Source organism: Pelobates fuscus, chromosome 13, assembly GCF_036172605.1.
Source record: "Pelobates fuscus isolate aPelFus1 chromosome 13, aPelFus1.pri, whole genome shotgun sequence".
In the NCBI taxonomy this organism is placed as follows: domain Eukaryota; kingdom Metazoa; phylum Chordata; class Amphibia; order Anura; family Pelobatidae; genus Pelobates; species Pelobates fuscus.
The window spans coordinates 69,233,083-69,305,171 of record NC_086329.1 but is presented as its reverse complement, the minus strand read 5'-3'; the positions used below and the strand labels follow the sequence as shown (position 1 = coordinate 69,305,171).

The window sequence follows — 72,089 nt, the reverse complement described above, 5'->3', positions numbered from 1 at the left end:
CTTCGCAAGTACTCCAGCTCGGCTAGTACTTCGGCTCTTGGCATGTACGTTTGCTCTTGGCTCGTACTTTGGTTCTTGACTAGTACCTTAGCTTGGCTAGTACCTCGGCTCACGGCTAGTACTTCAGCTCATGGGTAGTACTCTTGCTCTTGGCTAGTACTTTGGCTCATGGCTTGTACTTTGGCTCATGGCTTGTACTTTGGCTGTTGGCTAGGACTCTGGCCCATGGCTAGTACTCAGGGGCTTGGCTTGTACTTCAGGCTCATGAGTAGCACTTTTGCTTGGCTAGTACTTTTGCTGTTGGATAGTGCTCTGGTTCTTGGCTAGTACTCCAATTTGAGTAGTACTTTTGCTCTTGGCTAGTACTTTGGTGCTTGGCTAGTACTCCAGCTCAACTAGTACTTTGGCTCTTGGCTTGAACTTTTGCTCTTGGCTAGTACTTTGGTTCTTGACTAGCACCTTAGCTTGGCTAGCACTCCAATTTGAGTAGTACTTTCTTTGGTTAGTACTTTTGATCTCGGCTAGCTCTTTGGCTCTTGGCTAGTACTCCAGCTCGGCCTACTTTGTTTCTTGGCTTGTACTTTTGCTCTTGGCTAGTACGTTGGCTCTTGATTAGTACTCCAGCTCGGCTAGTACTTTTGCTCTTTGCTAGTAGTTTAGTTATTGACTAGTACTTCGGCTCATTGGTAGTACTTTTGTTCTTGGCTAGTACTCTGGCCCTTGGCTAGTACTTTGGCTCATGGCTTGTACTTTTGCTTTTGGCTAGTACTTTGGTTCTTGGCTAGTACTATGGCCCTTGGCTAGCACTCAGGCTCTTGGCATGTACTTCAGGCTCATGGGTAGTACTTTTGCTCTTGGCCAGTACTTTGACGCTTCGCAAGTACTCCAGCTCGGCTAGTACTTCGGCTCTTGGCATGTACGTTTGCTCTTGGCTCGTACTTTGGTTCTTGACTAGTACCTTAGCTTGGTTAGTACCTTGGCTCACGGCTAGTACTTCGGCTCATGGGTAGTACTCTTGCTCTTGGCTAGTACTCCAGCTCGGCTAGTAATTCAGCTCTTGGCTTGTACTTTTGCTCTTGGCTTTTACGTTGGCTCTTGGCTAGCACTCCAGCTCGGCTAGTACTTTGGCTCTTGGCTTGAACTCCAGCCCTTTGCTAGTACTCTGGCTCTTGGCTTGTACTTCAGGCTCATGGGTAGTACTTTTGCTCTTGGCTTGTACTTTTGCTCTTGGCTCGTACTTTGGTCCTTGACTAGTACCTTAGTTTGGCTAGTACCTCGTCTCACGGCTAGTACTTCGGCTCATGGGTAGTACTTTTGCTCTTGGCTAGTACTCTGGCCCTTGGCTAGTACTTTGGCTCATGGCTTGTACTTTTGCTTTTGGCTAGTAGTCTGGCTCTTTGCTATTACTCTGGCTCTTGGCTTGTTCTTCAGCTCATGTAGTACTTTGGCTCTTGGCTTGTACTTTTGCACTTGGCTAGTACTTTTGCTCTTGGCTAGTACTCCAGCTCGGCTAGTACTTTGGCTCTTGGCTTGTACTTTTGCACTTGGCTATTACTTTTGCTCTTGGCTAGTACTTTGGTTCTTGACTAGTACCTTAGCTTGGCTAGTACTCCAATTTGAGTAGTACTTTCTTTGGTTAGTACTTTTGATCTCGGCTAGCACTTTGGCTCTTGGCTAGTACTCCAACTCGGCTAGTACTTCAGTTCTTGGCATGTACTTTTGCTCTTGGCTCATACTTTGGTGCTTGACTAGTACCTTAGCTTGGCTAGTACCTCGGCTCACGGCTAGTACTTCGGCTCATGGGTAGTACTCTTGCTCTTGGCTAGTACTTTGGCTCATGGCTTGTACTTTGGCTCATGGCTTGTACTTTGGCTGTTGGCTAGGACTCTGGCCCATGGCTAGTACTCAGGGGCTTGGCTTGTACTTCAGGCTCATGGGTAGCACTTTTGCTTGGCTAGTACTTTTGCTCTTGGCTAGCACTTTGGCTGTTGGATAGTGCTCTGGTTCTTGGCTAGTACTCCAATTTGAGTAGTACTTTTGCTCTTGGCTAGTACTTTGGTGCTTGGCTAGTACTCCAGCTCATCTAGTACTTTGGCTCTTGGCTTGTACTTTTGCACTTGGCTAGTACTTTTGCTCTTGGCTAGTACTCCAGCTCGGCTAATACTTTGGCTCCTGGCTTGAACTTTTGCTCTTGGCTTGCACTTTTGCTGTTGGCTAGTACTTTGGTTCTTGACTAGCACCTTAGCTTGGCTAGCACTCCAATTTGAGTAGTACTTTCTTTGGTTAGTACTTTTGATCTCGGCTAGCACTTTGGCTCTTGGCTAGTACTCCAGCTCGGCTAGTACTTTGTTTCTTGGCTTGTACTTTTGCTCTTGGCTAGTACGTTGGCTCTTGATTAGTACTCTAGCTTGGCTAGTACTTTTGCTCTTTGCTAGTAGTTTAGTTATTGACTAGTACTTCGGCTCATTGGTAGTACTTTTGTTCTTGGCTAGTACTCTGGCCCTTGGCTAGTACTTTGGCTCATGGCTTGTACTTTTACTTTTGGCTAGTACTTTGGTTCTTGGCTAGTACTATGGCCCTTGGCTAGCACTCAGGCTCTTGGCATGTACTTCAGGCTCATGGGTAGTACTTTTGCTCTTGGCCAGTACTTTGACGCTTCGCAAGTACTCCAGCTCGGCTAGTACTTCGGCTCTTGGCATGTACGTTTGCTCTTGGCTCGTACTTTGGTTCTTGACTAGTACCTTAGCTTGGCTAGTACCTCGGCTCACGGCTAGTACTTTGGCTCATGGCTTGTACTTTGGCTCATGGCTTGTACTTTGGCTCATGGCTTGTACTTTGGCTATTGGCTAGGACTCTGGCCCATGGCTAGTACTCAGGGGCTTGGCTTGTACTTCAGGCTCATGGGTAGCACTTTTGCTTGGCTAGTACTTTTGCTCTTGGCTAGCACTTTGGCTGTTGGATAGTGCTCTGGTTCTTGGCTAGTACTCCAATTTGAGTAGTACTTTTGCTCTTGGCTAGTACTTTGGTGCTTGGCTAGTACTCCAGCTCAACTAGTACTTTGGCTCTTGGCTTGTACTTTTGCACTTGGCTAGTACTTTTGCTCTTGGCTAGTACTCCAGCTCGGCTAATACTTTGGCTCTTGGCTTGAACTTTTGCTCTTGGCTAGTACTTTGGTTCTTGACTAGCACCTTAGCTTGGCTAGCACTTCAATTTGAGTAGTACTTTCTTTGGTTAGTACTTTTGATCTCGGCTAGCACTTTGGCTCTTGGCTAGTACTCCAGCTCGGCCTACTTTGTTTCTTGGCTTGTACTTTTGCTCTTGGCTAGTACGTTGGCTCTTGATTAGTACTCCAGCTCGGCTAGTACTTTTGCTCTTTGCTAGTAGTTTAGTTATTGACTAGTACTTCGGTTCATTGGTAGTACTTTTGTTCTTGGCTAGTACTCTGGCCCTTGGCTAGTACTTTGGCTCATGGCTTGTACTTTTGCTTTTGGCTAGTACTTTGGTTCTTGGCTAGTACTATGGCCCTTGGCTAGCACTCAGGCTCTTGGCATGTACTTCAGGCTCATGGGTAGTACTTTTGCTCTTGGCCAGTACTTTGACGCTTCGCAAGTACTCCAGCTCGGCTAGTACTTCGGCTCTTGGCATGTATGTTTGCTCTTGGCTCGTACTTTGGTTCTTGACTAGTACCTTAGCTTGGCTAGTACCTTGGCTCACGGCTAGTACTTCGGCTCATGGGTAGTACTCTTGCTCTTGGCTAGTACTCCAGCTCGGCTAGTAATTCAGCTCTTGGCTTGTACTTTTGCTCTTGGCTTTTACGTTGGCTCTTGGCTAGCACTCCAGCTCGGCTAGTACTTTGGCTCTTGGCTTGAACTCCAGCCCTTTGCTAGTACTCTGGCTCTTGGCTTGTACTTCAGGCTCATGGGTAGTACTTTTGCTCTTGGCTTGTACTTTTGCTCTTGGCTCGTACTTTGGTCCTTGACTAGTAACTTAGTTTGGCTAGTACCTCGTCTCACGGCTAGTACTTCGGCTCATGGGTAGTACTTTTGCTCTTGGCTAGTACTCTGGCCCTTGGCTAGTACTTTGGCTCATGGCTTGTACTTTTGCTTTTGGCTAGTAGTCTGGCTCTTTGCTATTACTCTGGCTCTTGGCTTGTTCTTCAGCTCATGTAGTACTTTGGCTCTTGGCTTGTACTTTTGCACTTGGCTAGTACTTTTGCTCTTGGCTAGTACTCCAGCTCGGCTAGTACTTTGGCTCTTGGCTTAAACTTTTGCTCTTGGCTAGTACTTTGGTTCTTGACTAGTACCTTAGCTTGACTAGTACTCCAATTTGAGTAGTAATTTCTTTGGTTAGTACTTTTGATCTCGGCTAGCACTTTGGCTCTTGGCTAGTACTCCAGCTCGGCTAGTACTTCGGTTCTTGGCTTGTACTTTTGCTCTTAACCAGTACGTTGGCTCTTGGTTAGTACTCCAGCTCGGCTAATATGTTTGCTCTTGGCTAGTAGTTTAGTTATTGACTAGTACCTTAGCTTGGCTAGTACCTCGGCTCACGGCTAGTACTTCGACACATTGGTAGTACTTTTGTTCTTGGCTAGTACTCTGGCCCTTGGCTAGTACTTTGGCTCAAGGCTTGTACTTTTGCTTTTGGCTAGTACTTTGGTTCTTGGCTAGTACTATGGCCCTTGGCTAGCACTCAGGCTCTTGGCATGTACTTCAGGCTCATGGGTAGTACGTTTGCTCTTGGCTAGTACTGTGGCGCTTCGCAAGTACTCCAGCTCTGCTAGTACTTCAGGCTCATGGGTAGTACTTTTGCTTGGCTAGTACTTTTGCTCTTGGCTAGCACTTTGGCTGTTGGCTAGTACTCTGGTTCTTAGCTAGTACTCCAATTTGAGTAGTCCTTTGGCGCTTGGCTAGTACTCCAGCTCATCTAGTACTTCGGCTCTTGGCTTCTATTTTTGCACTTGACTTATTCTTTGTCTTGGCTCATACTCCAGGTCGGCTAGTACTTCGGCTCTTGGCTTGTACTTTTGCTCTTGGCTAGTACTTTGGTTATTGACTAGTACCTTAGCTTGGCTAGTACCTCGGCTCATGGGTAGTACTTCAGCTCATGGGTAGTACTCTTGCTCTTGGCTAGTACTTTGGCTCATGGCTTGTACTTTGGCTCATGGCTTGTACTTTGGCTGTTGGCTAGGACTCTGGCCCATAGCTAGTACTCAGGCTCATGGGTAGTACTTTTGCTTGGCTAGGACTTTGGCTGTTGGCTAGTACTCTGGTTCTTGGCTAGTACTCCAATTTGAGTAGTACTTTTGCTCTTGGCTAGTACTTTGGTGCTTGGCTAGTACTCCAGCTCATCTAGTACTTTGGCTCTTGGCTTGTACTTTTGCACTTGGCTAGTACTTTTGCTCTTGGCTAGTACTCCAGCTCGGCTAATACTTTGGCTCCTGGCTTGAACTTTTGCTCTTGGCTTGCACTTTTGCTGTTGGCTAGTACTTTGGTTCTTGACTAGCACCTTAGCTTGGCTAGCACTCCAATTTGAGTAGTACTTTCTTTGGTTAGTACTTTTGATCTCGGCTAGCACTTTGGCTCTTGGCTAGTACTCCAGCTCGGCTAGTACTTTGTTTCTTGGCTTGTACTTTTGCTCTTGGCTAGTACGTTGGCTCTTGATTAGTACTCCAGCTCGGCTAGTACTTTTGCTCTTTGCTAGTAGTTTAGTTATTGACTAGTACCTTAGCTTGGCTAGTACCTCGGCTCACGGCTAGTACTTCGGCTCATTGGTAGTCCCACATACTGACTAGTACTTGGCTAGTACTTTGGCTCATGGCTTGTACTTTTGCTTTTGGCTAGTACTTTGGTTCTTGGCTAGTACTATGGCCCTTGGCTAGCACTCAGGCTCTTGGCATGTACTTCAGGCTCATGGGTAGTACTTTTGCTCTTGGCCAGTACTTTGACGCTTCGCAAGTACTCCAGCTCGGCTAGTACTTCGGCTCTTGGCATGTACGTTTTCTCTTGGCTCGTACTTTGGTTCTTGACTAGTACCTTAGCTTGGCTAGTACCTCGGCTCACGGCTAGTACTTTGGCTCATGGGTAGTACTCTTGCTCTTGGCTAGTACTTTGGCTCATGGCTTGTACTTTGGCTCATGGCTTGTACTTTGGCTGTTGGCTAGGACTCTGGCCCATGGCTAGTACTCAGGGGCTTGGCTTGTACTTCAGGCTCATGGGTAGCACTTTTGCTTGGCTAGTACTTTTGCTCTTGGCTAGCACTTTGGCTGTTGGATAGTGCTCTGGTTCTTGGCTAGTACTCCAATTTGAGTAGTACTTTTACTCTTGGCTAGTACTTTGGTGCGTGGCTAGTACTCCAGCTCATCTAGTACTTTGGCTCTTGGCTTGTACTTTTGCACTTGGCTAGTACTTTTGCTCCTGGCTAGTACTCCAGCTCGGCTAATACTTTGGCTTTTGGCTTGAACTTTTGCTCTTGGCTTGCACTTTTGCTGTTGGCTAGTACTTTGGTTCTTGACTAGCACCTTAGCTTGGCTAGCACTCCAATTTGAGTAGTACTTTCTTTGGTTAGTACTTTTGATCTCGGCTAGCACTTTGGCTCTTGGCTAGTACTCCAGCTCGGCTAGTACTTTGTTTCTTGGCTTGTACTTTTGCTCTTGGCTAGTATGTTGGCTCTTGATTAGTACTCCAGCTCGGCTAGTACTTTTGCTCTTTGCTAGTAGTTTAGTTATTGACTAGTACCTTAGCTTGGCTAGTACCTCGGCTCACGGCTAGTACTTCGGCTCATTGGTAGTCCCACATACTGACTAGTACTTGGCTAGTACTTTGGCTCATGGCTTGTACTATGGCCCTTGGCTAGCTCTCAGGCTCTTGGCATGTACTTCAGGCTCATGGGTAGTACTTTTGCTCTTGGCCAGTACTTTGACGCTTCGCAAGTACTCCAGCTCGGCTAGTACTTCGGCTCTTGGCATGTACGTTTGCTCTTGGCTTGTACTTTGGTTCTTGACTAGTACCTTAGCTTGGCTAGTACCTCGGCTCACGGCTAGTACTTCGGCTCACGGCTAGTACTTCGGCTCATGGGTAGTACTCTTGCTCTTGGCTAGTACTCCAGCTCGGCTAGTAATTCAGCTCTTGGCTTGTACTTTTGCTCTTGGCTTTTACGTTGGCTCTTGGCTAGTACTCCAGCTCGGCTAGTACTTTGGCTCTTGGCTTGAACTCTAGCCCTTTGCTAGTACTCTGGCTCTTGGCTTGTACTTCAGGCTCATGGGTAGTACTTTTGCTCTTGGCTTGTACTTTTGCTCTTGGCTCGTACTTTGGTCCTTGACTAGTAACTTAGTTTGGCTAGTATCTCGTCTCACGGCTAGTACTTCGGCTCATGGGTAGTACTTTTGCTCTTGGCTAGTACTCTGGCCCTTGGCTAGTACTTTGGCTCATGGCTTGTACTTTTGCTTTTGGCTAGTAGTCTGGCTCTTTGCTATTACTCTGGCTCTTGGCTTGTTCTTCAGCTCATGTAGTACTTTGGCTCTTGGCTTGTACTTTTGCACTTGGCTAGTACTTTTTCTCTTGGCTAGTACTCCAGCTCGGCTAGTACTTTGGCTCTTGGCTTGAACTTTTGCTCTTGGCTAGTACTTTGGTTCTTGACTAGTACCTTAGCTTGACTAGTACTCCAATTTGAGTAGTAATTTCTTTGGTTAGTACTTTTGATCTCGGCTAGCACTTTGGCTCTTGGCTAGTACTCCAGCTCGGCTAGTACTTCGGTTCTTGGCTTGTACTTTTGCTCTTAACCAGTACGTTGGCTCTTGGTTAGTACTCCAGCTCGGCTAGTACGTTTGCTCTTGGCTAGTAGTTTAGTTATTGACTAGTACCTTAGCTTGGCTAGTACCTCGGCTCACGGCTAGTACTTCGACTCATTGGTAGTACTTTTGTTCTTGGCTAGTACTCTGGCCCTTGGCTAGTACTTTGGCTCATGGCTTGTACTTTTGCTTTTGGCTAGTACTTTGGCTCTTGGCTAGTACTCTGGCCCTTGGCTAGCACTCAGGCTCTTGGCATGTACTTCAGGCTCATGGGTAGTACTTTTGCTCTTGGCTAGTAGTTTTGCTCTTGGCTAGTACCTTAGCTTGGCTAGTACCTCGGCTCACGGCTAGTACTTTGGCTCATGGGTAGTATTTTGCTCTTGGCTAGTATTCTGGCCCTTGGCTAGTACTTTGGCTCATGGCACGTACTTTGGCTATTGGCTAGTACTCTTACTTGCCCAGTACTTTTAATTTTGGCTAGATCTCTGGCTTTTGGCTAGTACTTTAGCTCAGCTAGTACTTTTGCTCATGGCTAGTACATTTGCTCTTGGCTAGTACTCTGGCCCTTGGCTATTACTTTAACTCATGGCTAATACTTTTGCTCAGCTAGTACTTTTGCTTAGATGGTACTTTTGCTCATGGCTTGTACTTTGGCTATTTGCTACTACTCTGGCTCATGGCTTGTACTTTGGCTCTTGGCTAGGACTCTGGCCCATGGCTAGTACTCTGGCTCTTGGCTTGTACTTCAGGCTCATGGGTAGTACTTTTGCTTGGCTAGCACTTTTGCTCTTGGCTAGCACTTTGGCTCTTGGCTAGTACTCTGGTTCTTAGCTAGTACTCTGGTTCTTAGCTAGTACTCCAATTTGAGTAGTACTTTTGCTCTTGGCTAGTACTCCAGCTCATCTAGTACTTCGGCTCTTGGCTAGTGCTTTGGCGCTTGGCTAGTACTCCAACTCGACTAGTACTAAGGCTCTTAGCTTGTAGTTTTGCTCTTGGCTAGTACTTTGGTTCTTGACTAGTACCTTAGCTTGGTTAGTACTCCAATTTGAGTAGTACTTTCTTTGGTAAGTACTTTTGCTCTTGGCTAGTACTTTTGGTCTTGGCTAGTACTCCAGCTCGGCTAGTACTTCGGCACTTGGCTTGTACTTTTGCTCTTGGCTAGTACTTTAGTTCTTGACTAGTACCTTAGCTTGGCTAGTACCTCGGCTGACGGCTAGTACTTTGGCTCATGGGTAGTACTTTTGCTCTTGGCTTGTACTTTTGCTCTTGGATAGTATTTTTGCTCTTGGCTAGTACTTTAGTTCTTGACTAGTACCTTAGCTTGGCTAGTACCTCGGCTCACGGCTAGTACTTTGGCTCATGGGTAGTACTTTTGCACTTGGCTAAGACTCTGGCCCTTGGCTAGAACTTTGGCTCATGGCTTGTACTTTTGCTTTTGGCTAGTACTTTGGCTCTTTGCTAATACTCTGGCCCTTGGCTAGCACTCAGGCTCTTGGCATGTACTTTAGGCTCTTGGCTAGTACTTCAGCTCTTGGCTAGTACTTCAGCTCTTGGCTAGTACTTGGGCTCTTGGCTAGTACTTCAGTTCGGCTAGTACTTTGGCTCTCGGCTTGTACTTTTGCTCTTAGCTAGTACTTTTGCTCTTGGCTTGTACTTTGGTTCTTGACTAGTACCTTAACTTGGCTAGTACTTCGGCTCATGGGTAGTACCTTTGCTCTTGGCTAGTACTCTGGCCCTTGGCTAGTACTTTGGCTCATGGCTTGTACTTTTGCTTTTGGCTAGTACTTTGGCTCTTGGCTAGTACTCTGGCCCTTGGCTAGCACTCAGGCTCTTGGCATGTACTTCAGGCTCATGGGTAGTACTTTTGCTCTTGGCTAGTAGTTTTGCTCTTGGCTAGTACCTTAGCTTGGCTAGTACCTCGGCTCACGGCTAGTACTTTGGCTCATGGGTAGTATTTTGCTCTTGGCTAGTACTCTGGCCCTTGGCTAGTACTTTGGCTCATGGCACGTACTTTTGCTATTGGCTAGTACTCTTACTTGCCCAGTACTTTTAATTTTGGCTAGATCTCTGGCTTTTGGCTAGTACTTTAGCTCAGCTAGTACTTTTGCTCATGGCTAGTACATTTGCTCTTGGCTAGTACTCTGGCCCTTGGCTATTACTTTAACTCATGGCTAATACTTTTGCTCAGCTAGTACTTTTGCTTAGATGGTACTTTTGCTCATGGCTTGTACTTTGGCTATTTGCTACTACTCTGGCTCATGGCTTGTACTTTGGCTCTTGGCTAGGACTCTGGCCCATGGCTAGTACTCTGGCTCTTGGCTTGTACTTCAGGCTCATGGGTAGTACTTTTGCTTGGCTAGCACTTTTGCTCTTGGCTAGCACTTTGGCTCTTGGCTAGTACTCTGGTTCTTAGCTAGTACTCTGGTTCTTAGCTAGTACTCCAATTTGAGTAGTACTTTTGCTCTTGGCTAGTACTCCAGCTCATCTAGTACTTCGGCTCTTGGCTAGTGCTTTGGCGCTTGGCTAGTACTCCAACTCGACTAGTACTAAGGCTCTTAGCTTGTAGTTTTGCTCTTGGCTAGTACTTTGGTTCTTGACTAGTACCTTAGCTTGGTTAGTACTCCAATTTGAGTAGTACTTTCTTTGGTAAGTACTTTTGCTCTTGGCTAGTACTTTTGGTCTTGGCTAGTACTCCAGCTCGGCTAGTACTTCGGCACTTGGCTTGTACTTTTGCTCTTGGCTAGTACTTTAGTTCTTGACTAGTACCTTAGCTTGGCTAGTACCTCGGCTGACGGCTAGTACTTTGGCTCATGGGTAGTACTTTTGCTCTTGGCTTGTACTTTTGCTCTTGGCTAGTGCTTTGGCGCTTGGCTAGTACTCCAACTCGACTAGTACTAAGGCTCTTAGCTTGTAGTTTTGCTCTTGGCTAGTACTTTGGTTCTTGACTAGTACCTTAGCTTGGTTAGTACTCCATTTTTATGTAGTACTTTCTTTGGTAAGTACTTTTGCTCTTGGCTAGTACTTTTGCTCTTGGCTAGTACTCCAGCTCGGCTAGTACTTCGGCACTTGGCTTGTACTTTTGCTCTTGGCTAGTACTTTAGTTCTTGACTAGTACCTTAGCTTGGCTAGTACCTCGGCTGACGGCTAGTACTTTGGCTCATGGGTAGTACTTTTGCTCTTGGCTTGTACTTTTGCTCTTGGATAGTATTTTTGCTCTTGGCTAGTACTTTAGTTCTTGACTAGTACCTTAGCTTGGCTAGTACCTCGGCTCACGGCTAGTACTTTGGCTCATGGGTAGTACTTTTGCACTTGGCTAAGACTCTGGCCCTTGGCTAGAACTTTGGCTCATGGCTTGTACTTTTGCTTTTGGCTAGTACTTTGGCTCTTTGCTAATACTCTGGCCCTTGGCTAGCACTCAGGCTCTTGGCATGTACTTTAGGCTCTTGGCTAGTACTTCAGCTCTTGGCTAGTACTTCAGCTCTTGGCTAGTACTTGGGCTCTTGGCTAGTACTTCAGTTCGGCTAGTACTTCGGCTCTCGGCTTGTACTTTTGCTCTTAGCTAGTACTTTTGCTCTTGGCTTGTACTTTGGTTCTTGACTAGTACCTTAACTTGGCTAGTACTTCGGCTCATGGGTAGTACTTTTGATCTTGGCTAGTACTCTGGCCCTTGGCTAGTACTTTGGCTCATGGCTTGTACCTTTGCTTTTGGCTAGTACTTTGGCTCTTGACACGTACTTTGGCTCTTGGCTCGTACTTTGGCTCTTGGCTCGTACTTTGGCTCTTGGCTCTTGGCCACAGGCCCCAGCCACAGGCCAGCCAGCCACAGGCCCCGGCCACAGGCCACAGCCAGCCACAGGCCCTAGCCACAGGTCAGCCAGCCACAGGCCCCGAGCCAGCCACAGGCCCCCAGCCAGCCTCAGGCCCCAGCCACAGGCCAGCCAGCCAGCCACAGGCCAGCCAGCCACAAGCCAGCCACAAGCCAGTCAGCCAGCCACAGGCCAGTCAGCCAGCCACAGGCCAGTCAGCCACAGGCCAGTCAGCCAGCACTAGGCCATCTAGGCCACCAGCAAGCCCACAGGCCAGCCAGAGGCCCCAGCCACAGGTCAGCCAGCCCACAGGTGCCAGGCCACCAGCAAGCCCACAGGCCAGCCAGCCCAAGGACCCCAGCCAGGCAGCCCACAGGCCCCCGGCCAGGCCAGCCAGCCCCAGGCGCCAGACCCCCAGCCGGCCCACAGGGCAGCCAGCCAGTCAGGCCCACAGGCCAGCCAGTCAGGCCCACAGGCCAGCCAGTCAGGCCCACAGGCCAGCCAGTCAGGCCCACAGGCCAGCAGCCAGCCAGCCACAGGCCAGCAGCCAACCAGCCACAGGCCAGTCAGCCACAGGCCAGCAGCTGGGCAGTCAGCCACAGACCAGCAGCCGGCCAGTCAGCCACAGGCCAGCAGCCGGTCAGCCAACCACAGGCCAGCAGCCGGTCAGCCAACCACAGGCCAGCAGCCGCCCACAGGTCAGCCACAGGCCAGCAGCCAGCCACAGCTGCCCACAGGCCAGCAGCCAGGCACAGGCCAGCAGCCGCCCACAGTTGCCTACAGCCACCCACAGGCCAGCCAGCCCCAGGTGCCAGGCCACCAGCAAGCCCACAGGCCTGCCAGCCCCAAACGGCCCACAGGACAGCCAGCCAGCCTAAAGGCAAGCCAGCCCGCAGGCCAGCCAGTCAGGCCCCCAGCCAGCCCACAGGCCAGCAGCCGGTCACAGGCCAGCAGTCGGCCACAGGTCAGCCACAGGCCAGCAGCCGGCCACAGCCGCCCACAGGCCTGCAGCTGCCCAGCCCACAGGCCAGCCAGCCCACAGGCAAGCTGGCCAGCCATCCCACAGGAGCCAGGCCACCAGCAAGCCCACAGGCCAGCCAGCCCCAGACCCCCAGCCGGCCCACAGGACAGCCAGCCCCAGGCCCCCAGCCAGTCAGGCCACCAGCCCACAGGCCGACCAGCCAGCCCACAGGCCAGGCCGCCAAGTTATAGGCCAGCCAGCCCACAGGCCAGCAGCCGGCCACAGCCAGCCCACAGGCCAGCAGCCGGCCTCAGGCCAGCAGCCGGCTACAGCAGCCCACAGGCTAGCAGCTGCCCACAGGCCAGCAGCCAGCCACAGCCCAGCAGCCGGCCACCACAGGCCAGCCAGCCCGCCCACAGGCCAGGCCAGCAGCCGGCCACAGGTCAGCCACAGGCCAGCAGCAAGCCACAGGCTTGCAGCTGCCCACAGACCAGCAGCAAGCCACCACAGGCCAGCAGGCCAGCCAGCCGGCCCACAGGCCCCCTGCCAGCCCACAGGCCAGGCCACCAGCCCATAGGCCAGCCAGCCCACAGGCCAGCAGCAAGCCACAGGCCAGCAGCTGGCCACAGCCACCCTTAGGCTAGCAGCTGCCCACAGGCCAGCAGCCGATCAGCCACAGGCCAGCAGCAAGCCACAGGCCAGCAGCTGGCCACAGCCACCCTTAGGCTAGCAGCTGCCCACAGGCCAGCAGCCGATCAGCCACAGGCCAGCAGCCGGCCGGCCCACAGCTACCCACAGTCGCCCACAGCCACCCACAGGCCTACAGCAAGCCACATGCCTACAGCCAGCAAGCCCACATCCTGCCAGTCAAAGCCAGCAAGCCCACAGCCTGCCAGTCAAAGCCAGCAAGCCCACAGCCTGCCAACCGCAGCCAGCAAGCCCACAGCCTGCCAGCCGCAGCCACCAAACCCACAGACTGCCAACCAGCAACCGTAATTGAGGTAAGAGGAGCCAACTTGGCCTAGGTATCAGCGAGCTATGTTGTGTTGCTATATTGTGAATAGGAAGGAGAGTATTGGAGAGACCCCCCTCCAAGCTCCATTAGACTCCATTGTAGTCTCTAATGGGGCCTGGAGGGGATTCTTTCTAACACACTCTCTAAAGGACACTGAGATAGCCTCTGTTAGAAAGACCCCCTTCCAAGCCTATTAGACTCCATTGTAGTCTCTAATGGGGCCTGGAGGGGATTCTTTCTAACACATTCTTTAAAGGACACTGAGATAGCCTCTGCTAGAAAGACCCCCCTCCATGGCCCATTAGCCCTCAATTGTAGTCTCTACTGGGGCCTCGAGGGAATTATTGTTATTTATTTTGCACCATTTTTTGCATTTGCTAATTATATTGCATTTGTTTAAATCGTATTGCGCTTTTGTTCCTTGTGTCTAAAGATTGTGTAGGGTGTGGCTGGAGGCGGGGCATGGAGGCAAGGGTGGGGCTTGCTGCGGAGCATGGGTGGGGTCTGTAAGGGGGCCCTTGATTTATTTTGTCCGGGGGCCCTGAGGGTTCTCAGTCCGCCCCTGGTCTTGGCTAGGACTTTGGCTGATGGGTAGTACTTTAGCTCTGTGCTAGTACTCTGGCCCTTGGCTTGTACTTTGGCTCATGGCAAGTACTTTTGCTCGCCTAGCACTTTTGCTTGGCTAGTACTTTTGCTCTTTGGTTGTACTCCTGGCTCATGGCTAGTACTTTTGCTAGGAAAGTACTTTGCTTGGCTAGCACTTATGCTCTTGAGTAGTATTCTTCCTTGCCTAGTACTTTTAATTTTGGCTAGTACTTTGGTTGTTGGCTAGTACTCTGATTCTTGGTTAGTACTTCGGCTCATGGTTTGCACTTTTGCTTGGCTACTACTTTTACTCTTGGCTAGTACCTTAGCTTGGCTACTACCTCGGCTCTTGGCTAGTACTCTGGCTCTCGGCTAGTACTTTTGCTAGGCTAGTACTTTTGCTTGGCTAGTACTTTCGCTCTTGGCTACTACTCCAGCTCAAGTAGTACTTCAACTTTTGGTTAGTACTCCTGCTTGGCTAGTACTCCAGATCAAGTAGTACTTTGGTTCTTGGCGAGTACTTTGGCTGTTGGCTCGCACTCCATCTCGAGTAGTACTCTGGTTCTTGGCTAGTACTTCGGTTTTGGCTAGTATTTCGACTCGGTTAATAATTCGGCTCTTGGCTAGTACTCATACCCCTGCTCAGCTAGCATTCCAGCTCTCGGGTAGTATTCCAGCTTGGTTAGTACTGTGGCTCTCGGCTAGTATTCCAGCTCTAGGCTAGTACTCCAGCTTTGCTAGTAATCTTGACCAGCTAGTATTCCAGCTCTTATTATTATTATATTACAGATTAAGTACAGCGCACACATAAAAATAATGTTTTGCAAAATCATCTTAGCGAACAAATATGAAGATTCAGTTCCACCGTATTGCCATATTGTGTTAAACCCTCCAATACTTCACAGTACCCCAATATCGGTGGGTCCTACACTAATTCCAACGTGGAGACAGATTAAATAGTGCTAGTGCTAAATAAGCTAATGTGCATTTTAATAATCTGCTGTAAGAGCATTGTGAATATATAATGCAATATCAATGTGATAAACACAATTCAATTCAGTGTCTAGACTAAATAATTAAAGTGATAGTGCTCTGGTGTATATACTCACAATGCATATAATAGATCTGCTCTATGAAAATTATAATAAAAGTGACATTACTATCCAAAAACCTCCTCAAATAAATACCTTCTTGTAGTCACCTCCAAAGGGGCCTCTGAAGTATTCCTGCTCGGCTAGTACTCTGATTGACGTATGTTGACATCAGCATTTCACATCCTCCCTGGTTGCTATGGTGACGGGATGCCTAGCACGGTTGCCATGGTTTCCCAGACGCTGCTGATTGAAATTCCACTGCAATACCGGCGCCGGCCAGTAGGTGGCGCTGTGTGGAGAGAGGCAGAGATAGGAAGTGACATCACCTCCCCCTCTCTCTACTCTCTGATTCCGCAGGGGAGCAGCTCTGAACTCTATCAGGCAGCAAGTTCAGCTCCAGCCTTTAATCAGCCAACAGATCAGGTAAGTGAGGGATGGAGGGGACACAAGTAGGAGAGCAAGGAGAGACATAGATAGGGGTTAATATACTGAGACAGAGACAGATAGGGGTTAATATACTGAGACAGAGACAGATAGGGGTTAATATACTGAGACAGATAGGGGTTAATATACTGAGACAGAGCGACAGATAGGGGTTAATATACTGAGACAGAGAGACAGATAGGGGTTAATATACTGAGACAGAGAGACGGATGGGGTTAATATACTGAGACAGAGAGACAGATAGGGGTTAATATACTGAGACAGAGAGACAGATAGGGGTTAATATACTGAGACAGAGAGACAGATAGGGGTTAATATACTGAGACAGAGAGACAGGGGTTAATATACTGAGACAGAGAGACAGATAGGGGTTAATATACTGAGACAGAGAGACGGATGGGGTTAATATACTGAGACAGAGAGACAGATAGGGGTTAATATACTGAGACAGAGAGACAGGGGTTAATATACTGAGACAGAGAGACAGGGGTTAATATACTGAGACAGAGAGACAGATAGGGGTTAATATACTGAGACAGAGAGACAGATAGGGGTTAATATACTGAGACAGAGAGACAGATAGGGGTTAATATACTGAGACAGAGAGACAGATAGGGGTTAATATACTGAGACAGAGAGACAGATAGGGGTTAATATACTGAGACAGAGAGACAGATAGGGGTTAATATACTGAGACAGAGAGACAGATAGGGGTTAATATACTGAGACAGAGAGACAGATAGGGGTTAATATACTGAGACAGAGAGACAGATAGGGGTTAATATACTGAGACAGAGAGACAGATAGGGGTTAATATACTGAGACAGAGAGACAGATAGGGGTTAATATACTGAGACAGAGAGACAGATAGGGGTTAATATACTGAGACAGAGAGACAGATAGGGGTTAATATACTGAGACAGAGAGACAGATAGGGGTTAATATACTGAGACAGATGTGGGTAGGGTGCCCCTGTGTCCCGGATCGTCCGGGACAGTCCCGCATTTTATGGGTCTGTCCCGTGTCCCGGGCACTTTCATTCTGGGACAATTTAATGTCCCAGAATGAGCTGGGACCCGTGTTAGTAAAGAGGGGGCCTGTTGGCTTCCCCACTATGCCAACGCCGTAGGCCCCCATTTGCTGCCTCTCGGTGGAGATGTCCCTCCCTCCCTCTCTCGCTCCCCTCCCAGCGCTTCGAGGAAGTGAGGTCACACGCGATGATGTCACTTCCTCCCCGCGCTCTTTGAAGACAGCAGCGCAGGAGAAAAGAGAGAGAAGCTCCCAGGACCAGGTAAGTGCATACAGACAATCATTCTTCTGGCCTTATCCCCAGTGCTACTGTATTGTTTACCAAAATTCCAAATAAGTCGTTCCTCTTCTGTTACCATAAGTTAATGACCTGTATACCTACAACCCACTCATTTGTCTGATCCTCCAGTTTTCTAATTCATTTCTCATCTGATTAACTCAACTTTTGGTCGCCTGACACTGGACATGCTCACTCTATGCATGGAGACATCCAGTGTCACCCAAAACCCCATAGGGTTTGAACCTCTTCAGCCCAGCGGGAGGGGGGCCGTGAGGGTGCCTAATGACCATATTGTGCCAGGTAAACAAGTTTGTTTTCTTGGCACTATAGTACTCTTTTAATTTCTAGGAAATTCTTAAGTTATCTTTTTGATAGTTATCCAGGATTCTAATATTTCACTTAATACTACTTTGTTGTTTTAGATAAGAAATTAACATTTTTTTCTTTTTGCATTCCATATAATTGAAGATAAATGATTATGATCCAACATAATTCATTCTTTTATTTATGTTTTTGGATTTGTAGTTGGTATATATGGGTCATTATACTGGCTTGATATATCTTTTTCATATTTGGAAATTCTATAGCTCTTTTGTTCTTATTCATTGATAGAATCTTTGTGCTAATCCTATGTTGCTTTGCTTTCCATATGAAATTTGTTAGGCTAGATTGTAACATAACCAATAATTTGGAAGATATATAACCATCTAGGGAGAATGATACTGATAACAAGGTTGATGCGACCCGACCATGATAGTTCCACCTTCCTCCATTCTTTAAGTGAAGGGTTTGTTGATTTTAGCATCTCTAGAAAGTTTATTTCAATTACCGTACCGTAGTCTATTTAGATTTTTGGGGGTGATTTTAACACCTAAATATGAAAAGCTATGTTTAATCCAATCAAAATTATAGAGACTTTTGAGCAGATTGTGTTGATCTTTTTTTTTATATTTGTAGGAAGAATCATATATTTTTCTATATTAATTTTGTAGTTAGAGACTTTACTGTATTCACAAAATTTTTCAATAAGATTTGGTAATGATTCCTCTGGATTCCTCTAAGCTAAAAATGTTTTGGTGACTATAGTGCCCCTTTAAGATCAAAATACCCACACTGGAAAATTCAGCTGGAAAGAAATGTATGCTTCCAGTTCAGCTTCTCTGGCCTTATATTTGAAATTTACTTTAATTCCCTCTTTAGTAAATAACTCTGTTAGTGTCTCTGAATTGAGAGATAGTAGCCTAATTAGTGTCAACAGCAATTTGCCAAATTCTGCTAACTCCCACACATTTTACACATACATAATGTTTTATGTGTTGTTGTACCTGTTTGTCACTGTTTATCTGTCTCTGTTATAACAACTATGTTCACATCTGTTTGCAGCAAACATCACACTGGATAGGACACAACTGACTGAAGGTAAGGACTATTATTAACCATTATTCATATTAATAAAGGTGAAATCCCTCTAAAATAGTTTTGTTTGCTCCATTTTATAACCAGCCTCTAATTGTGCTGCCATTATAAGATTTTAAAAAATGTGACAATTTTCAAGGAAAGTCAATGTATTTAAAGCGGCACTGTCATGCCGAACTTACCTTTCCTCAATCTCTTCCTCTTCTCCCCCTCTCTCGGGATCTGTTATTCTTTTCTTCCTGTCAAAGTTCCTTGCAGTGATATTTACTTTCAGGGGACACATGACGTTTGGCTGTGATATCCGGGGAATGCATGGCAAGGTTTACAACACCTGGTACGGTAAAGAGAAACTCATAAACTCTAACATTGTCAAACCTTATTTAACTTTTTTGTGTCACAGGGTGGAAGATTGAAAGTAGAATGATTGGTGTTCTTGCTAAGTGTCTGCCTGCACTCACCAATCTGTAAGCTGTCACGTGAAGAATACCCCCAATCAGGGCCGGACTGGCCTACCGGGATACCGGGAAATTTCCCGGTGGGCCTCGGCACCTGGGGCTGGGCTGACAGCCCCATTCAAAACTGAACAGGCTCCTGTAATCCCGGCCGGCTACGTGTGAGCTGTGCGGACAGGACCCCATGAAAGCAGGGGGAGCCAGGCGGCCGGCACAGCTCACACATGGCCGGACAGAATAATAATAATAATTGGGGCGGGGCTTAGCGTGCGGCGGGGGGGGGGGGCTGGTTAATGCAGCATGGGAAGCAGGAAGGAGTCCCTGCTTCTCCAACAACCAGTCTCCAGGAGCTCCAAGGGATGTGGAGGTAAGAAGCAGGTCAGTGTGTCTGTAAGTGACTGTCTGTGTGTGTATGTATGACTGTCTGCCTGTGTGTGTGACTGTCTGCCTCTATGTGTATGTATGACTGTGTGTGACTGTCTGCCTCTGTGTGTATGTATGAATGTCTGCCTGTGTGTGTGTATGACTATCTGCCTGTGTGAGTGTGTGGCTATCTGCCTGTGTGTGTGAGGCTTTTGGGGTGTGTGTGGCTGTCTGCTTGTCCCTGTGTGTGTGTGGGTGCCTGCCTCTGTGTGTGTGGATGTCTTTGTGTGTGTGCGCATCTGCTAGTGAGTGAGCTTCTGTGTATGTGTGTGCGCATCTGCTAGTGAGTGAGTGAGCTTCTGTGTATGTGTGTGCGCATCTGCTAGGGAGTGAGCTTCTGTGTGTATGCACCTGCTAGTGAGTTTGTGTGTGTGCCGGCTAGTGAGTGAGCTTGTATGTGTGTCAGTGAGCTTGTCTGTTGGGATTGTGTGTGTGTTAGTGAGCTTGTCTGTAGGGAGCATGGGTATGTCTGCTCCTATCTGTGGTGAGCATGTGTATGCAGTGAGCTTGTCTGTAGTAAGCTTGTGTGTGTACCAGTAACCTTGTCTGTGTGTGTCATTTAGATTGTCTGTCAATGAGCTTATTTGTGTGCATCAGTAAGATTGGCTGTGTCTGCATGTGAGTATGCCTTACTGTATAATTTACAGTTGCAAGAAAAAGTATGTGAACCCTTTGGAATGATATGGATTTCTGCACAAATTGGTCATAAAATGTGATCTGATCATCATCTAAGTCACAACAAGAGACAATCACAGTCTGCTTAAACTAATAACACACAAGGAATTAAATGTTGCCATGTTTTTATTGAACACACCATGTAAACATTCACAGTGCATGTAGAAAAAGTATGTGAACCCTTGGCTTTAATAACTGGTTGACTTTGGCAGCAATAACTTAAACCAAACGTTTTCTGTAGTTGCAGATCAGACGTGCACAACGGTCAGGAGTAAGTCTTGACCATTCTTCTTTACAGAACTGTTTCAGTTCAGCAATATTCTTGCGATGTCTGGTGTGAATCGCTTTCTTGAGGTCATGTCACAGCATCTCAATCGGGTTGAGGTCAGGACTCTGACTGGACCACTTCAGAAGGCGTATTTTCTTCTGTTTAAGCCATTCGGTTGTTGATTTACTTCTATGATTTGGGTCATTGTACTGTTGCAACACCCATCTTCTGTTGAGCTTCAGCTGGTAGACAGATGGCCTTAAGTTCTCCTGCAAAATGTCTTGATAAACTTGGGAATTAATTTTTCCTTCGATGATAGCAATCCGTCCAGGCCCTGACGCAGCAAAGGAGCCCCAAACCATGATACCCCCACCACCATACTTCACAGTTAGGATGAGGTTTTGATGTTGGTGTCTTTTTCGCCACACATAGTGTTGTGTGTTTCTTCCAAACAACTGAATTTTGGTTTCATCTGTCCACAGAATATTTTGCCAGTACTGCTGTGGAACATCCAGGTGCTCTTGTGCAAACTGTAAATGTGCAGCAATGTTTTGTTTGGACATCAGTGACTTCCTCTGTGGTATCCTCCCATGAAATCCATTCTTGTTTAGTGTTTTACGTATTGTAGATTCGCTAACAGGGATGTTGGCATTTGCCAGTGACTTTTGTAAGTCTTTAGCTGACACTCTAGGATTCTACTTCACCTCATTGAGCAGTCTGCGCTGTGCTCTTGCAGTCATCTTTACAGGACGGCCACTCCTAGGGAGAGTAGCAGCAGTGCTGAACTTTCTCCATTTATAGACAATTTGTCTTACCGTGGACTGATGAACAGCAAGGCATTTGGAGATACTTTTATAACCCTTTCCAGCTTTTTCAAGTCAACAATTCTTAATCGTAGGTCTTCTGAGAGCTCTTTTGCGCAGGGCATCATTCACATCAGGCAATGCTTCTAGTGAAAAGCAAACCCAGAACTGGTGTGTGTTTTTTATAGGGCAGGGCAGCTGTGACCAATCCCATCTCATTGATTGGACTCCAGTTGGCTGACATCTCACTCCAATTAGCTCTTGGAGATGTAATTTGTCTAGGGGATCACATACTTTTTCCACCTGCACTGTGAATGTTTACATGGTGTGTTCAATAAAAACATGGCAACATTTCATTCTTTGTGTGTTATTAGTTTAAGCAGACTGTGATTGTCTATTGTTGTGACTTAGATGATGATCAGATCACATTTTATGACCAATTTGTGCAGAAATCCATATCATTCCAAAGGGTTCACATACTTTTTCTTGCAACTGTAATTACCCTAAAAGGACTAATATTTTGAATTGAAAAATAAATATTCCAATAATATATATATATATACCGGTGTGTGTGTGTGTATATAGATATGTGTGTGCACAATGACTTATGGGGCTGCCATAGATTTTTTTTTTTCCAGGGCTGCTTCGTGTCCCCAGTCCGGCCCTGCCCCCAATCCCTTCTTTCTCCAGTCACTTCTAAACAGCGAACGTAGGAAACGTATCCCCTGTGTGCAGATTACTTTATACTGTTATGTGTTGTCCTCCTTTTTTTTTTTTTATTGAAATAAAGGTGAAGATGATATGGCTTGATATCATTTTCAATAATAAAACAATTCTCCTAGGTCTGTATTTCTCTTTGCTAGTTTTTGTTTTTGTTTTTTGTAATGTTTCTGATTTGCACACAGTTTGAAATATTCCACGTTAAAGGCATGGCTGAACGTGACTGATGGTTAAAATCAAGTTATGCAGGTATTGGTTATATTTAAAAAGGTTAATGGGAAATGGAAAATGAATTCATATCCTGCTTGTGTCTTTAGACAGATTTCAGGATAGTAAGCTCATTCATTTAACCCCTTAAGGACGGCTGGCGTACTATGCCGTCCTTGGGGACCCGGCTCTAATCGCCGACGGGCGGCGTAGTACGTCCCCACCATACAAGGGACTTGCCTGTTCGGTGGGTATCCCCCGCCGGCGATCCACTGATGACAAGCCCATGCTTTGAATATACTCTATTGACTACAACCCTCTGTTGCCTGTCACTCAGCCACTGCCTTACCCATTCAACAATATTGGAATCCAAAGATTGCAGTTTATTGATAAGCCTTCTATGTGCAAGTGTCAAAAGCCTTACTGAAATCTAGGTAAGCAATGTCTACTGCAAGACCCTGATCTATTATTTTAGTTACCCAATCAAATAAATCAATAAGATTAGTTTGGCATGGTCTCCTTGAAGTAAACCCATGTTGTCTCTGATCTTGAAATCCATGTGTTTTTAGATGTTCAACAATCTGATCCTTTAACATGGTTTCCATAACTTTCCCCACTACTGAAGTAAGGCTTACTGGCCTATAGTTGCCCGACTCCTCCCTACTACCTTTCTTGTGAATGGGCACAACATTCGCAAACTTCCAATCTTCTAGGACTACTTCTGTTAACAATGATTGGTTAAATAAATCTGTTAATGGTTTTGCTAGTACACCACTAAGCTTTTTTAATAACTTTGGGTTTATTCCATCAGGTCCCATTGACTTATTTGTCTTTACTTTTGGCAGTTGAAATAGAACCTCTTCCTCTGTAAACTCACATGTAACATATGACTCATTTGTCCTTTCCCTAAATGAGGCCCATTTCCTTCATTTTCATCTGTAAATACTGAACAAAAATATTCATTGAGGCAGTCAGCTAGACCTTTATCCTCTTCTACATACCTTCCTTCTTTTGTTTTAAATCTAACTAAACCTTGTTTTACTTTCCTTTTATCATGTATGTATCTAAAAAAAGTTTTGTCCCTTTTTTTTTTTTAAATTAAATTGTTTTACTGGCTCTGCTATTTTCTCTTCTGTGTGTGATTTGGAAGCTCTTATAACTATGTTTAATTATGTTTTAAAGGGACACTATAGTCACCTGAACAACTTTAGCTTAATGAAGCAGTTTTGGTGTATAGAACATGCCCCTGCAGCCTCACTGCTCAATCCTCTGCCATTTAGGAGTTAAATCCCTTTGTTTATGAACCCTAGTCACACCTCCCTGCATGTGACTTGCACAGCCTTCCATAAACACTTCCTGTAAAGAGAGCCCTATTTAGGCTTTCTTTATTGCAAGTTCTGTTTAATTAAGATTTTCTTAGCCCCTGCTATGTTAATAGCTTGCTAGACCCTGCAAGATCCTCCTGTATGTGATTTAAAGTTCACTTTAGAGATTGAGATACAATTATTTAAGGTAAATTACATCTGTTTGAAAGTGAAACCAGTTTTCTTTTCATGCAGGCTCTGTCAATCATAGCCAGGGGAGGTGTGGCTAGGGCTGCATAAACAGAAACAAAGTGATTTAACTCCTAAATGACAGTGAATTGAGCAGTGAAATTGCAGGGGAATGATCTATACACTAAAACTGCTTTATTTAGCTAAAGTAATTTAGGTGACTATAGTGTTCCTTTAAAGAAAACTAGATCAGTTTGGGAAAAAAGAACAGATCCTGAGCGAGGAAGAGAAGAGGAGCGATTGGGGAATGGCATGACAGTGCAGCTTTAAGAGTTATTATAGTCCCAACCAATGTGTTGTTACGTCTCGGTTGTTTTTATAATTCAGTATGGACTTGCAGACTCCAGCAGTGTAAATCCTTGTGCCAAGATTTCCTCCTTTGTGTGTAAGCTACTGATTATAATAAATAGAATGTGAAGACTTCAGTATGAAAGTGATACACGGGTGCAACCGTTTTTGTGGTGATTAATGAAACTATTTATTTAGTAAAACCTTTTTAAATCATTAAAAACCTTCATTGACATGTCTTGCTCTTTACACTAGGAAAGTTATCTTGGAAGGAACTCCACTGCCTCAACAATCCTTTCATAAGCTGATCAAGGACGATTTGCCGTAAGTAACTCAGTAATCTGAACTCCCAGCGGAAATGGAAAGGACATTGTATTAGTAAGTTTGCCTTATATATTGTAAATATTCATGAGTTAATTCGCTATACAGGAATATTAGAGAAATGATAAGAAAATTGCAAATGTTAACTAGAATATCAAAAAGAGCTGAATAGTTGGAGAATTTTTCCAGTTTTCCCTTGTGCCCCTCTCCCCACTACTCTTCTATGGGAACCACTGGATTGGACAACAGTCATCTTTTCTAGGGCGGAGTGTCTGGTCCCAAGAGACTGACCAGGCATTGGATTAAAGGTAAGTTTTAGAGCCTACATGCAGGGCCGGTGCAATGATTTCTGACATCCTAGACAAAGATCAATTTTGCCGCCCTCTCATGTCACTTACTCGTTGACACACACACATACACTCGCTGGCTGACAGACACACACACACTCGCTGGCTGACAGACACACACACACACTCGCTGGCTGACAGACACACACACACACTCGCTGGCTGACAGACACACACACACTCGCTGGCTGACAGACACACACACACTCGCTGGCTGACAGACACACACACACACTCGCTGGCTGACAGACACACACACACACTCGCTGGCTGACAGACACACACACACACTCGCTGGCTGACAGACACACACACACTCGCTGGCTGACACACACACACACACTCGCTGGCTGACAGACACACACACACACACTCGCTGGCTGACTGACTGAGACACACACTCGCTCACTGACTGACTGAGACACACACTCTCTGACATACATACTCTCACTCACTGCCTCTCTGTGAGAGGCGGCCGGAGAGTCTGGTGCGTAACCGTCTGTTCCACCCTCTGCCAGCCCAGCCACCCCATCACCCTCTGCCATCCACCCTCTGCCAGGCCTATCACCCTCTGCCAGTCCTATCACCCTCTGCTATCCACCCTCTGCCACCCCATCACCCTCTGCCATCCACTTTCTGCCATCCCTATCACCATCTGTATTAACAAAAGAAAGATAGGCACACCCGATTAATAGCCATTAACGGTGGACTAAGAAAACTAATACACAAAAAGGGTGCTCACTCCAAAAGCTCAATTTCCAAAGAGCTACTAATATAATCATTTAATAATGAAAGGAGGAGCACAACCAATAAAAATTCAAAAAGCTTAATGAGAAGAGGGCGAAGCATGCTCCCTTGATAAAGGCTGATAGTGCCGAAACATTGCGGGCTATTTCACCCTCTTCTCATGTTCCTTGATAGGGTCTGTGTTTGTTATGTATTTTTTGGTTCACTATCTTATACAGTTATAAGGTAACCTTGCTCTGTTGCATCAGTGGTTACACCACGTATTGTTGATTTATTTAGATCAGAATTTTCTTCTTTTTGATCTTTTTTTCTTTGGTCCTAGTCATTGCTTACATATTGGGTAGATATGTTTAAGTATATTGACACTCTATGATGTCCTTGTTGATACTTGTTATATGTGTGCCTGTACAATAACTTTTTTTGCATTTTTATTGGTTGTGCTCCTCTTTTCATTATTATATCCCTATCACCCTCTGCCAGTCCAGCCACCTCCATCACTCTCTGCCAGTCCAGCCACCTCCATCACTCTCTTCCAGTCCTATCACCCTCTGTCAGCCAAGCCAAGCCAAGCAGCAATTGCCTAAAACACCTGCCTTGCAAAGACTTCTCATCGAGCTGCATTGGGAAGTCTGTGATTGGACAGACACAGAAAGTCTGGCTGGGTTAGAAGGGGGGGGGGGGGGAGGGGGGTGGAGCTTGCAAAGGATGCTGACAAGAGGTCTGCAGGTTTAGCAAACTGTTTTCATTTTTTTTTTTCAACTTGTATTTTATTGATATTTTTTTTTTTTGGCGTGAGAACAACATAGAGAACGACAAAGGATCTACAGCTGATTTTTGATATACCGCAAGCAAAAATGCTTAATTAAACATATGCATTTTTGCATATGGGCTATATCTACAAAACAGCGATTTTTATTTATTTTGTATTTGGGCAGGGGAGTGTCCCTTTAATTTATTTATATATCTTGTGAATCTGTTGTACAATGCAGCTGAAATTGTTGGCGCCTTTAAAATAATATTGTGGGGGGGCAAAAAGAAAATGTGATAAATGAATGTGGTTTTCATTTAACATTACATTTATTTCATTCTAATGCAGCGTTTTCCAATTGGTGTTCCGCGGAACCCTAGGGTTCTGCGAGAACAAAACTGGGGTACTGCCATGATTCGCCACATCAAAGATGGCCACCGCTCCCTGCTGTCCCAGGACAGTCAGAAACAATTGTTTTTTGTAAAAGTGTATGGGGTACAGAAAAGAAATGGGAAAATTGAATTTGTAAAGCAGGTATTACTTTGTCGACATAATTGACCGGTTTTCGGTACATTCATAACATCGTCATTCGTTTTGTAGTACGTCAATAAGTTAAACACATAATATAGAGCGCAGTACAATAAACAAAATGGTAACCCATAGTATAATGTGCCTTTAGGGCAACATAAAATATGAAACAGGCTCTGGTACATATTAGAACTCGCCTTTTACAATTGTTATTGATACACAGGTTACAACAACTTTGATGACGTCAAAGCGTGTATTAAGTGGCATCGTAGTTGTTCAACAGCACTTTACAACTTTAGACAGTAACAAAAAATCGATATTGCATTCTATTGTTCAATTTGGGTAATTGTACACATATTCATATATTATGTAGGCATACATTACATACACATATGTTAAATAGATTTATTCCCACGTCTCAGGAGTTGGCTTCTCCCACCCCATGTACTCTTTATTATGCTATTACATCTTATGTAACATATGGGGTATGTTGTGCTGTGGATCTGTAGAATTGTGCTGTGTGTGTGTGTGAAGGTTGGTGGTGACTGTGTGGCTAAACAGTACCTGCTTGTCTGTATTGAAACCTATAACATATGATGTTGGGGAAAGAAACTATTTACAATGTGGGTAGCTCTCATGTGCGACACCGCCTCCCATCCAGGAATATCGAATTTGTAGATGTATTACTAAACCTTCAAGCCATTTACCAAACACTACCAAACACGTATATAGTACAGGAGGGACCCCGTCTGGGATTGATTGGAAATCAATGGCCATTTTTATAAAAAGAGGATATATACTAAACTGATATAGTGCTCTGACTATTTTATTTTTTAGTTTTTAAAGGGCACTTTGTCAGGGTATTTATATCGGCAGACATTTTGTGCTATGATAGAAATTAAAAGTGTATATTCTGAAGTCACTCTGAACAGACCAGACTCCATCTTGTTATTTTCAAGTTAACAAAGAGACACGAAATTTCTATCCCTTCTGTAACTAACCACTTGCCAGAGCTAAAGGAATGTATAGTATAAACAAACCAAGTGATAAGAGACTGTCTAAAATGCTAATGGAATAGAATAATTCTAAAACCCAGACATTTGTGACAGAGAAGATTAAATAATTAAATTTTACTTTCTATATCTAACAAGATCCCATTGTATTGAAGGGGTCAGAAATAGTTTACGAACGGTCATATTAGAAATTACAGTAGGAATTGCAGACACATAGTCTGAAGAAAATTCAAGAAAACGGTTTGATCTGACAGAAAACTTAAATTATGAATAACCATAAAGATAAGGAAAATGACGTCAAAATAGCCACCAGGAAAAGTTAACTCTTTCCTGGATAGGTATGTTTAGTGGGACGAGACTGCCCTCTATAGACCAAATACTAAAATTGTTATTTAGAAGATAATCACACCTCCAATGTTTCTATTGGTCTACCACCTAGTGACGAACAGAGAATCTGTTCCTTTAAAAGTTAAGACAAAAGGAAGAGAGAGGTAATCAAGAAAGTCGGAAGCAAGCAGTAAGTAGCAAGCAGAGTCAGAGCGAGAAAGAAACATTCCTTGACACTTAACTACCTGAGAACATCTGGTGAGAATTTCTACTTAACTGGTAATTATACTGGCTTCATTTAATTAATTTAAATTAATTGAAATTTTCTAATAGCATGATATATGACTAGATAAATCATGATCAGATTTCGATATTCAGACATCTTAGTTACTAAAGAATATATATGGTTATAGCATCCCAATCTGCAGATGGGATTAATAATAATTATATATATTAATGTGATTATTATCACATGATAGCATGTCGTGATATTTATCCAGGCGTATTGATTTATTTTAAAAGAAGATAGAGTATCTGTTTAGGCAAATTAAAATTCAGCTTGTAGAATTTGATAGATTTCTTTTATTGGATGGTTCCAGGAAGTGACTAATGAACTGTGTTAAATGTTATTTTATCTAAAATTACATAAGAATAGATCTTAATTACCTAGGAGGTCTAGCCAGCATTGAAAGGGTTATTCTAACTATCAGCTAAAGTTGTTACGACCTTACGCTGCACTCTGAGGAATTCTGTTTTCTGTGTGAAACTTTTTCTCTGTGAAGCCCATCATAAATCTTCTTGACAACTAATGTTGTAGATTCTAAGCTGTGTTAACCGTTGGAAAATATATTACCATTTGTATTGCATATTCATGTTATACTGAAAATTTAATTGATTATTGTCACGCATGTTATTCATTATTATTATTTAAAATGTCACAATAAATTGTATCTATTTTAATAACAAATTGTGATTTTATTTATATGAAATACATTTCACTTACACGATAACGATCTTTGGAATCTGAGAATTGAAATAGTGGGCACTGTTTACTATTATTATCCCATAAATATCCCCGCAACTTGTTTTTAATGTTATGTGAGTGCAGAGCCTTTCTATAATGAGTTACCGTATATACTCGAGTATAAGCCGACCCGAATATAAGCCGAGACCCCTAATTTTACCCCAAAAAACTGGGAAAACTTATTGACTCGAGTATAAGACTAGGGTGGGAAATGCAGCAGCTACTGGTAAATCTCTAAATAAAATTAGATCCTAAAAAAATTATATTCATTAAATATTTATTTGCAGTGTGTGTATGAATGCAGTGTGTGTGTGTATGAATGCAGTGTGTGTGTGTATGAATGCAGTGTGTGTGTGTATGAATGCAGTGTGTGTGTATGAATGCAGTGTGTGTGTATGAATGCAGTGTGTGTGTGTGTGTGTGTGTATGAGTGCAGTGTGTGTGTGTATGAGTGCAGTGTGTGTGTGTATGAGTGCAGTGTGTGTGTGTTTGAGTGCAGTGTATGAGTGCAGTGTGTGTGTGTGTGTATGAGTGCAGTGTGTGTGTATGAGTGCAGTGTGTATGAGTGCAGTGTGTGTGTGTATGAATGCAGTGTGTGTGTGTATGAATGCTGTGTATGAGTGCAGTGTGTGTGTATGAGTGCAGTGTGTATGAGTGCAGTGTATGAGTGCAGTGTGTATGAGTGCAGTGTATGAGTGCAGTGTATGAGTGCAGTGTGTATGAGTGCAGTGTGTATGAGTGCAGTGTATGAGTGCAGTGCTGTGTGTGTGTGTGTGTGTGTGTGATGCAGTGTGTATGAATGCAGTGTGTATGAATGCAGTGTGCATGAGTGCAGTGTGCTTGTGTGTGTGATGCAGTGTGTGTATGAATGCAGTGTGTGTGTATGAGTGCAGTGTGCTTGTGTGTGTGATGCTGTGTGCAGAGCCTTGGTGGGGGTGGCCATTTTTATTATTTTTTTTATTATTTTAATACTAATTGTTTTTTTTTGTTATATAAATTTTTTTTAATTATTATTTTTTTTATTATTGTTTTAATATTTTTTCATTATTATTATTAATAATATTTGTATTATTATTTTCGTCCCCCCTCCCTGCTTGCTAGCTGGCCAGGGAGGGGGGCTCCTTCCCTGGTGGTCTAGTGGCATTGGCAGTTCAGTGGGGGGAGAGGGGGGCTGGCAGAGCTGTAACTTACCTTTCTTGCAGCTCCTGTCAGCTCTCTCCTCCTCCGCGCCGTCCGTGCAGCTCCCTCTGTCAGCTCACACTGTAAGTCTCGCGAGAGCCGGCTCTCGCGAGACTTACACTGGGAGCTGACAGAGGTGCTGAACGGACGGCGCGGAGGAGGAGGAAGCTGACAGGAGCTGCAAGAAAGGTAAGTTACAGCTCTGCCAGCCCCCCTCTCCCCCCAGTCTGTATTATGGCAATGCAAATTGCCATAATACAGACTATGACTCGAGTATAAGCCGAGTTCCGGTTTTTCAGCACAAAAAATGTGCTGAAAAACTCTGCTTATACTCGAGTATATACGGTATATAGTATTTTAACTATATTTTATTTTGACTGTAGCAACAGATATCTATATAATTTTATATAGCCAAAGCTGTAAAGCATATTTAGCTAGCTATATAGAAAGATGGATAAGTGGATTTTTAGGAACTTGTATCTTCAAGTACTCGAGAACTAAGACACTAAAGCATCCTATCATAGTGGATGATCCATTATATTTAGGATTTATCAGATACCGTCACAATCCAGTTCAGGTGCAGACAGGACACATATTGCATTGGTGGAGAAAACATATATCATAGTGTTCTGTTATAAAGAGTGGTCGAAAGAACTAGAATTGGGGCAATCATCATGAAACCACTGGAACCAGCAGGCATATTCTAATGGTTATTCCTCCCTTTTTACATTTTTGTACCACTGTTTAGAACAGACACTTTGATAACTCTCTCACATGTAGGGTTGCCACTTGACTGGTATTTTACTAGCACAGCCGGTATTTAGGTTGTATGTGTAACGGATCAACTGGCACCCCGACTGGGTACCTCCGTTGAAGGATGCTCCTAGCGCTTACAGAGGGCTCCAAGCGCTCCGCAGACACCGCAACCACCGCAGACCCCACGAACCGCCACAGCTTAGTTGGGGTCTTGCCGTCTCCTACCCACCCTGGACCTACGACAAGGCTCCAGGTTCCAGTGGGTGAACCTCTCCTCCCAAGAGAGTGAAGCAGGAACAGGCTCTTTAAAAGAGCCTAGAAGTGATTATCCAAGGGAGCATGCAGAGCATAGCAATCCCTTGTAGTGATATAGCAATTCCCTTAATAAGAGACAGGACTCTAGATTGAGGGTGAAGAAGAACTCTGATGTTTAATGGCAGGTACTCTGCTTTTATGCAGTGCTCCCCTGCAAGGGAGACACCCACAGCAATTAGGCATTAACCAATCAAATATCGGTTGCATCCCACATATTCCCTCCCCTCTGCTTGGGAGATAATTGAGTTTCTTACTGTATAAACAGAAAAAAGTGGCCAGATAATAATATTTACAAGAGGACAGACAAGGGGGTAACCCTAATTGAATTAGCAGAGAAGAGGAAGGAGACGTCTGTCACTCAACAAGGTAGGTATATCTATACAAATCAAGGTAGGAGAGAAGTCGAAAAATAATAATACTTTAATAATAACACAAAAACATAGTGTAAAAACTAGAGCACAAACAGAAGGATAATCACTCCACCCTATCCATAACTACTAGTCTAGTCCAATATGACAGACCGAAGTGGTTGGAAGGGAGGAGAAGGGTATCAGGGGAAGGGGAGGGGGAGTGGGTAAGAGGAGACTAGGCTAAATAAAGTGTAGGGTGCCTAGAAAAAAGTAAAGCTAATTCCAATTCCTACAGAGTAATAATAGCAATATCGTAGATGACCAGTCAGGATCACTAATAATTGAAAATAAGATCTGTTGACTGGATCATTAGGCGTAATGTGACACTATAGTTGTTGTCCACTAGGGGTCACTAGAGAAATAAATCCTAGACCTATTGGTTTACTTCATTCACAAAATAATATCAAGTGTCAATGTGTAAACAGATAGAAACATTACAGTATCGGAAGATTGAACAAAGTGTAACATATCTGTCAGTATTGCAATTAGATAGTACTGACAGGGCACTACAACTGGTTAAAACCGTTGCGTGCTTGGTTACTCCTGTGCTGGAAGGGTGTTAAGTGCATATACGATCGTGCGGTATTAACACCTGGCAAGGACAGTTATTTATTAGGTCTACTGCGTGGTCTCTTACTCACCGTGCTTGATAAGATTATATGTATCAGATTGTACAATATAATCACAGTATCTAGTTTGCAACGGTAGTATACTCGATACGTGATGTTATCTGTTACTCCTGTGTGACATACAATTTAAGCGTACGATCTATCAGTGCGCTAACAGTGCTTAAATTAGCAAGTATAGCTCAAATGAATAAATAGATTTAGAAAGACATAGAATAGGAATAGTGCCTTCATGGGCACTGGTTATAGTAAAGAGAGTATGCCAATAGAGCCGCACAATAGTAAATAGGTAAAAGATATTGCATATACTGTGGAATAGTTTAGATGAATCAGTACCCAGATCGGTATTATAGTTACTGACCAAGTCTCAACTGGAAGCAATTTAAGCTATATGGAACGCAAGGCCTTAATAAACTTACAACAACTAACAGAGGTTATTATCAAACCAGCCGACAAGGGGGGCAATATAGTTCTTATGAACAGGTCTGAATATGTCACCATGTGCATGGCACATCTGAGTGACTCTACTCACTATAAAACCCTTCCCTCTGACCCCACGAGTCTGTTTATAGGTGAACTAGAGACACTCCTAAATTACGCTTTGGTCAAACAGGTTATTAATCAAGACAAATTCCGGTACTTGTTAACGCACAAAAATCCTACCATCGCAACATTTTATTGTCTGCCAAAGTTACACAATGGCATTCGTCCCCCTCCTGGCAGACCCATTGTATCTGGGAATAACTGCCTTACCGAAGCCCTCAGTAAATTTATTGAGAAAATTCTTCATCCTATGGTGCTTAAACTACCATCCTACTTACAAGACACCAAATCCACACTTCGAAAACTACAGGACATGACAGTTCCACCTTATACCCAGCTGGCAAGTCTGGACGTGGTCGCATTGTACACAAACATTCCACATGAGGCAGGCCTACGAGCATGCAGATTCTTTTTGGATAACGCTGCATATAGCGAGCCCCAAATCACATTCATTCTAGCCACCCTGGAGTTTATTCTCAAACATAATTATTTTGTTTTCAATAGCCAGTATTATCTACAGATCTCCGGGACCGCCATACTTACGCCAACTTATTTTTGGGGTGGTGGGAACAGTGCATTGTTTTGACATCCCGTTTTAACCACTTTCATCAATACATTATAAGCTGGCACAGATATATAGATGATCTGTTACTCATGTGGTCAGGTTCTGTTCCTGCTTTTGAAGAATTTGTGAAGGCTCTCAATGACAACAACATCAATCTGAAACTAACTCATGTTATTGATGAGCATGAATTAGTTTTTTTAGATCTTAAGATTTTGCTACAACAAGACGGGACTATCCAAACAGAACTATTTAGGAAAGCCACCTCGACTAATAGTCTGTTACATTGGGATAGTCACCATCCATATAAATTAAAAGCTTCCATTCCTTATGGACAGTATCTACGAGCATGGCGCAACTGCTCGGTTGACCAAACCTTTTACGATGAATGCAAAATATTAAGATCGCGCTTTAAGGAACTTGGTTACCCGAACCGAGTTTTAAAAAGGGCATTCCAGCGGGTATGTGATGTGGATAGGAACTTAAGTCTTCATTCCACCAAGCCCAAAGTGGAACAAAAGGCCCCACGCTGTATCGCGACTTTCGATCAGGGCTGGGCACCTATGTCCAAGATTCTTAGAAAGAACTGGCCCATATTATTACATAACCCTGAATTATCCAACGTGCTACCTGACTACCCTTCTGTAACAGCACGCAGACCTCGCAATTTACAAGATTAATTGGTTCGCAGCCATTTATCATCTCCCTCACCAGCCACGAATTGGCTAACAGACACGAAGGGAACCTACAAATGCGGCCATTGCAAGGCCTGCCAATTCATATTACCTTCAAAATCAACTACGTATACACAAACCCATATCACCATGAACTACAGCACCACTAGGGTTATTTATCTAATCACATGCAACTGTGGAATCCAATACATTGGAAAAACGTTTCAGCAGTTCAGACGCAGAATTTTACAACACGTGGCGTCCATCCCCAGTGGCAAGACACATCCAGAACTTCCATGCTGGCAAATCCGAATTTCTGAAATTTCAAGCAATTGAAAAACTCTTTCCCAATCCTAGGAAGGGCAACTTTAATAAAGTTCTACTGCAAAAAGAATCGCAATGGATTTTTTTATTTAAGACCTTGGCTCTTCTCGGTCTAAATGAGGAAATCAGTTTTACACCATTCATAAATTAAGTAGCTTTCAACATCGGGCTTAAGTCCACTATCATTAATGATGACGATCATTTTTTAGTTATTGCCTTAATGTCCATGTTTTCAGTTATCAGAATATGTATTACATCATCCTCAAGATTGGCACCAGTATACTATTTTTTCTAGTATGCAGTCTTTACTATAGCATGAGCCTAGCATGCCTATCTATACATTTTATATCTATGGGCTCATTATCTTGCTAGACCTTATACATCTAGTCTGCAGACTGGCTAGTGTACTACTAGCATTCACTACATAGTGTTACATATGCCCTATTTGGGTACTGCTAGAAACCCTTAATTATGGAACTTTTCCTCCACTAAGGGATCTATAGAAGTTTGATATATCCGTTTTGAGCACTCCTGGCCACCGTACCAGCTCATCAAGCCCCCTCCCCCCTGTGCTCCGAGACAACCAATGAGAACTAAGGGCGGGCTTTTTAAACTTTACTTGCCTGGGGAGCAAGTTCCCCCTGACGAGCCTCTAATCCAGGCGAAACGCGCGTCGGGTTTACACCGACATCATCTTGACATCGTCGTCTACTTTCCGTCATTCCCCACTTAGACTCTATTCCTCCAAGTATCTGACGATCTGGTCTCAGCACTTGCCTTACTAAAGTTTATCTTGGCTGTTTAACAGCCCTATAGGCAGATAATAGACCGAGTGTGTTAGCTGAGGATACTACCTACCGATCATACTTAATAATCCTTTCAGAACTTAACGTTTGGGAATCTAACATATCGACCAAGTTAAATTGGAAAGTAACTATCATACCGGTACTGATTCATCTAAACTATTCCACAGTATATGAATTGGAAAGTAATTATCATACCGATCTGGGTACTGATTCATCTAAACTATTCCACAGTAAATGCAATATCTTTTACCTATTTACTATTGTGCCGCTCTATTGGCATACTCTCTTTACTATAACCAGTGCCCATGAAGGCACTATTCCTATTCTATGTCTTTCTAAATCTATTTATTGTGTCATATGAGCTATACTTGCTAATTTAAGCACTGTTAGCGCACTGACAGATCGTACGCTTAAATTGTATGTCACACAGGAGTAACAGATAACATCACGTATCGAGTATACTACCGTTGCAAACTAGATACTGTGATTATATTGTACAATCTGATACATATAATCTTATCAAGCACGGTGAGTAAGAGACCACGCAGTAGACCTAATAAATAACTGTCCTTGCCAGGTGTTAATACCGCACGATCGTATATGCACTTAACACCCTTCCAGCACAGGAGTAACCAAGCACGCAACGGTTTTAACCAGTTGTAGTGCCCTGTCAGTACTAGCTAATTGCAATACTGACAGATATGTTACACTTTGTTTAACCTTCCGATACTGTAATGTTTCTATCTGATTACACATTGACACTTGATACAATTTTGCGAATGAAGTAAACCAAACTCCAGCACAGGAGTAACCAAGCACGCAACGGTTTTATTCAGTTGTAGTGCTCTGTCAGTACCAGCAAATTGCAATACTGACAGATATGTTACACTTTGTTCAATCTTCCGATACTGTAATGTTTCTATCTGTTTACACATTGACACTTGATATTATTTTGTGAATGAAGTAAACCAATAGGTCTAGGATTTATTTCTCTAGTGACCCCTAGTGGCCAACAACTATAGTGTCACATTACGCCTAATGATCCAGTCAACAGATCTTATTTTCAATTATTAGTGATCCTGACTGGTCATCTACGATATTGCACTGTAGGAATTGGAATTAGCTTTACTTTTTTCTAGGCACCCTACACTTTATTTAGCCTAGTCTCCTCTTACCCACCCCCCCTCCCCTTCCCCTGATACCCTTCTCCTCCCTTCCAACCACTACGGTCTGTCATATTGGACTAGACTAGTAGTTATGGATAGGGTGGAGTGATTATTCTTCTGTTTGTGCTCTAGTTTTTACACTATGTTTTTGTGTTATTAATAAAGTATTATTATTTTTCGACTACTCTCCTACCTTGGTTTGTATAGATATACCTACCTTGTTGAGTGACAGACGTCTCCTTCCTCTTCTGAGTTTCTTACTGTATCTACTCAATTATCTCCAAGCTAAAACTTATACATTTTTATACATTTTATAACTTTAAAACTATACATTCATCTTCACATATTAATAATCAGCATACTTGAAATATGAACATACTCAAAAATCATGCAAATCCTTCCATTAGTTCAAAAGTTAGTCGCAAGTCCTTTGTGACCGACCGCAGGCACATTTTCATGCCCAAAACAGTTCCATGGATTTGGGCTGTGTGGTCGGTCTATTTTACAACGAGAAAATGACTAAGTCCCATTCGAACGAGCGTTCGCATCTTCGAACGGGACTTAGTCTCCAGCCGCGGTGTCGAAGTAGGTATGGGTCACCTGACCGCAATCGAATAAGTTAAAATGGCCGCCGCCACGTGTTCGTTTGTCGAATGGCGGCCTTGTCGACGACTTCGGCACTTCGACTGCATTCGAAGTGCCAGTTTAAAAGTTGTAACACTACTCCAAAGTATTTAAAGGGCCAGGAACAGCATACAAAAATCCATTATGCCCAAATATAGTTTGTAAAGCGCAATACATCCCAGGGCCATAGTCGCAGGGCAGGAGGCTGGCAAACCGGCCCCTCCAAAAACCAGTGGCAAGGTTACTTTCGCCACAGTATGGCCGGTGCCGATTTGCAAAAATGCCAGCAATGCAAAGGCCGCTATTTTTTTTCTGTGCTGTGCTCTGTTCTCAGGTGATGTGGATCCAGTGGGGTAGCAGCAAGAGAAGTGCACCCTGTCCATCCAGGTATCCATACTAGGTACCAGTGTTTATTTTACTGTAAATGCATGTAATACTTTATTGCCGATTTGCAGTACATCCTGAGGGGAAAACGTATTCACATAGGATCCTCCTGCTGTCCTGCCTGACAACTTTTTCTCCATCTCCCTGTTGTGCTACCTGGCTCCTCCTTCCCCATCCTTCTGCTTTCCTGCCTGGCTCCTCCTTACCCATTCTCTTGCTTTCCTGCCTGGCTCCTCCTTTCCCATCTTCCTGCTGTCCTGCCTGGCTCCTCCTTTTCCATCCTCCTGCTGTCCTGCCTGGCTCCTTTTTCCTCATCCTCCTGCTGTCTCCTTTTTCGCCATCCTCCTGCTGTCTTGCCTGAATCCTTTTTCCCCATCCTCCTGCTGTCTTGCCTGGCTCCTCCTTTCCCATTCTCCTACTGTCTTGCCTGGCTCCTCCTTTCCCATTCTCCTGCTGTCTTGCCTGGCTCCTCCTTTCCCATTGTCCTGCCTGGCTCCTTCTTTTGGATCCTCCTGCTGTCATGCCTGGCTCCTCCTTCTAGATCCTCCTGCTGTCTTGTCTGGCTCCTGCTTCCCCATCCTCCTGCTGTCCTGTCTGGCTCCTCCTTTCTCATTCTCCTGCTGTCCTGCCTGGCTCCTCCTTTCCCCATTATCCTGCTGTCCTGCCTGGCTCCTCCTTCCCCATTATCCTGCTGTCCTGCATGTCTCATCCTTCCCCATACTCCTGCTATCATGTCTAGCTCCCAGTGGAGTCTCTAGGATTCATTTTTATGGGGGGCACATGGTGGTCCAGGGACAAAAGTAGGGGGGCACATTTAACCCCGCCCTCGCCGCAGTGTAACCCCGCCCCTGCCGCATGTTAAGCCCCACCCCCGACACAATGTGTTGTTGTTTTTTTAATACCAGGGATTCCACCAGGGATTATTAAAAAAACAAACACATTTCCCTTGATACAGTGCCATAGTTGGCACTGTATCCATATACACACACAGACTGTGGAGTCCATACACACACAAAAGCTTCCTCACTAGCAGGCAGACACACACACAGACTGCTGAGTCCATACACAGACACACAGACTGCTGAGTCCATACACAGACACACAGACTGCTGAGTCCATACACAGACACACAGACTGCTGAGTCCATACACAGACACACAGACTGCTGGGTCCATACACAGACACACAGACTGCTGGGTCCATAAACTGACACACAGACTGCTGAGTCCATACACAGACACACATACTGCTGAGTCCATACACAGACAGACTGCTGAGTCCATACACAGACAGACTGCTGAGTCCATACACACACACACACACACACACACAAACACAGACTGCTGAGTCCATACACACACACACAAACACAGACTGCTGAGTCCACACATACACACACACATACACACACACAAACACAGACTGCTGAGTCCATACACACACACACACACACACTGCTGAGTCCATACACACACACACACACACTGCTGAGTCCATACACACACACACACACACACACAGACTGCTGAGTCCACACACACACACACACACACACACACAGACTGCTGAGTCCATACACACACACACACACAGACTGCTGAGTCCATACATACACACACACACACACACACACACACATTCTGCTGAGTCCATACATATACACACACACACACACAAACACATACTGCTGAGTACATACACACAGACTGCGGAGTCCATCCACAGACACACACACACACACACACACACACACACAGACAGACTGCGGTGTCCATCCACAGACACACACAGACACAGATTGCTGAGTCCACACACACAAACACACAACCTTTCTCACTAGCAGACAGACAGACACACACACACACACACACAGCAGCAAGGGGTGTTGCTGAACTGCGGGGGTGGGGCTTATGTGCAGTAGGTGGGGCTTGGTTTGAGGGCGGAGCTTGTCAGTGCCCCAGCATCTTTCCACAGACAATACCCAGCACTGCATTCCCTCGGACTGTAATAGACTGTTACAGTCCGAGGGAATAGAATTTAAACACATGGCCAGCAAGTTGCCCTTTTGGGGGGGCACAGCATGATGTAGGGATGCCCCACCCTAGCGACGCCACTGCTAGCTCCTCCTTTCAGTCCTCCTTGAATCCTCTAGAGGAGGAATTAGAAAAGGGACAAAAGGTGAAGTTCATATGGAGAAATTTATGGTGTGGGGCAAAATATGGAGCAAGTTAAAGGTGTGTGTGTGTGTGGAGGGGATATGAGAAAAGGGGCAGAGGTTGGTGGGATATGAAGAAAGTGGAAGGCGTGTGTCTAATGAAAAGTCAGCTAATACGATTAAAATACTGTTGAATGTCTGATTATATAAGAGAAGTTGGGGGACGGGGGACTGAGAAAGGAGACACAAAGTTTGGAGAATATAGAAAAAGGTGAAGGTTTGAGGGCAGATTATGAGAAAAGGGACAAAAGGTGTGGGGTGAATATGGAGGAGGTTTTGGGCAGAATGGGGAAAAAATGGAGGATAACACAATAAACGGGTGGTACGATACACAAAACGAGTTAAGACTAAAGATGGGATAAGAAACACAAAAGTGGTGTTAAGAGACACACAGGTGAAGATAGATAGATTTTTTTTTTCTAAAAGAGACTATCTAATGCACAGCTTACCAAACTTTGTGGTGCAACACATTAGTGTGTCGGCCACACAATTTGAGTGTGTCGCATAGAGGTGTCCGACAGGAAGGGGAGCACATTGCACAACGTTACCCTCCTGCTATCACTTCGTGTAGCATTGTCGAGCTTCTGTTTCCCCTACCTGGTCTGACAGGAATCGCTCACTGAGAGCACAGAACTGCGTGTCGGAAAAGGATGCGTGTCTGAAAAGTGTGCCACCAACGTAAAAAGTTTGGAAAGCTCTGCTCTAATACTGAGATGGCCTCTGTTAATGTGCCCTGGAGAGGGGTCTCTCTATTATTATTATTATTGCTGGCATTTATAAAGTGCTGTGGGAGGTTTTGTGAGTGCAACCTGGTGCTGTGATGTGGAAAGTGCTGTGGGTGCAATATGATGATGTGGGAGCAATCTGGTGCTCTAGATGATGTTGTGCATGTTGCCTATTGCTGTGGCCAAATGCAGATTCTACACTGTTATGTATAATTCAGTTATAGTGAATTAAAAGTATCACAAAAAAATAGCTCAACTGGAAAAACTGGAAAATTACCGCCATTTGATTGGTAGTATGGGCGGGGAGAGGGAATTTTCACACGCCCCGTCTTGCCTCCTGATCCACCCACCAGTCCGTATTGGACGCTGACAAGGGGAGGGGTCTCCCTCCGTCCCTTTATAAGGAGTCTTCCTCTCAATTACCGGCTTGCTCTTGACAAAGGTGTATGTAAACGCCGAAACGCGCCTCGAGCTGTACCATGCCGATGCATATTATTTGCTAGAACTATTTCTTTTTTCTTTATTTTTATCTTTAACTGGGTTACCATGATGCCTGTACTTATGTGTACCTAACGAAGTTAGTGGACTGTGCTCCTCTGTTCTACTTATGAGGGATAGCTTGAGGATGCCTCGAAGCAGCAGGTAGCTTTGCCATTTTTAAGTTCAGTTAGTGAGCTGGCTAGGGCATACTAGGGTGCAGTGTCTCTAGGCTATTTCATTCAGGGCGTTTTACCGTATATGGGTTTCACTGGTGCAATTTGGTATGTACTAGGGGGGAAGTCCATCCTCTTTTTCCAATTTCGTTCACTTCTATGGATCAACTGAGTTCTGCACCCAGCTACTAGCAGCCACTTCAGTATACCGGCTGTTTACCACTTATACTTAGTAAGGTCCACTAGCTACCGCCTCTGCGACTGATTTAAATTAGTAGACCAGTACCCATAGGAACCTATCCAGTGACTTCTACCTCCTTTACAGTTACTGGGATTTTTGTGTTTGGCTATTGGGTTGGGTCCTCACTATCTTTAGAGGTGTTTCCAACAGTACCATCAGGTGTCTGGGGTTAACGTGACGTTACTTGGGGATCTATTAAGGCCCATATAGTATGAGCTACGTTTAGCCCCTAATTACCTGTGTTTTGTCTTCATGCCATTAGTTACCGGGTATTTTAACTAGGTGAAGTTTTCACTTTTCTCATGATTGCTACACGTTGTTTTTTGGAGTTCATTTGGGTATCTAGCAATTTTGCCTTTACTTTAATTGAATTTATATATATTTTTTTGATTGTCAATAAAGGTCCCCACCATTTTTTTAGCTATACTTACATTTGGAGGTATCTGTGGATTGGAGTAGATCCCACCTCCTCTTTTGGAGTTGGCGGTCTACCCCATCTTTTTGTATGTTTTGCTAAATATTTGACCTCTTCGAATTAGTACTTGGTGGCAAAACCCTTGTTGGCAGTCACAGAGGCCAGACATTTCTTGTAGTTGGTCACCAGGTTTGTACACATCTCAGGAGGGATTTTGTCGCACTCCTCTTTGCAGATTCTCTCTAATTCATTAAGGTTTCGAGGCTGACATTTCGCAACTCGAACCTTCGGCTCCCTCCACAGATTTTCTATGGGATTAACATCTGGAGACTGAACCACTCCTTTGTTGCCTTGGCTTTGTGTTTTTGCGGTCTTGCATGGAGCACCAGACAGAGGAAGACTGACAGTAATTTTGTGTTTCCTCCATTTGCAAATAATCGCACCACCAAGCTGCTTAGCGATGGTCTTGTAGCCCATTCCAGCCATGTGTAGGTGCACAATCTTGTCCCTGACATCCTTGGACTGCTCTTTGGTCTTGGCCATGGTGGAGAGTTTGGAATCTGATTGATTGATTCTGTGGACAGGTGTCTTTTATACGGGTAACGAGCTGAGATTAGGAGCACTCCCTTTAAGAGAGTGCTCCTAATCTCAGCTCTTTACCTGTATAAAAGACACCTGGGAGCCAGAAATCTTGCTGATTGATAGGGGATCAAATACTTAATTCACTCATTGACATGCAAATCAATTTATAACTTTTGTTGACATGCGTTTTTCTGCAATTTTGTTTTGTTCTGTTCTGTCTCTCACTGTTAAAATACACATACCATTAGAATTAAAGACTGATCATTTCTTTGTCAGTGGACAAACGTTCAAAATCGACAGAGGATTAAATACTTTTTTCCCTCACTGTGTGTGTGTATGTGTATATGTGTGCGTGTGTGTATATATATATATACCGTTAATTTCCACTGGGGAATGCATTTTATTTATATTTTTAGGTATTTAGGGCATTTCCTCCTATACGGAGTATTGAAAGGCAGAGATAGCTACAGCTGGTCTGATTGTTCGCTGTGACATCACTGTGACATCATCCTTGCTGAGCACAGTTCAGTCAGTACACACTGCTTAAACAGTAGTCACTGCTTAGCTGCTGTGGTGATCACGTGGCTAAAGATGGCAAATAGTAGAACAATTTTTTCCTGTTTTCCATGTGTATGCTGTGATGTAAGTAAAAGACTTGATTTTCTGTATAAGATTCCAGTTCTACATATAATTAACTGAGTTTTATTATGTTAACCAATTCCCCAGTGTAGTCCAGGATGGGGGATAAAGAGAATACAGATTGAACATGTTATCTGATTAGTAATGGTGAACACTGGGGAGGTTACACTCAGGTCTATCATTTTATTCTTTCTTCAATATTTAACCCTTTCATGGCTCCAGTTTTAATGTCCAAAGCACAGTGACAGCATATGGTTACTGTATCGGTTTTTGTGGTATGAATTCCTTGACCCTTATTCATTTCAGTTAGTGGTATGTCAAGTGAAAGTACTATAGAGTATTGTTATTAGGATGCTTATACACACATATATCCTGTATATGTATATAATAAATATATCCGGACTGAAAGACAGCACTGAGACACTAATACTAGCAGCACAGGAACAGGCAATCGGCACCAGATCAATAGAAGCAGAGTCTACCACACCAGACAGGACCAGAGATTCCTCGCAGACAATCCAGCACATAGTAACCACGCTGAGAGCCACAAATAACTTGTGATCCTGTTCGTCTGGCAAAGAGACTTTTTCTGATTCTTTTAATTTCTGCCTTTTCAGGTCAGCGGAACACAAGTAATCGATGTTATCGAGCAAGGAGCAGGGGCACACCCAGGTACATTAAAACACTTTGTGTGTGTGTGTGTGTGTGTTGTAAATATATAAATATATATTGGATACATATCACATATCCCATTAAAGTAACCAAACTACCCATCATTAACCTGCTTACACCATTTTTATATCCACTTTGTGACTTACTGTAGACTAGATGCTGCTATCATGACTGGCTTCAGCTATCGTGGTTTTACTTTTCGATGTCTGTCTTTCATTAACCTCGATTGAGTGATACTGTCTGCTGCCATTTGTAATTCTTATTTTGTCTTATTATTAATTTGCAGATGGTCCCCAGATTCCAGTTGCTTCTGATAGTGATTCATTCTCCTCACCAGATGAGGACAAGTTAGCCACTTTTGAGAAACAACTCGAAGATGAGTACAAAGTTAAGAGCGAAGCAGAAAAGCTGATAAAGGCGTATTCTACCGACCGCTCCAAAGTATGTTTGGCATATTTTATTTTATCTTAAAGATAAACTATATCTTTATTTATTTGCATTTTAGAAAACTCCTTCCACTTTCTGCAATGTGTGACTTTTCCCCACTCGTGATGGGATCCTAGCTAATTTTAGTTGATAGCAGGCTGGGGATCCAGGAGCTAATGGACTCTTTCTGCTCCTGGATCGGACTGAAATTAAAATACATCATTTTGTGGAGTTTGCCTACGGCTCTCTCTCAGCTGAATAGTACAAGGCTCTTCCTTCCACTTTTTTAAGTACAAAGATATACACAACTCTCGTTTTTTTTAGTTATTTTGATTTGATGTATTTACAAGACATATTGGGGGGTGGATAGATGGTGAAAGAGAAATAAGAAACAAAACCGTGGGTGAGAAAAAAAAACGTGGAAAGACATGATAGCAAAGGATATAAAGGATAATAGGCAGCCATAAGTAAATACCATAAGAGTGAATGAAAGTAAAATACAGGATAAATTGAAACGTCCCAGAGAGCACATTCTGTCTAATTAGAAGGGGCTGGCATTTCAGATAAGGTAGGGATCAAGGTAAAGATTGGTAAACGAGTATTCCCTAACATCCTCTCCATCTACCATGATGTTGTCTTCAAATAGTTTGTTAATAGCGGAGGGGTACAATATGTTGATGTATAGTTTCCACATTTGCTAAATCCTTTTTGTTAGCTTTCCTTTTGCCGTTGTTGTAAATAGTGTGTCGGTTCTGAAAATGTGAAGTAATTTGGTGGTAAAGAGGGAAATATATTAAATCTCTAGGTGAAGACCAACAATAGAGGAGAAATGCAAGGAACATTACAGTGTTAGAAATACAAACCTGTATCCCTAATGCTGAGGTGCCCCTGTCCCTAGTCAAATACAAGAAACCAAGAGGGAGGCACTCATCTAAACATGCATACTTATAAGGGTGCTGCTGGGGCCAATTCATACAACATACAAGATCCAGCGCACTCACTAAACAATAATTTAAGTATTAACATGTAGCCGTTTTATTTAAAATCACCTTACCTAGTCAAAAATAATGGGGGATTAGTTACATTATATGATCATACGTTGCATAAGCCTGCCACAACTCCAATGTTTTTGCCTAGTTGAGGTGGATTAATCTCATAAGAGCATACATTAGGTTGCTAGATTAGGACCAGCCAAGAATGGGGTACATTGACGTTGTGGCAGGCTTATGCAATGTATGATCATATACTGTAACTAAATTCCCATTATTTTTGCCCAGGTTAGGTGTTTTTAAATAAAGCGACTACATTATATGAGCCTTGAGATTGCTATTTGGTGAATGGATGAGTGCGCTGGATCTTAGTCAAATACATGTCATCGTCCCCCTCCCCTCATGTGCAATACAAAATAATAGTAAAGTTTTGCTTACCTTTTCCACCTCTCTACATCCCGCAACATCAGTGAGGAAACGTGGCATCATTCTTGATGGTCCAATCCAATGTTCCTCCTGGGTTGCATTGGAGATCTGATGCTTTTCTATGAGCTTCCGCGACACATGACCGATTTTTACTTGTTGCTGTGGAAGCACCTCTAATCATTGTCAGTATGACAGCCTTTAAAGGTGAACTTAACCTAGCAATAACTTCTAAAAAAACCTGCACTGTTTTACATTGCAGGATTAAAAGGGAAAGGAACTCTGCACCCAGGCCATTTCACTGAGATTAAGCGCCTTGGTGACTTCATTGTCTCTTCAAAAGGGTTTTAAGGGACAGTGAAAATTAAACTTAGCTCATGTATACATGGTGGTGTGGGGTAATAAACCTAAACGTCCAGTCTTTGTTTATCTTAATTATCCATTTGATTTTTCTGCTTACAGGATCAGAAACATCTCAGTGATGCTCAGAAAATACTCCATGACAGCAAAAGAAAAATAGAAATTTTGCGCATGTTGATTCTCCAACATAAAGGTAAAGGTTCAGTGATGTCATATGTTCTGTGTATTGTGAATGTGGTTTGTGTTCTGCTCTCTTATAGAAAGCTAGGTTTATGGGGAAACATACAGCTCTTGGAAGTGTCAGACAAAGGGAATTCAGCTATGATTCAAATGTTATTTCTTGTATTATTTGCAAATAATGGAATCTCCCAAGAATATTGCACTAACGCGTTTCGACCGTTATGGTCTTTATCAAAGTGCTGTAGTGTGAAACAAATTTAGCGTTTAAATACATTAAAAAAGGCGCGCATTGTGATTTCTTCGCCTGTTTTTATATATTCCGTGATATGACATATTCTTATATATATGTAATCCTTTTCAATAATTTTTACTGTGTTAAAATTAGTAAAATATTTTATTCCAATAAGCTTCCCCACCAAAGTTCCGAATAGCAGTACAAAGCATGGATAAATATGTATAAAATGGATGTTCTTTACACTGTTTATTTACATTATGGACATGGTACAAAAGATATTTGAGAAAAACTCATTGATGCTGACCGGAACCGGAGTTTCGCTGGAACGCAAAGGGAACATGACCGCTGACCCGGAAATGCCCTGTGACACGCAACGTGACCGGAAGCCGGAAATTAAATGACGAGGAGTAACAGCCGGAAACCGGAAGTAAACCGGCGAAGAAATCACAATGCGCGCATTTTTTAATGTATTTAAACGCTAAATTTGTTTCACACTACAGCACTTTGATAAAGACTATAACGGTCGAAACGCGTTAGTGCAATATTCTTGGGAGATTCCATTATATGCTATGCTATGCAAATAAAGTTTGTTCCTGTACTTCCTGACTTGGTTTTCATCAATTGACACAAGGGGATTCTGACAGAGATAAACTTAACCTGCCTTTCCAGCATTGCGGTCTCCAGGAAATTATAAAAAGGCGCTTATAGTCTGAGCCGCTATTTAAGGCTCAGCACCACGTGAGTGGTCAATTTTATATTTATTTCATTTCATTCATTTTATACAGGCTATACTATGTCCTTTATTTTATATTTTTAGGACATCCAAGACATATGGTAATATTGCCTGTTTAATATATTTTATCTATTTTATATTTGGTGTATAATTACTTGCTCTCACTATACTATTTACGATATTGCTTTATACACTTTCTGTGTGATTTGGAGTGACTCACACTTGGTGATTTGAGCACCTTTTACCAATATTCCTCCTTTTTTACTGTGTTTTATTATAACAGGCTATTTACCCAAGATTATTTTGACACTTTTAACGTAGCGATTTCATCGCCAATCTCTGCTAAATATTGGAGTAAAAGTGTTTTTTTTCTCTATTTTGGCATATACACCAATAACAACGGTTTTGTAATGTGTATTTCGTAAAGCTAGTGTGTGCTATTGTGTTCAGCTACATCTGCTGAGTATAACGATACCCCCATTGTATGCCTTTGGCACTATTCTGTGAATCTACAATGCCATATAAGAGACAAGGCTATTTCAGTTTCTATAATTAGAATTTTCATATAATGATTTGACGGGCCTATGTCTCATTTTGGAGTATTATAGCAGTTTGACTGTTTAAATAACCCCACAAAGGGCTTTCATTTGATAAAGCAGATACCCCAGGGTATTTTATATGGCGTATATTGTGCCCTAACTTGTCACCATTTTTTTACGAATTTATGCCAATGTTTGTGGTGAAAGGAAAAAAAATATTTCTTACACTTGATATGTGTCACTGTCATAATATCCCCAAAAGTATGCTCAGTTACATCTTCTGAGTAAACCAATATGCCCAATGTATGACCTAGACACTATTTTGTGATGTTACAGTGCTGTAAACGAGACGTGACAAGTTCAGGTTTTTAAGTGTGAATTTTCATGGTGTTTTGATGTGTCCGTGTCCCACTTTGGAGCTCTTTAGCAGGCAAGCTAGCCTAACACCGAATTCACCAATTCCCCACTATTTTCCGCCCACCCCAGCTAGCTAAATATATAATTTTAAAATATTTTAATGAATTAATAGAATAAATATAACCCCTGAGGATTCAAAAAGATAAAAATTAACCCTCCGGGTTTAAAAAAATAAAAAGCTGATGACTGTAAAATGTAGTCCCTGCCAATTGGCAACTGTAGTCAGTGATCAATTGGCATGAAAGGGGTTAATTATATTAAAGCAGGTGAAAGGGGGTGGGATTTAACTTAAAAACTTTTATTTACAGGGAGAAGCAGATCATCACTGATCCGTCTCCATGCACTTCACACTGGCCGCGGAAGAGTCAGAGGCTGTCAGAGCGATCACAGCTGCAGGGACAGTGCGATCGGGGGCTCCCAGTCTGCGTTGAATACCGAGACAGACCAGAGGAGCGTTAACCCCGCGATTGCGGTGATCCAGGGTTAACTTTAATAAATGACAGAACTTTTCCATCAAGGTTCCTTTAGGCAATGACAAGCTTGATGGGAAATTTCTGTCTGTGGTCGGAAAGCGGTTAAAATGTTTTGTGTTTGAAACAGTGCACTGAGACATATAGAAATATGTAGAGAAACCTTATAGAAATTACCCGTTTAATACTGTGACACCTGAAACTACCATGTCGATTTCCTTTTTACCATTAATATAATAAAATTTAATAATTTGTGTCCTAGAAACACCTACAATAAGTCCATTGGAGAAACGCATTGAGGAGTTGAGCCACCGATTTGCGATCGAGCGTGCCGTGGCTGAAGGAGCCAAACATGCCATCCAGAAATTGGATGGAAAGCCGCTTGTTGAGGTCAGTTACAAAGTGTATTCTCTTAACCATTTCATCCCCAGAATGAATAATGGGCCTCCAATGTCTGTCAAGGGGTTGGAAGTTGCAGTTTATTGGCATTAGCCAAGTAGCCATGGTATAGTATTATGACTTATAAAGCGCCAACAGAATCTGCTTTATGAATAATTTATATTCTCTCTTCTGAGACCTTAATTGTTTGAAGTCTTTATTGGTCCATTTGTTCTGTATTTTATTCTGTCTCTATGGTGCTTTATTTACAATTCTCCCAATTGTTTAATTCCCATTTAGTTTTATTAAAAGCCAATAGCATAATATCAATCTATGGAAATCTATGCTAACTAGTTTTTTCTTTTCCATTCAGCATTTAAGTTTAATACGGGTTTTTTTCAATAAACTGATTTGTAGGAAATAAAAATCTGAATTACCAAACTGAAACAAACCTAGATAAGCTCTGACTAAAGCCGAGATGGAATTTCTCCAGATCACTATTTTTAGTTTAAATATTTGCAGTTCAGATTTCAGACTTTAGTGATTAATCCTGAGTTTTATACATTGAACATGATGTGGAATTATAACACCCTTTATAAATACAGTGAAAGTATGAGCCACACTTGTAGGACTTGTGTGTCTAACCTTGAACATCAGCTCATGTTAGACAGCAGCTTCCAGATATTTTTGCCAGCAGATAATGTCTGTCGTTCTGTTGATCCTTTATCTTTTTTTTTCACTTTTTAACAGGCACAATCAATACTACAGGCGTCAAATGAAAAGCTGGACCTCCTTAAATATTCCTTGCAGGAACGAGTGAAAGAACTTCCTGATGGCCACCATAGGAAGAGTATAACCACCGAGGAACTGTCCCTTGGTTCAGTCAAATCCAAGTCCATAGCACTAACCGGTAAGTTGTTTTGTCTCTGAAAGATCTGGGAATAAACGAAACAAGAATATTTAACATTGAAATATCCGAGCATGTTTCCATCTGTGTGAAGTCTGACTGGAGGAAACTCACAGTTAGTCTACTGATATTCCAGCAGGATTTATTCTATGTGACGTGTATGCAAGTTTAAATGTGACCGGTGACATTTTAAATGATAACAATATGTAACTCTTAGCATCATTCTTCCAAATGTACTGAGCTAGCTTTCTGCATAACTTTTTATTGAGTGAATTAATAGCATAAACTAAGTAAACAAGTTAAGCATTACACTTTGAGGAATATTTTACTAATGGGAAATTAGATAAATGACTTTACTTACTGTCTAAGACACAGTTTATAATCATCTGAATATGTGAAAATGACATGTTACTGAGAATTTGCACTTTTTTGGTATTCTCATGAATTCAGTTTTACTTTTTTTTTTTTTTTATTATCTTAGAGTCCCACTAAGTGTAAAGGTTAATCCAGACGTGGACTCCTTGTTCACTTTGCATAGAGGGGTTCCAACTTGTATAGCGTGGACTTGTTGCATTTTGGTTCTGAATTACTCCTGTGAGTGTTTAGAAATATCTAATAATGCAAATAGTATACGTTTCCTCTCTAATGGCACCAGTGAGATAAACCTTGTCTGACTACCAAGCAGGGACTAACTGAAGTTACTGAGTTTTTATCTGTTTGTAAGTTCAGTTTTGGTTGATTTATATTCTGATAAAGATGTAAAAGCTGCCTAATCATTTCATATTCTGTGTGTGCTACTTTGACCAAACACAAAGTTTTCTTTAACATCAATGTGAAAGTGTAATAGCCATTGTTACAATATTTATTCTGATTGTTTGACAGGTACTCTGAAAGTGCGAGTAAAGGGCTGTCACGGTATTCTGGAGAATGTACCTGGCAGACTAAAGGACCCGTCAGATGTTCTCCCTGGCAGGAGTCCACGTCGAGGAAGATTCTTATTAATGAACCGGATCAGAAGAAACAACCGTGGCAGCAATCAGAACATCCAAGAGACTTTTGACTTTTCTAGTACAGTGATTTTTATCTTATTAATCCCGTTATGTGTACAGTGACGCTCAATAACAGTGCTCAATATCTGGGGTATCGAACCTTTCCCTGCTACAATTGTTAAACTACATATCCCACCATTTACTGACAGAATTTATAATCATAGTCCAGTAACATTTGACAAGGTCCAGTAACATGGTTAGACAAGGTCTGTATAGGAATCTTGGATCCTTTAACTCTGTAATGTTCCTGTTTGGGGAGAATGGAGGCGAAATACAAATATTATTATCTAATAGGATTCTCCGTCCTTCACAAAGACCCTGCCAATCAATCACAATACTGAAAGTGTTGTCAAGGAGATCAGTTTTACAAAGCATATTTCCAGATATCCCTCCGCAATTGCCTTTTTCCAACAAATTATTTTACAAATTCTGAATGAAGTGACTCTAAACTTTAAAAGTGAAGGAAACATTTACCAAAGATTCTTCAAGCTGGGAATCCTATCTGTCAACTTTATATCCTCCTCTAAACAAGTTACAAGTTGCCTTTTGAAACGTCCTCCTGGTCCATGGGGAGAATACTGGCTCACAACACCCCTTACATTATCGTCTTATCTAATCAGTAGACGAGATCTCGACTACTTTACTCATTGATGATTTCATTGTTTCTTTGGGATTGCGGCTTTACCATTCTGAGACTTGAACACAGCTCACAGCCTGACTTTCAATTTTATGCTCTGGACTTTCCTGATTATTTGTTAATGCACTGTTTTGGGTTAATTTTTTATCATCCATTTAATTGCCATTAAATATTATTATTACATGTATCTAACAATGACATTGTGATATATAACAGTACATTATTATGTAATCCTGTACATTCATAATAAATGCTAATAGTATTAAACAAATACAATAATACACAAACGTTACTGTATAGTAGAAAACATGGAATAGTGTGACAAAAAATATATAAATAAGATAGGCCCACCTCTCAGATCACCAGTAAAATCCTTGACATAATGTCATACCCAGGGGTGTATAACACAGGAGGGTCTATGTAGCAAACCTCATAGGAAACTGTAGCACTTCAATATATGTGGAGTATAAACTGCAAGAAAGCCTCCTTAATTCAGTGTGCCAAAACAAGGCTGCAGGGTGTTACCTCCTTAATCCAGTGTGCCAAAACAAGGCTGCAGGATGGTACCTCCTTAATCTAGTGTGCCAAAACAAGGCTGCAGCATGGTACCTCCTTAATTCAGTGTGCCAAAACAAGGCTGCAGGGTGTTACCTCCTTAATCCAGTGTGCCAAAACAAGGCTGCAGCATGGTACCTCCTTAATCTAGTGTGCCAAAACAAGGCTGCAGGATGATACTTCCTTAATCTAGTGTGCCAAAACAAGGCTGCAGGATGGGACCTCCTTAATCTAGTGTGCCAAAACAAGGCTGCAAGATGGTACCTCCTTAATCCAGTGTGCCAAAACAAGGCTGCAGCATGGTACCTCCTTAATCCAGTGTGCCAAAACAAGGCTGCAAGATGGTACCTCCTTAATCCAGTGTGCCAAAACAAGGCTGCAGCATGGTACCTCCTTAATCCAGTGTGCCAAAACAAGGCTGCATGATGGTACCTCCTTAATCCAGTGTGCCAAAACAAGGCTGCAGGATGGGACCTCCTTAATCCAGTGTGCCAAAACAAGGCTGCAGGATGGTACCTCCTTAATCTAGTGTTCCAAAACAAGGCTGCAGGATGGTACCTCCTTAATCCAGTGTGCCAAAACAAGGCTGCAGGATGGGACCTCCTTAATCCAGTGTGCCAAAACAAGGCTGCAGGATGGGACCTCCTTAATCCAGTGTGCCAAAACAAGGCTGCAGGATGATACCTCCTTAATCCAGTGTGCCAAAACAAGGCTGCAGGATGTTACCTCCTTAATCCAGTGTGCCAAAACAAGGCTGCAGGATGGGACCTCCTTAATCTAGTGTTCCAAAACAAGGCTGCAGGATGGTACCTCCTTAATCTAGTGTGCCAAAACAAGGCTGCAGGATGGTACCTCCTTAATCTAGTGTGCCAAAACAAGGCTGCAGGATGGTACCTCCTTAATCTAGTGTGCCAAAACAAGACTGCAGCATGGTACCTCCTTAATCCAGTGTGCCAAAACAAGGCTGCAGGATGTGACCTCCTTAATCCAGTGTGCCAAAACAAGGCTGCAGGATGGGACCTCCTTAATCCAGTGTGCCAAAACAAGGCTGCAGGATGGGACCTCCTTAATCCAGTGTGCCAAAACAAGGCTGCAGGATGGTACCTCCTTAATCCAGTGTGCCAAAACAAGGCTGCAGGATGTTACCGCCTTAATCCAGTGTGCCAAAACAAGGCTGCAGGATGGTACCTCCTTAATCCAGTGTGCCAAAACAAGGCTGCAGGATGTTACCGCCTTAATCCAGTGTGCCAAAACAAGGCTGCAGGATGGGACCTCCTTAATCTAGTGTTCCAAAACAAGGCTGCAGGATGGTACCTCCTTAATCTAGTGTGCCAAAACAAGGCTGCAGGATGGTACCTCCTTAATCTAGTGTGCCAAAACAAGACTGCAGCATGGTACCTCCTTAATCCAGTGTGCCAAAACAAGGCTGCAGGATGTGACCTCCTTAATCCAGTGTGCCAAAACAAGGCTGCAGGATGGTACCTCCTTAATCCAGTGTGCCAAAACAAGGCTGCAGGATGTTACCGCCTTAATCCAGTGTGCCAAAACAAGGCTGCAGGATGGGACCTCCTTAATCTAGTGTTCCAAAACAAGGCTGCAGGATGGTACCTCCTTAATCTAGTGTGCCAAAACAAGGCTGCAGGATGGTACCTCCTTAATCTAGTGTGCCAAAACAAGGCTGCAGGATGGTACCTCCTTAATCTAGTGTGCCAAAACAAGGCTGCAGGATGTTACCGCCTTAATCCAGTGTGCCAAAACAAGGCTGCAGGATGTGACCTCCTTAATCCAGTGTGCCAAAACAAGGCTGCAGGATGGTACCTCCTTAATCTAGTGTGCCAAAACAAGGCTGCAGGATGGTACCTCCTTAATCTAGTGTGCCAAAACAAGGCTGCAGGATGGTACCTCCTTAATCTAGTGTGCCAAAACAAGGCTGCAGCATGGTACCTCCTTAATCCAGTGTGCCAAAACAAGGCTGCAGGATGTGACCTCCTTAATCCAGTGTGCCACAACAAGGCTGCAGGATGGGACCTCCTTAATCCAGTGTGCCAAAACAAGGCTGCAGGATGATACCTCCTTAATCTAGTGTGCCATAACAAGGCTGCAGGGTGTTACCTCCTTAATCCAGTGTGCCAAAACAAGGCTGCAGGATGGTACCTCCTTAATCTAGTGTGCCAAAACAAGGCTGCAGGATGATACCTCCTTAATCTAGTGTGCCAAAACAAGGCTGCAGGATGATACCTCCTTAATCTAGTGTGCCATAACAAGGCTGCAGGGTGTTACCTCCTTAATCCAGTGTGCCAAAACAAGGCTGCAGGATGATACCTCCTTAATCTAGTGTGCCAAAACAAGGCTGCAGGGTGTTACCTCCTTAATCCAGTGTGCCAAAACAAGGCTGCAGGATGATACTTCCTTAATCTAGTGTGCCAAAACAAGGCTGCAGGGTGTTACCTCCTTAATCCAGTGTGCCAAAACAAGGCTGCAGGATGATACCTCCTTAATCTAGTGTGCCAAAACAAGGCTGCAGGGTGTTACCTCCTTAATCCAGTGTGCCAAAACAAGGCTGCAGGATGATACTTCCTTAATCTAGTGTGCCAAAACAAGGCTGCAGGGTGTTACCTCCTTAATCCAGTGTGCCAAAACAAGGCTGCAGGATGATACCTCCTTAATCCAGTGTGCCAAAACAAGGCTGCAGGATGGTACCTCCTTAATCCAGTGTGCCAAAACAAGGCTGCAGGATGGTACCTCCTTAATCCAGTGTGCCAAAACAAGGCTGCAGGATGGTACCTCCTTAATCTAGTGTGCCAAACCGAGGCTGCAGGATGGTACCTCCTTAATCCAGTGTGCCAAAACAAGGCTGCAGGATGGTACCTCCTTAATCCAGTGTGCCAAAACAAGGCTGCAGCATGGTACCTCCTTAATCCAGTGTGCCAAACCGAGGCTGCAGGATGGTACCTCCTTAATCCAGTGTGCCAAAACAAGGCTGCAGGATGGTACCTCCTTAATCCAGTGTGCCAAAACAAGGCTGCAGGATGGTACCTCCTTAATCTAGTGTGCCAAAACAAGGCTGCAGGATGGTACCTCCTTAATTCAGTGTGCCAAAACAAGGCTGCAGCATGGTACCTCCTTAATCCAGTGTGCCAAAACAAGGCTGCAGCATGGTACCTCCTTAATCCAGTGTGCCAAAACAAGGCTGCAGCATGGTACCTCCTTAATCCAGTGTGCCAAACCAAGACTGCAGCATGGGACCTCTTCCATTGTGCCAAACCGAGGCTGCAGTGGGAAACCTCCTAGTCCCACATTGTTGTCATGCTGTAGGTTTCCACGTGTTAGCGTAGTGAGACTATTCAGAATCAGGGAAATCCATTAGATATCTCAGTCTTGAGATTTACAAAAAAAATGGCGCTGCTCCAAAGTAAAAACCAAGTAGACCGTTTTAGTCAGCCAACAATCTGTACAGGTGTTGCAATGTATAGCAAAGTAGTTTTAAAAAGAAAAAGAAGCTTTTTACTGCTACTTTGCCGTACTATTCTACATTGCAACACCTGTTCAGATCGTTTGATGGCCATTGTTCCATAATAAGACATTTTTAACATTACTCTATACAGCAGCTCACAAACTACATTTTAAGTTGGTAGACGGGCCTTATGCCCTACAATGGCCTTATTTATCGTAAACTCACTTACCTGATTCTATTGGATTGGTTACACAAATTATTTATTGAAGACACCTCTGTAAAACAATTCTTCCAAATCTGTGGCCAATATGTATTTACAATAAACATCGCTATCCAAATGAAAATCAAAACCACAATATCGATCTATATCCTGTTCAAAATTTGTAGCAGGTCAACACCAAACTACTCTACCCACATATAAACTTGGACTCACTCATCGTACAAACTCCATTCTTTACATTATTTGTTAGACAAAAAAGACCGACAGCAGGAACATCATTTTCAACATGTTTTTAGTGAATTGGTTCTAGTGTTATTTCACATATATCTCTTTGCTTATATTCAGACTGTATTACCTGGCTGACTATAAAGTTGTCTAGTTTTTTTATTTTATTTTGCTTTTTTTACAGAATACAGGAGATTAGACTCCTTTGATGAAAGCAAACCTCTAGAGCTTTGTGTAAAGCTAATAGATGAACCTTTATATTGTCTGTGTATTGACCAAAGCTACGTAGAAATGTTCTTTAAATTAAAATACTCTTAGCCTTTTAAGTTTAGTTCCTGAAATTTCCTTACAGGTGAAGTCCGTACTCAGCTGAAGATCGATCATATTCCAGTGGGTTCAACAAGTTGGAAAACTGTTTCTAACCCATCCTGGAATAAGACATTTAAACTGGATTTAGATAAGGTACATATGGCATGCGTGTATTATTTTTTTTTAGCTTGAATTCATTTTTGGCCCCAGGTAGAATTAATACGTTATAAATCTTCAAATCCTGTAAAGAGTTGTCTAATTGAACTCTTATTTCTAAACCTTTTAGGACCCTAATGTGTCAGACAGTTAAAATGTAGAGTTGTTTAACATTGGGTTAGTTTATCTTTCTCTCGATATTGTTAAAGGATTTTTTAAACAATCTGTGATATATTGCATATTTTAGAAAACATTTGCCACCTTGACTTTTTATAACTTTTTAGTTAAAGGCATTCTGTCAAGCATTAACTAACCACGTTGTTTAATTGCTTATTTTCCCCAATACACAAGCTTGCCATGTGGATAGAAAATGTATAGGTGCAAACTGATTTTATGTTTACATACCCACCACGTCTGGGTCTGCTTAATGCTCTGTACACCTGACCTGGAATGAACTGCGATTAATCTCTCAAAGTTAGCAAGTCCTGCTGTGTCAAGCACACACATGGAAGACTAGTAGTGTGGCTAGTAATAGGGCAAAGAATATAACACTTTAAACAAATTTATATCTATTCATTTACTAACCTCAATATATTGATGAAAAATAATTTTGTTTGTTTTTTATGTGAAAATGGTAAAATGTGGTTTAAATGTGTGGAAATGGTTCCTTACGAAAACATGATTGGCCAAAAACTTTTTTTGTTTAAATATCTATTGTTCATTTAATTTTTACATAGTCTCGGGAGCTAGAAATATCCTTATATTGGCATGATCAGAGATCACTGTGTGCCACAAAGACTCTGAAGTTGGAAGAATTCCTGTTGAACCCCAAACAGGAACTGTGTCTACAACTGGAACCACAGGGCACCCTTTTCATCAAGGTGAGAATCAATCTCTGGCCACGATAAATTTATAGTTATATTTTAATGTAATAATACAGAAAACAAAAGAATGATTACGTTACACAACTTTACAATTAAAAGATAGTGGATTTTCACACTTAGTGAATAAGTGTATAAATATAAATCAAACTGTACTGAAGTGTAAACTGAAATGCACAACTTAGGTAACAATAGGTGATTTGAAAGCATTCCTTAAGTCAGCAATAGTAGTAACTTGGATTTTTAGCTTAAAGGGACTCTGTTTTCAATTCATGCAATTTGCCATTTATTGAATAAACCTTTGTATATACGTCATATTACCTACATTACCACTTATAGCATCTTTAGCAATCTTTGACTTTTTTAGATAAAGGACACTATATTAAGTTATAGACTGTCTAAACAAAGGGCTTCACTTATTGTGATTAGCTGTAGAAGAACAGATTTGAAGCTGTTTACTTTTCCATTTGTGTGTCTGTTTTTATGTTTGTTTGGCAAAATAAGATATTATCATTTACTTCCTGCAGTTAACTCTTTCACCTTGTTTTGGAATAGGTGACGTTTTCCAGTCCTTTCACCCAGAAAAGGCCAAAGCTTCAAACAATTAAGAAATTAATCTCCTCAAAACAAGGTAAGTGTATGTTTAACATGCCTCGTATTAAATAGCAAACTGCCCATGGGCCTTTAAAGGCATCTATCAGGCAGAAATGATTATTGATTGGTTACTGACAAGCGGCGAACCCTTGTACCCCAGTACTAGCCCCCAGTGTGATAGAACACATCAAGCTTGTCAAGCAGTGTGAATGCACTCAGTAACCAGTGTGGGATTTCACATTTCATTATCTTACAGGTAGAGAAACTGATACGTATACATCCATTCTAACAACCATACTGCAGGATGTACATCTTATAACATATACAGTATACACAGATTAAATTACTTATACCTACCTGAAGATCATCATTTTCACTGGATGCCATTCCCATTAACGACATTGGTATTATTGGTTATTGTAATATTATAAACCATAACTCACAATTAATACATTCAAATAAAGTTCTAGGCTTGGAGATTGTGTTCCTTCTTTTTTTTCTTATGCTTTTTACTTTAGAGTTTTTGGATTATGATGTAAGCAATTAATCCATTATTGATCTCTGTGTATCATATACAATACTCAAGTTATGTTCTGTGCTACTTTTATAGAGGAGACCACCGAACCAGCTCCACTGGAGGATGCAGCTATTGATGCTCATTCGCTGCCAGAATCGGATACTGAGAGCGTGGATTCATCGGCGCCGGCTGTGGATACTGAAACGGAAAAGACCATCCAGCCAGCTCCAGAAGAAGATGTTGTTACTGACAATCCTATATTGCCAGTAGCCACTGAGAGCATGCGCCCATTAACACCTGATGCTGATACCATTACAGAAGAGACCTTCCAACCACATCCAGTGGAAGCTACAACTATTGACAATGTACCAGTAGTGGACACTGAGAATGTGGATTCAACACTACCAGCTATCAACACCATTAGTGAAGAAACTATCCAACCACCTCCAGTGGAAGCTAGAATTTTTGACAATGCTCCACTGCCAGTAGCAGTAGAGGACTCTGTGAGCATGGAACCATTACCACCAGCTATTGTAAGCTTGCTAGAAATGACAATCCAACCAGCTCTAGAAGTTGATTTAGTTACTGACCCTACTCCATTGCCAGTAAAGGACACGGACAGCGTGGAGCCATCGGTGCCAGCTGTTGATGAAATTACAGAAAAGACAATTCAACCAGCTCCAGAGGAGGATGCAGCTATTAATCCTCAATCACTACCAGTAGAGGACTCTGAGAGCATGAAGCCATTGCTGCCAGCTGACGATGAAGATACAGAAAAGACAATCCAACCACCTCCAGAGGAGGATGCAGCTATTAATCCTCAATCACTACCAGTAGAGGACTCTGAGAGCATGAAGCCATTGCTGCCAGCTGACGATGAAGATACAGAAAAGATAATCCAACCAGCTCCAGAGCAGGCTGTAGTAATTGACACGCCTCAAGTGTCAGCAGTGGACAATAAGAAAGTGGAATCATCACCACCTGGTGCTGCTACTGATATGGAAAAAAACATCCAAACATCAACAGAGAAAGATGCAGTTATTGATATTGATAACATTGCAGAAGAAACCACTGGACCACCAAAGGGTTTAGTTTGTGACGCTGTTCCATTGGCAGAAGCAGATGTGGAAAATCCATCATCATCAGCTGGGTATTGAGATATTCATCTTTCTCATCAATGCTGTTAACGTATACTGTGTGTTATAGGAGAATTTTGTTTTGGGTCTTTGTTTTTTCATGGGGGAGGGGACTGTATGTAATTTTAAATATATTTAAAACGTGTTCTTTTCTTTGCAGTATTCAGCAAGGAGCTCGGCTGAGCATTCAGGATTTTGATTGTCTCTGTGTGCTGGGAAGAGGAGCATTTGGAAAGGTGGGTTATGGTGTGAATTCCACTTTCAATATAAAAGGTGTCAAGATAAATGCTAGGTAACAATATATATATATGTGTATTTTGCATTTCAGGTTCTGCTTGTTGAGTACAAGCGTACAAAGAGCAAATTTGCTTTAAAAGCCCAAAAAAAACAAGACATAACTGGAACTAAAAGAGTCCCAAGGTCAGTAAATGGAGGGTACTTATCATCCTAATTTTTTGATTATTTTTTTGGATGGTGATACTATTTGTCAGTTTTTATTTGTGTGCAAGAGTTGCCTTTAAAAAAGTGATTAATTGGGGGCAAGGCCTATGCCTCATGGTAGCTGGTTGCCATTTAAAATAAGAAAAACTACCACAACAAGAGGACTTAGTCTTAAAGTAGAGCGACAAAAGTTTAAAAATAAAATCAGAAAGTATTATTTTGTTGAGAGAGTAGTGGATGCATGGAATAGCCTTCCAACTGAGGTGGTAAAGGTTAACACAGTGAAGGAGTTTAAGCATACATGGGATAGGCATAATCCTATCCTAGCCATACGATAAGGCCAGGGACTAATACAAGTATTTAGAAAATTGGGCTGACTAGATGGGCCGAATGGTTCTTATTGGTCACATTCCATGTTTCTATTTGCATCTTGACAGTGCTCCTCACAATACTCCTATTTTAAGCCTATTCTTGAGGCAATCTGCATTCACAATCAACACATTCGGTGCCCTACCAGCTGCTAACACTGAATGGTACGGTCCGGTTTTTAGAGGTGCCGATGCCTTTATCTCCGGCGGAGCCGATGAGGCTTAGTGAAGGCACCAGGCAGGAGAGGCGGACAGTCTTCTGACCTGTGAAGCACAACTCTCTTGCAAAGACCTACTGTGTCCCCCCTGGGCTGGTGGGGGTTATCCCGGTCCCCACTGCGCTACCTGTCACCTGTCTGGAATCGTACAGCAGTGTATTGGAACGCAACTCTGAATGCAGGATGGTGGAGGTACTCTCCCATCAGGGGCATGCTGTAAATATGACAGAGTAGCCCTGGAGTGACCCCGTTGAGCACTCTATGATAATATTGGAAGCTATCTTTAACGACTTCTGGCCTAAGCTAACAGCCCGAGAAAAACTGTCCCGGCTGAATTCCCGATCTCGAGATCAGAGGCGACAGACGCGAGATGGTGACAGGACCCTGTGGGCATTACTCAACCGCAAGCAACTGCTCCTCGTTTCCACGATACTCCTGGGCTGAAGGTCAATAAGGGCTTACTCACCTTGCATCAACCACACCAGCAATCAGCGATAAACCATACCACTCTTCTGCTGTCCCTTAGATGGGAAGGACTTCAACTTTTTCATTTCTCAAGCCCGTGGATCAGGGATCCAGGCCTACACAAAGGCCTGGGGCTATGGAGTTGCCTTGCCTCACCGTTCTATTACAGCTATTCTTCGTATCCAGAGACTGGGAATTGGCTAAACATGGGACTCACTACAGCATATAGCCATTACACCTCCTGTATGAGCTTTGCTGGGATTCCTGAAGGACTCCAACTCCCATTCTGCCTTCAGCTGTTCAGTCAAAAAATGTTATCATTGACTTTACTTTAGTCTTACATTTTTTTTGTATTTTTTTTTCCGTATAATTTATGTTGCGTGGATGAGACACTCTGGTAGAGCTTTTAGATGCAGTAGTACTCCTCTGGGTAATGGCTTAGCATGTGATTTGGCATTCTTACCCTATGTTACTTCATCAGTTGTCACCGTGTCTGGAAAAGCTACTCGTTAGCAAGCCTCTATCTTAATATATACCCAGACATGACTCTAGCTTGTTATTACTATATTCTAAAAATGTGCGTTTACTCTACATGCCATGCTGAAGCTTTATACAATTTCTTATTGCTAGGCTTGTAAATGTTGTCGTGGCACTACAAGTATGAATGTTGTTATTTGCACAGCAAAAAAAAAAAAGTGATTAGTTGAATTATTCCATTTTTATTTCCAAGGCTTATATGTGAAAAGGAAATCCTACAGACTGTGAGCGAAGTACAGCATCCTTTCCTTGTTAACATGTTGGCAAGTTTCCAGACTCAGGGTCATTTTTGTTTTTTAATGGAGTATGCCGCTGGTGGGGACTTAATGACCGATATTAGGAACAACAACTTTCAGCCATTTTCCACAACCAGAGCTGTGTAAGTAACAATAGTTTTGGGATTATGGAAACGGATTGTCGCAGTTTGGTTGGTAAAGGGTGCTGACTGCAGCAGCAATCACTGTAAGTAGGAAATTAATACCCATATAAATACAAAGCAATGAGGAAAGATAACAAGTATGTTAGCTACACGAAAACAAGTGGGTAACACAAATGCAAAACAAGAGAAAAGGGAAATTTAATATGAGGAAACTGGAGGCCTCTGGGTCTCTGACCTTCTGGACACAGGATCTCCAGGAGCAGGACACAGGGAGCAACTCCAGAACAAATCCAATGAATTGACACAGAAAGGGCTGGGCTACACTAAATAGGGAGAACATCATCCTAAGGAAAGGCCTGCTGGGGACAGTCAGATCTCTTCAGTCTGAGGACAGCAGCCTGCAACAGCACCACAGAAAGGTGTTGGCAGTATGAGGTACTGCACCAAACTGCAGAGATCAGAAAACCAGCCAATATTCATGGACTCGTGACACCAAGCTAGACATCCTAACCAAATGTAATAAAGGGACACTATAGTCACCAGAACAACTGCAGATTATTGTATCTGTTCTGGTGAGTAGAATCATTCCCTTCAGGCTTTTTGCAGTAAACACGGTCTTTTCATGGAAAATGCAGTGTTTACATTACAGCCTAGTGATAACTTCACTGGCCACTCCTAAGATGGCAGCTGGAAGTGCTTCATGGGAAAGTGCTGTACAGTGTACAGTGCCTCTGCATGGAGACAATGAACTTTCCTCATAGAGATGCATTGATTCAATGCATCTCTATGAAGAGATGCTGATTGACCAGGGCTGTGATTGGCTTGTGCTGGCCCTGATCTGCCTCTTTGACAGTCTCAGCCAAGCAGGCAGATCAGGGTCAGAGGCAGCTGCAGACTTGAATACAAGTATGATGTTACTCTATTTAGAGAGACCATGGGGCTAGATGGTGGATTTAACACTATAGGGTCAGGAATACAGGGTTGTGTTCCTGACCCTATAGTGTTCCTTTAAGGTGGACTAGAAATTTGAAAACAAAATCAAAAACAGATTAAGCTGACTGTTAATACAGAAGATACAAGACATTGCAGGAAATATATCTGAGCACAGATTGACACAGGATTGGTGGAATCAAAATTTTCAATGGTACAAAAACTTCATTTCCTTCCCTAAAATGAAACTAACTTATTCTCTTTTCTACAGGTTTTATGCGGCGTGTTGTGTGCTCGGCCTGGATTTCTTGCATCAAAACGATATTGTTCACAGGTAAGTGTACAGGAAAAAATAAAGTTGAACATACATAGTGAACAAAGAGCTGTGTGTTGCAGGCGCTTAGGTAGTTATTATGGTAAATTGCAAAACGCTACAACACTCTGTCCCTTTCACCCACCACAAATTTGTATAGTAAAATAGAAAGGGAAAAACGCTAACAGCAGTTCACCTTAGGAATGGATCATTCAATAAATTTGTTATACACCTACCCTTATAAGGGTGACTTGATGCTGTCTTAACAAAATTGCGTGTAGTACGTCCAATTCAGGTAAAAGATTTTATATCTTCTGTATTTTTTATGTGTATATGTACCTGAATTGGACACAATTTTGTAAAGACAGCATCAAGTCACCCTTCTAAGGGTAGGTGTATAACAAATGTATACATACATAGTGTCCCCATAAATATTATCTGTGTTATTTTAATGTATTGTGATCAAAATGATGTCTGTGGTTTGATTGATTAGTTATGTTATTATGTTAACTGTTTGTCTTATAATAGTTAAGTCTTTAAATCTAATCTTTAAAAAGGCTAAAAAAAAAACCATGTAATTCAAGTGCCTCTAGTGATATTGAAAAAAATAAAAACTATTTTTCTGTATTTTAAATCCAGAGATCTCAAATTGGAAAACATTGTAATTGACATAGATGGATTTGCCAAAATTACAGACTTTGGTCTTAGTAAACAAGGTAAAAATTAGTTTATATTAAACAAAAGTAATTTCTCACAAAGTTGCAGAATTTTACTTTACCTACAGCAGTGGTGTATTTTGGATTTGTGCTGCCCTAGGCACGACTAAATTCGGCCACCCCTAATATCTAAATTTGCCCCCCCAATTCGATTGATACATGCACTAATATACACTCACTGACAGATACGCAGTCATTGGCACACACATACAGTCATTGGCACACACTGTTTAACCAACACACACTTTCACTGACAGACACACACTGACACACACCCACTCGCTAACAGGCACACACTCTCAGATACACATAAAATTACATACACACACTGACACACACACTCACAGGCACACCCATTATCACTCACAGACACACACTGACAGCTACACTCACTCACTCACTCACTCACAATAAGGTGGACAGCTCCAGAATACGAGTCAAACAAGGCATTTTTCTGGGAGCTTGGGTGGCATTTTTTAGCGCCCCCCCCTGAAAGTGCCGCCCTAGGCAAATGCCTTGTTTGCCTTGTGGTAAATACAACCCCTGACCTTCAGATAACATCCAACTGCAAACCGAATTAAAAGTATGTATGAAACACAAACCGTTACTCACTAAAGTCCGATTGGCTTCGTACTTAATGGGGCAAACCCATCTGACTGAATTTTGTCAGAAATGCAGCCAAATTTTCCAAAATTCTTTCCCCTAGGCATTTATAGAAACCAGAATGAAAATAGTTAAAGCCTTGGCAACTGCAAGGGTTAATTATGTTGCAGTTGGTCAAAATATATAAATAAAAACCCTGTGGGGACCATTAAGATCCCCATATGACTATAAGGAAGTTTAAAACCTCCCCCTTCCCTTAACTGCCATAGGGACTGTTTAAAACTAGCGACTGGGCAGCCAATGTCCATAGTAAATAATTGGGAGCACATAGTCCCTTGTATCCCCACCTGTAGGCATTTGGTGGGGGGCTAAAAATCAATAATGCAGGTCGACAGTTGGTGGAAGGCTACTCATTTTATACTGGGAGAACCTAATGTCCCCACCACATTCATTAGTGCTGGGTAGGGGCTCTAAATATTTAAAGGAGCGCTAAAGGATCAGGAACACAAACATGTATTCCTGACCCTATAGTGTTAAAACCACCATCTAGCCCCCCTGGGCCCCTCATGCCTCCCTAAATATAGCACAATCTTACTTGTATTCAAGCCTGAAGCTGTAGCTGTGCATATGCTGTTTGTCTCAGACTAGCAAGCTGCCTGCTGGCATCATCAGAAGTTGTTGCCAGAGCCAATCACAATGCTTCACAATAGGATTGGTTGAGACTGTCAAGGAGGCAGATCTGGGGCAGAGCCAGCACAATTCAAACACAGCCCTGGCCAATCAGCATCTCCTCATTGAGATGAATTGAACCCATGCATTTCTATGAGGAAAGCTCAGTGTCTGCATGTAGAGGGAGAAGACACTGAATGTTTGGATGCATTTTAGGCAGCCATGACCTAGAAATGATCTCTAACAGCTATCGGAGGAGAGGTCAGTGAAGTTATCATTAGTCTGTAATGCAAACACTGCATTTTCTCTGAAAAGACAGTATTTACAGCAAAAAGCCTTAAGGTATTGATTCTATTCACCAGAACAAATTCAATAAGCTGTAGTTGTTCTGGTGACTATAGTGTCCCTTTAAACAATGGGGGTTGAACATGCCATTGTCCAACCCTCCCCCAAAATTGATTGTCACTATTGGGTCCCCAATCCCCTCTTTTACAATGAATTACACCTACCAACCCCTTTCATTATAATAAAATTGGGAGGGAGGCATTAAAACTAATATCTTTGAAAGAAAATAAATTATACTTCTCTTCTGAAGTCTTTTTTTCTTGTAAATCTTATCTTCAGCCCCAAAAAGGCTACTTTAGTATCCATCATCCTGCAATGTAACACTTACAAATCCCAATTGCTAAAACCTGCCCACAAAATTATAAAATTGACACAACTTAAATAAATCTTTCTTTGTCCTGCGAGGGCTAGTGCAATATGAAGCTTTAAAGTGGGAATTGCCTTTATAATGGCTTTCCCACACATTGAATTCTCATTAGAGCACTCTGATTGGTTGGCTTGTCAGCCACAGATTCGTAAACACCATGTAAAACTTTATACAAAATTACAGAGAGAATCTGCAGCTGCAATGCACCAACTCCTTGCAGCAATATTCTAATATCACTTATAACATATACTGTATATCAGCAACATCTATCGGTATCATACAATAGAAACAGAGTGTTGGGAAAAGTGAAAATCTGGTGCTGCTATCACCTATGTGCACCACTCAACACATATACAAGTGAAACAAAGTGAAATATAAAATGGTGAGAGCACTCTAAAATATTTAAAATTACCAATACTTCATAGGGCTTATTCCTGTCTACTGGGAATCTGATGTTGTACCATCTGATGTTGTCTTAGTCTTTTGTTATAAGTTAAAGTCTCAGATCTGTCTTGTAGCATTGGCCGGCAGCACAGGGCTCACCGCGGTACTGGAACTTGAATTTCAGGTTCCGGTTTCCGGCGGGACTGAAAGGAAGTGTCAACATCTATCAGTATATTTACCGATGCACATTTATCTTTTCTCTTTTTCTGAGGGATGGGATATGGAGATGAAGACCGAACATATTGTGGCACCCTGCATTACATGGCACCGGAAATGGTTTGCGGTAAACCATACACAACATCTATTGACTGGTGGAGTCTCGGTGCAGTTATTTATATAATGCTGTGTGGAATGGTAAGAATAGCTAATTTTTACCAATTTGTAGGATTCCTCGTTTATAAACCAAAAATACCTTGTGTGATGTCAAACAGTCCATTGATAATAGTGATAGCATTTCAAACTGTAGACTGGTAGGGGTTAAAGGGAAACCTGAGCACCATAACTACTACAGCTCATTATACTGTGTATCTAAATATCAGAACCCAATAACTCCCTCTTCACTTTATCCAAACTTATTTTAACCCTATATAAAAAAAAAAAAAAACAGATGTATGGTACAAACAGGCGCTGTGTAGATGTAACGATAAGTGCTGCTAATCTCCACAGTGAAAACAATCAGTAAATTTTACAAATATATTCAGACATAAAAACTAAACTAAGTGGACAATGCACTTGTGTGATATCAATCTATGAAATAAACATTTAGCACAATAGTGAGCACTAGTGGTGTGTAAGGGTAAAAAAATAAGGAATATACCATGTATATGATATCCCAAATGTCTCTGTAAGGGGAAATACTCCAAATAGTGTAATACAGTTTGAACATAAAATAAATATAAAAAATAATGTTATTGTTGCATTACACTTAATGAGCCTATGTGCAACTGGCTCAGGTAATTCAACATATGTGGGATGGAAATATCCCTGGAGTCAACTGTCTTGCAGGTTCACCTGGTGTCTGGACGATCGTTGGGTGACTTTCTCAGCAAACACTCTTGCTTGTGCTCTTGCCCTGCTTCCCCGCTCTCCCTGACAGGGCTTGTACGAACACTGGCTCCAGTGCTTTGTTGACCTTCCTCCCCTCTCTGTGTCCCCCGACATGCCCATGTCCTTATTTATTTATCCGCACACACCACTAGAATGTTAACTATTGTGGTGAATGTTTTTTTTCTAGATTCATATCACACAAGTGTGCTGTCCACTTTGTTTAATTTTAACCCTATAATACTCTCTCAGTTTATTTATATTATATTTATTGGTTCTGCTTTGGCAAACCATTTACATTAGACATTACCCACCGTAGATCCCATGCCAACCCTGCACTTTTTCTAACTGTAGTTTTTCTATTAGTATCCCTTCTCAGGTAACAGAAGAGAGGTGAGGTATAATATTGTCTATTCAACGCCGCACTATCCGAGGTTCCTGACTGCAGAAGCACGATCAATATTAAGAAGTGTAAGTTGCCAACACATAGTGCTTTCTAATTTAGATAGATTAAAGTTCCTGCTTCTAAGCAGTACTACTCTTATGGCTTATCATGCTATAATGATTCCATTGTGTGTGAATGTGGGCTCGGGCAGTTTGATTTGTAAGGCTCTGGAAACACAGCTGGTCCTGTGTGAATATTCGGTGTGTTAGATTGTAACAGAGAACAACAAGCAGTCACAAACACATGGATCTAGTTACAGAATAAAACCGGTTAGAATTCCATGTGGTGAATGAAATAATAAGCATGACTAATACCATCGATCAGGGCAGAGCTATGTCCGGGCACCAGAACACGATGCCATGGCGATATGGTGCCTTCTGTTCATTGAGCTCTGTACTAACGTATACAGCCTGAGCTCATAAAAGAAGATTTTACAGAACCTGCAAGAAAATGCCTTTAATTCTCAGTTTTTTTCAGTTAAAATAAAATTTTAAATTTTTCTAAATTTTCTTTTACAGCTTTTGCATAAAGATCCCAAAGTCCGTCTAGGAGCCAGCGAGAATGATGCCTGGGATCTGAAGAGCCACCCTTTTTTTAAAGTATGTCAAATAGAAAGACACATTCTAGCAGCTAAATAAATATTAGGTTTTAGTTGAGATTTTTAACCAAATATACAATATTTCTGGAGTTCATGTACCGTATTTATCGGCGTATAACACGCACTTTTTCTCCCTGAAAATAGGGGAAAATTGTGGGTGCGTGTTATACGCCGATATCCCATAATTACTTACCTGTCTTGAAGCGTGGGCCGGTGTTCAGCGCGCACCGCGGTACTGGAACTTCAATTTCAGGTTCCGGATTCCGGCGGGACTGAAAGGAAGTGTGCACATTGTGTGCACACTTCCTTTCAGTCCCGCCGGAAACCGGTACCTGAAATTGAAGTTCCAGTACCGCGGTGCATGCTGTGAAGCCGGCCCACGCTTCAAGACAGGTAAGTAAATATGGGACAAGAGGGAAAGTGCACTAGGGGATACTATGGGTGGGGGGGGGGGAGAATAATATGGAAAGGGGGGGGACACTATGGGATGAGGGGGGGAAGAATACTATGGAAAGGGGAGGGAACACTATGGGATGAGGGGGGGAACACTATGGGAGGGGGTGGAGAATACTATGGGAGGGGGGGAGAATACTATGGAAAGGGGGGGAACACTATGGGATGAGGGGGGAACACTATGGGAGGGGGGGGGGGAACACTATGGGATGAAGGGGGGGAAATTTCCTGGAATTTCCTTCTGAAAATAAGGTGCGTGTTATACGCCGATAAATACGGTATTTTATATTTAATCATTCAGGGATCATAGGAAAATTATACCCAGCATCTCCTTGTCCCTATGGAAAAGCCACCCCTATTTTCATATCTATTATTCTATATTCTTAGTTTACTGATTGTATAAGAGTACACACTACTTATCTTCCTCATCCTTTTCCCTTAAACTTTTTGAATTTTTAACAGCATATAGACTGGTTCGCATTATTGTTTAAGAGTGTCAGGCCGCCATGCGTACCATCCATCGAGGGACCAGACGACGTCCGCTACTTTAATAGAATGTACACATCATGCGCCCCCATTCTGACACCGCCAGGCGAGTCTGAGTCACTATCTGATGTAGAGCTGGAGCTATTCAAAGATTTTGACTGGGTTTCCGATAGGATTTAAAGCTGGAGATAGACATGGATGGACTTCGCTGGAATCATCATATTAGCATTGTTATTTATTCCAATAAAAGTATTATTATTTCCAATTGATTCAGTATCTAATTGTGGATAATGTGCATAATAGATGGCATGAAGATCAATTGATTAATAGAAATAAAGATAGAGGAAAAGTAAGAAAGAAAATAGAAAAAAGTCAGCAAATGTTAAAAGGGAACATGCCTTCCTGGAAAGGGTGTTTGTATGAGTCTCATACATTGCGAACAGTAATCAAAAATTGGATCAATTTCACTATACACTAATCAGCCACAACAATTAAACCACTGACTGGTGAAGTGAATAACATTGATTATATCATTAAAATGGCACCTTGTCAAGGGGTGGAAATTATTGGGCAGCAAGTGAACCGTCCGTTCTTGAATTGACTTGTTCCCCTCTCCATTCGGTTATCCATCTCCCCCCACCCCCTGTTTCCTGAATAATGACGAGAGTCTCTCTTTTTTACCCCCCGACCATCCCCTGGCTTGTTAACTTCAAAGAACTAATTAGCTCAAGTGCTTTCCCTTGGTGGCTGCGATTTGTTTAACTGAACACACGTGCTCTAGTGAATGGCCATTTTGTCTCCCTAACGCAGGCAGTGGTACATGGTTGTCGAGCGTCTGAAACCCCTTTTCGGAGACGCGTCCCCACACACTTTGTGTGTCTTTTTCCCCTTTCCCAGCCCTCTGTGCACCTCTAACCCCCTCCAAACCCTCTGTGCGCCCTTTGGTTTGTGGTTTTCTCCTCCAGATTTTGGGTTACTACCTGTAGGATTTTGTACCTTATAACTACACATCGGCTATATATTTTTCAGCATGTCATAGTTCCATTAGAGTGTAGTCGGGAGTCATATCCTTCAGGGTGTCTGGGTAACTTGGGGGTAAACGTGCATGCTGTGTGCACAATCCAGATTGAATTACACTTTTCATACTTCCATTCACTGTATAATATTGAGCTCTCCTCTATAACACTACTATCGATATAGTGTTGCCACTGAGGCACAAGAGGTTAACACTAGTTGCAACATTTTGTGGTTCTCTGTGGATACAGGTAGACTTATATTAACTACCTCCTGTGTAGAGACAAATTTGCTCCTACTTTAAGACTTTTAGTGGACATGCCACTCTACTAATACCCTAGCAACTAATAAATGATTTTCCCTATATGATTTAGCACTGGAAATATGAGAGGGCATTGTCTTTAAGTTCTTGTTTCAATATGTTGTTCCTACATTTTTAATTGTTATTTGTTTTTTTTTGTAAACTTATATTAAACGTAAGCTCTTTAATTAAACAAGGCTATCCAACATCCTTTGGGAACAACTTTCTGTAATTATAATTAGGCTTAGGCCCTTTTAGTTGGATGGTCCATTATCAAGGGACCCATACCTTTTTCTTCTCTCTATTATGTACCTCTAACAATAATAATAATCATCATGACAAAAACTTTACGTTGTCCAGGAACACTGTTGCTTGGCCATTTGACAACGCAGTAGGTCAGATTTGGCTACCTGTGGCACACAAGGTTACCTACCCAAGTGGGCCAGATGGGAAGATCATAGGCTTTCAACGTCTGAGCAAAAGAGTTGTGCTACTGAATTCTCTCTCATACTACCCGAAATAGAAAATGTTATTTGTCATATTGTGTTTTTAACAAGGCTGGGTAGTAGGAGAACGACGAGGCACGCAGTGAGGCAACGAACCTCATACCTCATACGCATTCGGTATTCCAGATGTTTTGGAATACACCTCCCATAATGCTGGCAAAGATGTAATTTACAGCATCTGGACTGCCTAAGGTTACCTACCTCTGATCACAGTACACAATGTTGATATCGCCATGCAAACAGGAGAAACTTATCACATGACAGGTGCCACTTCAATAATCCACCCTGGACGCGAGCCTCAAACATGGGCTTCTTCATTCCTCTTTATGTACTTCGTGCCCCATAGGAGAACATGCTTGTCAAAGTTGTGACATACACACAAATATAATGGTTAGAGTAAAATGGCATAACAGACACAGTGCATGCAGACTTGCGTGCCACATATTTACAGCAGACAGACACAAAGATTGTGAGAGACACACCGTATTAAATATAAGAATTGGGAGTACTATACATACATAATGCACAAAGACACGGAGATTACAGAATTCAGTGACAGACGGATTTGGTTGCAGATGTGGGACAGTCCCTCTGGCTGGGGTGCAGTTTCTCATCCACCCCTGCTGAGTGACTAGATGGCTGGGCTTTTGTAGCAAAAAGCAGGCCATGGCGTCTGAGATCTCTGAAATAAATGTTTTGTAGTCAAATTAGGGCTGTACACATCTAACACACAGGCCCCACATACTGCACAGCCCCCTATTTAGTACACTGCCCTCCCCCCCCCCACTTCTAACACACAACCACCCATCCCCACAACTAACGCACAGCACCCTAATAGACTGCCTCCTACATCTAACGCACAGCCCCCTAATACAAAGCCCACCATGTACTGCACAGACCCCCCCAATATACTGCACAGACCCCCCAACTATACAGCACAGACACCCCCAATATACAGCACAGACACCCCCAATATACAGCACAGACACCCCCAATATACAGCACAGACCCCCCAATATACAGCACAGACCCCCCAATATACAGCACAGACCACCCCCATACTGCACACCCCCCCCATAATTTTAGAATTAGAAGACCACCTCACACTGCACAGACCACCCCACACTGCACAAACCCTGCCATACCGCACAACCCCTCCATACTACACAGACCCCCCCAATACTGCACAACCCCCCCATACTGCACAGACCACCCCATACTGCACAGACCCCCCCCATACAGCACAAACCCTCCCCATACTACACAGACCACCCCAATACTGCATA

General features: G+C 42.7%; 1 protein-coding gene across 1 annotated transcript; it reads left to right on the top strand.

The window, feature by feature from the left end:
• The first annotated feature begins 33,343 nt into the window (after positions 1 to 33,343).
• On the top strand, positions 33,344 to 69,162 carry LOC134582602 (serine/threonine-protein kinase N2-like). Its single transcript, XM_063439269.1, has 21 exons — positions 33,344 to 33,712; positions 43,317 to 43,371; positions 43,658 to 43,812; positions 45,672 to 45,762; positions 48,406 to 48,533; positions 49,272 to 49,431; positions 50,158 to 50,186; positions 50,268 to 50,496; positions 55,921 to 56,030; positions 56,771 to 56,914; positions 57,470 to 57,545; positions 58,119 to 59,175; positions 59,322 to 59,397; positions 59,490 to 59,581; positions 61,384 to 61,569; positions 62,771 to 62,833; positions 63,452 to 63,528; positions 66,168 to 66,310; positions 67,367 to 67,471; positions 67,964 to 68,044; positions 68,959 to 69,162. Exons 1-21 carry the CDS (start codon positions 33,344 to 33,346, stop codon positions 69,160 to 69,162), a joined length of 3,630 nt encoding a protein of 1,209 aa, XP_063295339.1.
• Positions 69,163 to 72,089: the final 2,927 nt, after the last annotated feature.

What these genes read in the sequence shown, in the direction of transcription:
- LOC134582602 (XM_063439269.1), top strand. Translation starts at nt 33,344, where the DNA reads ATGTGGTCAGGTTCTGTTCCTGCTTTTGAAGAATTTGTGAAGGCTCTC. An exon ending in ATTAATCTCCTCAAAACAAG is followed by an intron (nt 57,546 to 58,118) that starts GTAAGTGTATGT and finishes CTACTTTTATAG; the next exon opens with AGGAGACCACCGAACCAGCT. An exon ending in CAAAACGATATTGTTCACAG is followed by an intron (nt 62,834 to 63,451) that starts GTAAGTGTACAG and finishes TTTTAAATCCAG; the next exon opens with AGATCTCAAATTGGAAAACA.